The sequence below is a fragment of the Plecotus auritus genome (assembly GCF_963455305.1).
Source record: "Plecotus auritus genome assembly, chromosome: 3".
NCBI lineage: Eukaryota > Metazoa > Chordata > Mammalia > Chiroptera > Vespertilionidae > Plecotus > Plecotus auritus.
The window spans coordinates 110,308,534-110,380,622 of record NC_137772.1 but is presented as its reverse complement, the minus strand read 5'-3'; positions in this window follow the sequence as shown (position 1 = coordinate 110,380,622).

Below are 72,089 nucleotides of genomic sequence, written 5' to 3'. Positions count from 1 at the left end.
TGACAATGTGTTTTGAATAGATTCTTCCATTCCAGGAAGACATGCAGCATTTGACCCAGCATAAAACAATCAAAGCAATATAATTCCCCAGAAAAGTGATTGGTTTTGTAATAAGCACATGATCCAATCAGACCTAATGAGCTGCAATAAACTCTTCCTATTATTTGTAGAAAGTAGATTTTTTATATATATATTTTAGACATAAAAATGAGATATTGTAAGGTCTGGAGCCTTGGTTTCCATTATCATGGGACCATGAAGATACAGCTCATCTCACAGCAAAATCAAGGAAGAGTGCCTTGAACATAGTGTGTGAACACTGTATTTATTGAGCATCGGCACTGGCAAATCTGGGTTTCCATGGCAACTTAATATCTTGGTGGCACAATTTCCTAAACTCTAAAGTAAAAGGCATTGTCTAGATTAGAGATTCAAGCTATTAGGGAAAATAATAAATACTTGCCCTGAGAGGATGATAGAATATAGCCAGAAATAGTCTCTCATCAGTAGAAATTTCATTCAGGTTTTATGTTTTACTTTAAATATAGACACCCTTTTATATCCATAATGTTTATTCTAATATAAAAATAATTCTCAAGTAAAAAAATGATATTCCAGAAATATGGGCATCTTTATTCTCTAGCTTCAAGTAATCTTTGGCCCATCATCCCTGCCCTAGAGGTATTGAGAAACATGGGACTGAACTCCTCATGAAGAAACATCCACCATTAAAAGCCTGTCAATCTGCATTTCTGAACATTTGACTTTCAAGACACTCTTAACAAGTTGTAAGTAAAGGGGTAATATTACTGAGTTAAGAAAACATTACCAAATAAATGTCTCTTGAGAATTCAACTAATCTCACTTCTTCCCTTCCACTTGGCATCACCACCATTCATAAACCTGACCACTTTTCTCTCCTGTTTTGGCTATTAAAATTATAATAGTAATTAATTATTTTTAATATATGTTTTTAAATTCAATTAATTGGTGTGACATTGGTGAATAAAACTATAGGTTTCAGCTGTACAATTCTATAATACATCATATTGTGTGTTCGCTACTCAAAGTCACATCTTCTTCCATCACTGTTTATCCCTTTATACCCTCTCCCACCTTCCCCAACCTCCTTCTCCTTCTGGAAATCGCCATGCTGCCAGTCAATATGAATAAACAGCCCTTCCTCTTTTCATTCAAGGAGCAAAATATATATTGTGTTAAAAAAAATAGTAACCTCTAAGATTTTACAAGTCAGTAGATTGCTCTTTCCACCTTATTTCAACCAAAGAAAGTTAAAAAATGAGATAGGGGTGGTGGTGGGGTGGATGTTAAACAAGTTCTGAACTCCAGGAACATTATTGTTATGTGTCCAACTCTGACGAAGCAATACAAGACCTGCAGGGCATAATGCCAACCCAAATCCTGAGGACATACTGCCAATTTGTGGTGTAATTATGAAAACAGCATGTTAGCAGAGACATTGAAAATTGATGCTGGCTTTTCTAGTGTAATGTACATTTGCTGGAACATTCAACTCTCCTCAGGCAGAAATAGGAATGTTTATAGCTTTCAGTCTCACTGTTTGTAAATGGAAAGCTGAGCTCAGAATTTGGAATCACTGATGAAACTGCTGTTTTTATCCAACATTGGTGGTGGTGGGGGTAGTGGGTTCTCTTATACTGAACCATAAACACATGTTATGTTGTTATGTTATGTGTAATAAATTCCCTAACATTGCATTTCCTTTGAAGGAAAGGATGAGGGATGTAATAAGATATTTTGAACCAAACACTAAGAGTCTGTCTAGTTGGTATATCAAGTATAAATGAAAATACATTCCTAAAGGTAGTGTGTTACAGAAGACCAAAGAAATACCAAGCACGCTTCCTAGAGAAAGGGAGGGACCCCGTTTATTAACACTAGTGGACTCCAGGAATAATTTCCAAATCAGAGTGAAGAAACATGCAGAGGGCTTTACTTTTTATAACCTTCTGGGGTCTTTGGTCTTGCAGATATGGTTCCACCCCCTTTCGTGGGCTTACAGGAAGGCCCCCAGGTGTTGGGGGTCCCCAGGCCATATCTGATGATCTGTCCTGGGGCCAGCAATAATGACCCTTCTCTTCCCCGTCCCAGGACAGTGCATTGTTCACAGTTTTATGGCCTGACATGCCTTGCAAGACCAGTTTCCTCCTCATTTCCCCCCCTTATCCCACAAGCTTCTTTTAGCCTTGTGGAACAATGAATCCACAGGGGGTGTTTCTGGTATCCAGGTGTTCAGTCCTGCAACCTTGAGAGTGGTGGGGGTGGTCAGGATGACGGTATGTGGTCCCCTCTTGGTAGGAGTCAATCCCTGGGTGGTCTTTACCCAAACAGAGTCACAAGGTTGGAAGGGATGGACCAGACCAGAAGCTGGCACAGGCAGAACGTCTCAGACATCCTTCTGGACTGCCCCCTGGGTAGACTGTAAAGCCTGTAAGAACCTGAGTAAAAATTAGTCATGGATTTCAGCCTTTACCCACCAGAATCTGTAGAGGCCCCACTGGTTTCCAGGGCAGCCTTCCAGGCCTCTTCGTCTGGGGCCCGGTTCCCTCTTGCCTCTGTGGAGTCCCCATACCCTGCAACAGCACTTCGCACGTGAGCTGTTGCAATCGCATACCCCCCATCAGCATAAATTGTCAGTGATTCTTCTCTTGCCCACCAGAGAGCCTGAATAAGGGCAATCAACTTGGCCTTCTGTGCCGAAGTCCTGCAGGCGGGCGCCTGAGATCAGGTGGTTTGGTCCAAAGCAACCACCACCGCCCCCACATACTTGATTCCTCCCTGGACAGAACTGCTCCTGTCCATGAATAGTACCTCATCCGCTGATGCCAGTGGGGTGTCAGTGAGGCTCAGGTGGGCTGTCTTTACAAAGTCGTCGACCTCTAAACAGTTATGTAGAGCTTCCTCAGGGTCATCATCAGGAAGGAGGCTGGTAGCAGAAGAGCCTGAAACTGTATGACTTGAGCATTTGACATCTAGCACTCTGGTGTGCTTCCGAGCAAAGCCTCAACTGCATAGCTGTGGCCGCTACCGCCCAGAGGCAAACAGGCTAACGGAATGCAACAGGGTCGAGTCTCTTGGACAAGTAGGCCACTGGTCTTTTCCAAGGCCCAAGACTCTGGGCGAAGACCCCTTTGGCTATGCCCCTTGTCTCACATACACATCTGGTAGTGCCAGTTGGCCCATCATCCTTGCTCTGCTCATGTCTGTCTCACTGCCCAATATATTACCTCAAGGATCTTGGCTCTGAACTCCTTCAGGGAAAATGGGCGTTGAAATTCTCTTCTATAATTACTTCCATGCTGAGATGGATCAGAAGTTTCTCTCAGAGCCAAGAGATCCTTGCTGTCTATTAGAGGGATGATGAGGCCTGGGCACAGAAGGAGGTAGGCTTGTGACCTGGCAGAGACAAACTGTAGCAATTAGAATAGTAAGAGTCACAACATCTTTGTCTCTCTGGAGCTATGTCCATGAAGACACAGACATCTTCTAAGTCTATCACAGAGTTTTCTGCAGGCCACTGTCAGGGCTGTGCGTGGCAGCTGGTTCCTCTTTCCAGCCATAAACACTGTCTGTCCAATTCCCCAAAATGTATTCTGGCACGGGAGAAAGTTGCTTCACTGTACGCAGGTAGCTTAACCCCTATACAACTGGGCTTGGACCTCTGCCTAGCAAACTGCAGTCTACAAGTTCAATATGCAGCCTCCGGTCCTCCCAAACCAACGGGGTCTCGGCCAGTCCCTCAGTCAGACTTCTCCTCTCTTGGAGAATATCAAAGTCCTGAAGGCTCCCTCCTGGGTCCAGGGAGAGCACCTTTCCTTTGCCTTTTGTTAACCATATTTACTAGTTACAGGGCCCTGCCATAAGCTGCCAGTCCAAAACAGCCAGAGTTGCAGTTAGAAACAGCCCTGCATATTACAAAGCGCTCCTGTGGCAGTGGGTTGGGTACCAGGCCCCTGCCTTCATACCCATCTCCTGTGGCAGAGCAGCCATCAGGCCTCTCCCAAGGGAGTGCACTGGAAGGGGATATCAGCTGCTCCTCTGCTAGCAGCAACAGGTACTGAACCCTTTCAGTACATTTGATGAGCTTTATTCTCGGCCACTTCTACAGATTCCAGGGCCCGTTGTCTTCTTTTAACCAGCAAGCCAAATGACCCTGGCCTGTATTATTTCCTATTGTGAGTTAGAGGAAGACAATTCCTACAGAGGGGAGAAATAGAAACAGCGGGAGTTTCAGAGAAATCTACAGGCTGGCACTGTAGTAGCCCTCCCTTCCGGAGGCTGGGGTCTGACCTGTGGAGGAAAATGACTCAGCCTGGAAAAGAAGGCAGAGGATGACAAGGGTGCAGGGAAATTTTACTAAAAGCCTGGAGGGTCTCCTGAAAGAAAAGATCCTTAATTCAGAACAGATAGGAGGCAGGGCCTGTAAAATCTCTCCGCCCTGCAGAGCTGTGAGCCCCGGCCCTGAAAGTCCAGGTCAGAAAAGAAAAATCACAAATACCTTTAAATCTACCCCAGAATTAAAAAATTTCAACCTAACACAGCAAAATCACAGAGCAAACCAAAGTTCCTAGTACACAAACATAGACAGAAATTTTTATCAACTATCTCTCCATGATAGAGAGCAAACGTCTCCGCGAAAACTAACTCAACAACACTGCTTGAGACTTTTGCAGACCATCATGGGTTCAGCCTTCAGTAAATCAAAAGTTTTAACCAGATGAGCAAACAGAAAATCAAAGTAGCTTTCGCTTTCACACAGACCAGTTAATCAGCAGATAATTATGCCAAGACAGACAAACATCCGTTCTCACACTCTCTCAGACTAGCCCAGACTGGAGCTGAGCAGATAATGCCCAATTCTCCAGATGGGCATGGGGGCACTCCCAGCACCCACGCCCCAGAACAGAATTCTCAACTGATGTCTCGGTGAGAACCTACTGGAGGAGTTGAGGCTGTGTCCAACCCCGCTTCTCGATAGCAAATTGGCTAGTCCCATACACAAACAAACAAAAGAGTGAACCCATAATTCTTTTAATTGAATCTGAATTTACTCACCTCCGGAGTTCTGATTCCTGATTTACCTGACAAAGTCCTATGACTTCTGGGGAGGTGACCAAGCTCCCCCTTCCACTGACTTGGAGTGGGCCTGACTGACTGGGGCCCCTACCTTACCGATTCTGTTGACAGGTCCAGAGGTGTCCATCCACTTTCTCCAGATGCCAGCCAGGTTGGGGCCTGAGGTCTGGGAGCACCTGGATGCCCCCTGCCACGCCCCCCCCCCCCCCCCCCCCGTTCAGTTCTGCTAAAATCAGCAGCGCACGCCTCTCAGAGGCTTATCCCACACCCCTGAGCCCCAAACCCTGTCCACTCACCAGAGGCTAAACAAAGCCAAAGCGCAGTTAGATTCCCGGTCAGGGATCCATATGTTACAGAAGACCAAAGAAATACCAAGCACGCTTCCTAGAGAAAGGGAGGGACCCCGTTTACTAACACTAGCGGAATCTGGGAATAATTTCTAAATCAGAGTGAAGACACACGCAGAGGGCTTCACTTTTTATAACCTTCTGGGGTCTTTGGTCTTGCAGATATGGTTCCGCCCCCTTTTGTGGGCTTACAGGAAGGCCCCAGGTGTTGGGGGTCCCCAGGCCATATCCAATGATCTGTCCTGGGGCCAGCGATAATGACCCTTTCCCTCTGCCTAGGGCAGTGCATTGTTCACAGTTTTTATGGCCTGACACACCTTGCAAGACCAGTTTCCTCCTCAGTGTACCATATGTATTTCATGATTTTATTTTTGAGTGTTATTGTTGTAGAATGCTAAAGCTAGAATAATATTAGAGATTATCTAATCCAATCCCTTCTTTACAAAATAGAAAACTGAAAGCCATTGAATCAGGGACTTAGTTACATAGTGTCAACAAAAAGAAAAGACCAAAGTCTCTCGATTTCTAATGCAGCATTCTTTTACTGCATAAAGGATTGTATAGGGCAGTGGTCAGTAAACTCATTAGTCAACAGAGCCAAATATCAACAGTACAACATTTGAAATTTCTTTTGAGAGGCAAAAACCGACTTCTGCACATGGGCCATGAAGTTTCAATCACACTGTACATGCGTGCCCGCACATGGTATTTTGTGGAAGAGCCACAATCAAGGGGCCAAAGAGCTGCATGTGGCTCGCGAGCCGTCGTTTGCTGACCACTGGTATAGGGCATTCACTGACTTACTGTATGTTAATAACTAATCAGTGCCACATATCATACTGATTGTGACATACCATTTTGAATATATATGAGTTCTTTATGTCACTATCTTCACCATTGTAGATCTGGAATCTTGCTTACTTCAACTACTTTGACTCACTGATTTTCCTCCTAGCTCATAGATGATCTTTTCATTTTTGACTCAGCAAATTCAGATTTACCAAGAATTTCTGAGCTTTCTGGCTTAGTCAAAGGCATTCAGTAGTGGGCAGGAGGAAGTGGAGTTAATAACCACATTTATATTTAATGCTTTCACATCTTATGGTTGAATGGGAGCAGTATATACCACCCCAATACATGCATTTTTGGCATAAGAACTATTTTAGTCTAACTATTTTTAAGAAAGAGCAGACATAGAAAAAGTTCTAAAAATCTTTTAATATGCATTTATATATGAAATCTCCATTTGTAAATGTGACCTTCTCTGTACAACAAAGAGAAAGATGACTAAATCTCTAAAAATTTCTTATCAATGGAGAAGACAACTAATTTAAATCTGCATAACAACCATACCCTGTGTACCGTGTTTTGGCCAGTAACTTCCCATAAATAGTTTCCTTCTACCCCAGTAAATTCTTTTGTCTGTAGCTGGAGATGGTGGCTTGGATCATTTCAGGGAGTTAGTTACTATTCCTGGGTATCTCTCATGTATATAGTAAGTATATATGCTATTAAATTTTTTTGTCCCCTGTTGATATTGAATTTTTTGACTGGAACCGATTCTTTGTCCACCGGAATCGAAGAATGAATCCATAGACAGAAAGTGGTCCCACAGAATGGACTCCCAAGTAGGGAGGGGTATAAGTCCCTGAACTGACTCCCACGTGGGGAGGGGGAAGAGTCCACTGCGTTCTTCTTCTCAATGGCTTATAAAGGCTGTAGATCCTGGTGCCTTGATATCCCCTCTGATTGGTCACTATTCCCTTAGACTGGTAACTATGGTAACTCCTGGGCTCAAAGGTCTAACTTCACATGGAACATGTGAGGTTCTCCCCCCTCGTCCCCTCTGGGCTTTCTTCTCCTCCTTCTGAATGAAGGACTTCCTTCTCTTTATTTTGTAAATATAGATTATTTCTTGGCTACTTCCAGTACCCTTGTCTTATGTAAATATACCTGTTGCTGCCTCCTTGTCTTATGGAGATGTGACTGCATCTGGCTTTTGTGTTACGGAAATGTACCTTCTCCCAGTCTGCAGCCTCACGCTTTTCCCATGGACCCCAATTCTAAAAAATCCCTAAGCCTACCTATGTTCCCCTAAAATTCCTGCTTCATTCCCCCCTCAGATTAGGAAACCCCAACTGCCATTGGGGACAATGGACGCCGCATCTTTCTGGCTGCTTCCTGCTGGCAAAGGGGTCGTCGTTTGGGAGAGGCAGTCAGGGTTCCATCAGAAGTGGGTGGTCTAAGGAAGATGGATGTAGCAGCCTCCATGTGCTGTTCTATACGGCCTCCATTTACTGTTCCATGCAGAGGACCATTTGCAGCTTTGGGGCTTCTAAATGGGAGAATATGAAACATAACAAGCAATGGTTAAAGATGAGCAATAATTAAACAGTATAAACCAAGGCCTGAGGAAGTGGTTTTGATTGGTGGTAGCAGTAGCATAGGTAGTCCTACAGACCAAGATGTAACACATTTTATTCTGAATTGGGCTACTTAGTAGTTTGGGATTTGGGGAGCTAGTATGGCTTGAGAAATTTACTGTACCAGTGTAACAGCAAGGGGCTATAAGTAGGAGTATCTTGTGGTGTTTCTGGTCCCAGTAAGGGCAGACAAGGTCTCCTCCAGGTACCAGCCTAGGGTTTAGATGACACTTATGAAAAGACAGAATAAGAATTGTTAAAAAAATGAAAACATTGTTTATCTAGGAATACCAGAATATGTTACTTATCTGGCACTCATTGTCTTCTCAGGATCTCTTTGAAAGAGAAGTTTCAGGTCCTTTAGAGGCTCATATGAGTAGAAGTTTGGTGATCTAATTGGTGACAGTGCAGCTTCATCCTCCTCCTGTGCTGGCATTCAAGGCTCACTGGAGATGGACCAATTTAGGAGTTGATGCTGCTGACCTAGGGGGAGACTTAAAGATGGTGCATGAAAAAGTGCCTTTTGGGCTGTTTAAAGGCCTGCCTAAATAAATGAGGGCTATTCCTGAAAGCTCTGGAGCAGTATTGTCTATGTTAGCTGATGGCTTTGATTCTGAACTACCCTGTTTCCCCGAAAATAAGACAGTGTCTTATATTAATTTGCCCCCAAAGACATGCTAGTTCTTATTTTCAGGGGATGTCTTATTTTTCCATGAAGAATACAGTACACATTTATTGTTAAATGAAAATAAAGGAAATTTATTACCTGTATACAGTACGGTAGTACGGTAGTTGTCAACACAAACCAGACAAACTGTGAATCCTACAGTATCAAGAATTTACTCATTTATTCAATGACAATCATGTCATCATCTTCTGGAACATCATCATAACAATCCAATTCCTGAATTTCCTGGTGAATTTCTTGTGACTCCATTTCTTTCAGAATCAGTGGAACAAATCTCTCATGTTTAGCAATAGCACTGTCTTTAAATGAGTACTTCTTGTCAAGGTAGCCTGCTCACAGTGCATTTGCAATGCAACTGTCAGTGATTTTCTCCCATGAATTCTTCACCCAAGTCACAACTTCTTGCAGTTTAGGTTTCACAAAGTTTCCACGCTGATTTATCTCCATTCTATTTTCAATGTAGTCATTAATTTCCATGCACAAATTGTCTTTGAATGGCTTGTTTATTGCAATATCAAGAGTCTGGAGATAGGCCGTCATTCCTGCGGGAATCATTATCTGATCTATTTTTCTTTTGTGAAGAAATGTCTTCATGTCTTTAGCTCAGTGAGTGCTGGCTGCATCCCAGACTAGCAGACCTCTTTGGCTCCCTCGCATAACAAGCGGCAGCATTAAATCGACCCACTTCCTTATAACTGCTTGTGTGGCCCAGGCCTTTTCAGTTTCAAGAATAAAAATGCCCAAAACACGTTCAATCTTTTCCTTCTTGCCCTTAGAAATGATTAAAGGTGGGATTTTAGTGCCATCCAGACGAATTGCCAAAATACAGGAAACACGTGCACTTTCGTAAGCAGTGGAGGGAATGTACGCTAAGGAGGCACCCCACTGTTCAATTGTTGTTTGAGATGATTGGCCCATAAACACTGCAGTTTCATCCATAGCAATTATGTTGGAAAGATTGTATTTAGAGAAGTCAGCATCATCAATAAAGGACTTGAATGCAAGTGCTTGCTTAATAACTTGAGTATCTTCCAACCTAAACAATGTTGTAGATCTTCTTAAAGACAGTTCACTTCGCTGAAGGAAATTATCCAGTCAGTGTTGTGATGCTTTGAAGTCTTCGGGGGCTATGTCAAACTGTGGTGCCATTGCAAGGGCAAATTCTTGAATCTGAGCCCTATTCACAACCAAAGCCTTTGCTCTCCTGTCAACAACCCATTCACAGATCAGGTCTTCCAGCTCGGAAAATAATGGTTGCCAACCTGATCCACACTTGCGCTTTTTAGCATTTCCCTTGTCCACTTGTTCAATGAGGCTACCATACTGTGCTCGCCATTTTCGGACCAATTGGATACTCAACATCTTCTCTTTGCAGAAAGCAGTAAGATTTTGGCCCCAAGAGTCTTCCATGATTCCTTTCTTGTACTCCATGGAGTAGCTTTTTCTTTTTGCGCTCATTTCTAGGGGTAAAAAAAAAGGAATTGGGGTATCAAGGTGGGGGGAGGGGGATCACTCAAAATGACACAGGGGGGATCAGAGGGGGGAATCAAAATGGCACAGGAGAATCAGAGGGGGGATTACTATTTTAGTAACCCCTTTTGATCCTCCTGTGTCATTTTGATTGCCCCCTCTGATCCTCCTGTGTCATTTTAAGTGATCCCCCTCCCCCCACCCCTGTGCCACTGAACACCTTCACCAGACATCCCCCCTACCCCTTTATCAGACATTTACCCCCTGGGGCCTGCCTGGGGACTGTCACTGGGCTTGCTGGGGCCTGGATCTGGGCTGGAGCAGGGTCTGCCACTGACTGAGAACCTTCAGTCATCAGGTAGTGTCACCAGAGACAGACCAGCACTCACCACCTTCACCGCGTCCCGTCCGCTCTAATCCTCCTGTTCTTCTACACGCATCTGCGGAAGTCTCCTCCTCTCTCCCGCCCCGTGCTCACCGCTCACTCCGACCTCCGCTCTGCCTCCACACAGCAGTGACGTCAGGACTCCGCGTAACGTCACTGGTTGCTAGACGCCAGTCGGGGCGGCCCTAGTGACCAGTTTACAGTAAATTAATTTCCATTCTGAGACAGAGCCTGAAGGCCTTATTTTCGGGGGGGGATGCCTTATATTTCACTCAGAAGGAAACCTGTAAGTAGGTCTTATTTTCGGAGGATGTTTTATTTTCAGGGAAACATGGGTAGTTCTTCCCTCTATTAGGCTCTTGTACTCCTAAGATGGGGCATTATAAGGACTATGTCAAGGTTTCAATAAACCGTGGGCTTAGAATAGAGTCCTTCTAGAGCCTCAGGGTTGAGGGGACAGTGTTTCTTATGTGAATGTGAGGCTTTTTTGCATGGTCAGGAAGGCATTGGAAAGGAACAACTTACCCCAGCTGTGCCCTAAAGGCTGAGAAAAAAATCTCTTCCTTGGCTTCCCAGACATGCCTGTAATGGCTACAGTCTCTGAGGATGATTTACCAGAGTTTGGGAGGAGTACAGAGAAGGTGGCTCCAGCATAGGGTAGGAAATTAAATTTCCTTGCCCTCCCCCACTGTCAGGCTTACCTGGGGCTCCTGGGTAGAGGTGGCAGTCCTCTGATGAGCCAAATTGTGACCTCAAGCCCCACCAGTCCTGTTGGGCCAACTGGTGGCCAGCCCCGCCCCAAGGGGACCTCAGTCTCCAGGGGCAGTCCAACTTCCAGTGGTTTCCTTGACAGGCAGGACAGGGCTTCAGTTCACGCCCCTTGGGGCAACTCTGGCGCATAATTCCAACCTGTCTACAGTTGTAGCCGGTGACCAGGACTGACCATTCACCTCCGGGCTCTGACTGGGGTCCTTGCCTTGCCGAAGCGTGGCACTAAGATCCTTGGCTTTGGCCTGGCTTCCGTTTCTCCTTTTTCCCATTCTGGTCTCTATTATAGAACACAAAGGTGGTAACTTTCAGGAGATTTTTTTTAAAGTACTCTTGGGACTAATAGCCAATTCTTGCAATCTCCTGATGATCTGGGATAGCCTGAATGATAAATTTGTCTTTTAAAATTAGTTGTCCCAATTCTGAATCTGAGGTAATGTTGGTACACTTTACCAAAAGCCTCCTTGAGTCTTCCAAAAAGGCTGAGTGGTTTGTTATCCCATTGATTAATGGTGGTTAATTTAAAGTAGTTAACAGGCTTTATTTTACTAAATTTGAGGTCTTCTATAGAACAGAAAAAAAACAGGCATTATTTCTTTAAGGTTTGTGGGTCAAACTTATCCCAATTCTTGAGGATACATTTTAGTGGACTATTTTTATGTAGAGTAGAGAACATGTTTCCGCTTCCTATCTAAAAGACGAAAAGAATAAAGAAAAGAAAATGTACAAGGATGAAAATGTACCAGCATCCTTGTACCCACAAAGGATGTCCTGCGTCCACCATGTAGGCCCCTTTGGCGGGGGCAGGGGCCCGTCCCCTTCCCAACCAAGGGTACCTTTGCCAGTGAGGCGCCTCCTCTTCTGGCCAAGGGTGATTATGGAGTGAAGACCTCACTCATAAAATCTGGAGTAAGTGGCCCTTACTGAGTATGGTCGCAGATCAGGCTGTGGGTGGACTAACCACCGCCCACTGAAGACCCAAGCTCACACAGAGGTCGTGGTTTCCTCCTTGTCTGGTGGGGGAAGCGTGTATAACACGTGTCTTGCTCTCAGGCCCCTTTGTCTGTGATTAGAAAGGGCCTGAGTCGGCGGTAATGTTTTGAAGTACCCACTGAACTGGATGGGTTGGAATGCCTGACTGACCTGATTTATTCTTTGCCGGATTTTATATTTTAAACTTCCTGCTCACTGGCTTAACTTTTAGTTTCTACAGACCCTTAATTTCTGCTGTTTTATTTTCAAACCTTAAAAATGTCACATTCTTTTAAACTGGGCAACCGACTTGGTTGCTTCACCTGCTGGGAAAGGGACATGCTAGTTGACTTTGCAGGGAATTACAAAGGCACACCTTTCTAGTTTTCATTAATGGTGAATATTGGTGGAAGAGATTTTTAAATTTTAAGCTTCTTTTATTCAGGTATGCTAGGAAAGGGATGCCGTAATTTCCTGAAGTTCTACAAGATACCTTTTAGTTCAACTATGACCTACTTAGAAGCCTACAATTTAGAGTTAGAGTTCTTTCCATGAATTTTCTAAAGACTTAAATGCACCAAAGTAAGGCAATGGCTGTCCAACGACAAAATTCAAAAGTGGCATGGTTCTAGATTTGTTTAAAATGCAATTCATAAAACCTCTGCTAAGACAACAACCTTCTAGTACAACAAACAATTTGTATGTAACATGTGGCCCATGGTTATTGCAGACGGCGCATTAAAGCATTGAAAACCACTTATAAACCCTAATAAGAGAAACATAAAACCCCAAAATGTCACTGGCAGACTCAGAGAATTGTCACACTTGCCTTTTTTCCCTGACTGAAAGTTCCATATTTGAACTTGGTTCTGCATAAGATTTTCCTAAAGTTTTTCCTAAAATCTTTATGACATTCAAAGTATATGTATATTTAAATAGAACATTGCTATTAATTTTTATTTGGCAGAGTTTCCTCATGCAACTTCAAGTATATTGCATTGGTCTAATTTAGTTCAAAAATATGTCTTTTTAGGAAGAAAGAATAAATCTTTGTATTATCTCAGGGCCCTTGAGACATCAAAGATATCCTTCAGTTAAATTCTTGAAATATTACATTCAGAAAAACTGCCAAATATACCCAATTTAAAGATTATTAAAACTTGAACCAGCTTTTAATATTAAGGAATTGTTCTTGACCACAGAATTAATTATTTTCAATTTTGCCATTAAATTTTTATATGATATACTTTGAATGTCAGAGAAACTGCTGGGAGAACACGTCTATAACTATCCATTCCCTTGCCGCCTTGCCCCCAAGGGCACAGAAGCCGCAAAGCTGTGGTCACCTCATAGATAATCTTAGCTTCAGCTTCGGCATGGCCTGTGCGGGTTTGTGACATCACAAGCAGGCGTGGACCACCCAGTACCCATTACTGCCAAATGCTGCTTGATGGACATGCTGCTGGGCGGGGCTTTGCCTTTGGAACCAAAAGCTGCTTAGCATCTGAGTGAAAGGGCTCTTTTTTCATTTTCCCGCTTTGCCCCAGGTGGGGAAGACAATCATACAACTTTAGCTAGTGGTCTTTATGTAAACTTCCCTGGGTTAACATATATGCAACCTTCACAAATTTACACCTTAAAATTAGCCTTAGGGTCTTAAAATGTTAACCTAGCAGAGCAACCTTTGGTTCTGAGTGACACACAAAGCCTACACAGAACAGAGACAGAGTGCCTTCTATCTTCATAAAGATGGCGAAGAGCAAACCAAGCTAGCAATCAGTAACCTAGGTACTATCACAGACAAAGATACTCTCAAGATTCAAACCCGGCCACGTGTTCCTCCTGTCCGCAAGCAGCCGAGTCCCAGCAAATTGGGACGTTCCCTAATTTTCAAACAGACTGATTCAAGCATTAACATGAAACATTAACAGAAACACTCAGACACAATATTTACAAGTGTGCACAATCCATAGACATTTCACAAGGTACTCCATTAAAAGCAATGTTTCTCGTCTGGGTTTGGGACTGGCCCTCCCAGAACCTTAACATTTTCCAATGTGTCATTTTTGCCATTTTTCAAAGAAAAACCATCTCAGGGCTATTCTACAGCATCCATGAAGAGGTGGGCTCAGGCCAAGGGCCACCTAAAGTCAGGTGGGGTGCCTCCCCTTGAACTAGCCTTTCCTCTACACGGGTATAGAAAAGTCCCAGAAGTATCCCTTAATTTATGAGAAATGGGTCACCTTTCCAAATTTCAAATGGACTGGGAAATAATACCTGGCGAAATGAGACTTTTAAGAGTGCTTCGGAGAATGTGCGACCATTTTACAGAATCACAATGAAGGCGAGAGGCGAGTTACCCAGTAATTAATGAGATAACTTAACAGCTATGTCTGGCTCTAATGCTGACTTCTCTGAAAGGCTAAAACTTCTACAGGGGTGGAAAACAGTTAGCTGGCTCTCCTTTCCTAACTCTGGCCTAGAAATTTTTCCCCAGGACCCTTACCATAAAGGCCTGCACAAATGGGGGCTTAGGATTTTAAGCTTAATGGGTCCTGGACTGCGGAGGCAGCAGTCTTGGCTGAATACCATTTGACCTGACTGAGAAAGAAAGCAGAAGAAAAGGCAGATGATTCTCCAATTAAAACCTGCTTGGGATCTGGGCCAGGGGAGTGGACGTATGTAGTGGGTCAGAAATGTGCTGTTCTTGGAACCGTGTCTCAGTTTCTCTCCTAGCTGTCTAAGACAGCTGCGAGGACCTGGGATGTTAGGTGACCAACCCTTGTATGCATCCCCTGGACGGGTCAGAATTTAATTACGTGTTGTTTCTGCAAAGCCCCTGCACGTCTTTTAGGGTTCAACAACCCTAGACATCCCTGCGAGGTCCTGTACTCACATAAGGACATTCGAGATTCTGGAACCAGGGGGAGGAATTGCCTCTTTGATCTTCGGAGCTGGGCAAGGACCCAAGCACTCATTTAGTCGATGGCTGGGCTTTGTCTTGCGATTGGCAGAAGCCTAATGCTCTAATCCGACCCAGCATCAGTTTATCCTCCCATGGGAGACTTTTTTTTTTCCTAGCAGCAGTCGCCCTACTGGCCTTTACTTGACTGACCCATGCCCGCTTTGGTTTTGGCCCTGGAGAATACATCCAGAGAGAAGCAGTGAAAGAGAGAAAGAGAGAGAGATGCCCACTTTTTAGATGGCAGCCAAGTTTAAGTGACTGGCGGGCGGCCGTCAGCATCCAAAATTATACAAGAGACAGAATCCGTGGTTACTCACCATTCGAGGTGAAGAGGGTTGACTAATTTACAGAGAATATTCCCGGCCGACGCACCATTTGATAACAAATTTTTGGATTTGAACCCGGATTCTTTGTCCGCCAGAATCGAAGAATGAATCCACAGACAGAAAGTGGTATAGCAAAGGTGGAGATTTATTGAAGAACAAGTATAGACTCCCACATGGGGAGCGGGAAGAGTTCCACAGAATGGACTCCCAAATAGGGAGGGGGAAAAGTCCCTGAACTGACTCCCACGTGGGGAGGGGGAAGAGTCCACTGCATTCTTCTTCCCAATGGCTTATAAAGGCTGTAGATCCTGGTGCCTTGATATCCCCTCTGATTGGTCACTATTCCCTTAGACTGGTAACTATGGTAACTCCTGGGCTCAAAGGTCTAACTTCACATGGAACATGTGAGGTTCTCCCCCCTCGTCCCTTCTGGGCTTTCTTCCTCTCCTTCTGAATGAAGGACTTCTTTCTCTTTATTTTGTAAATATAGATTATTTCTTGGCTACTTCCAGTACCCTTGTCTTATGTAAATATACCTGTTGCTGCCTCCTTGTCTTATGGAGATGTGACTGCATCTGGCTTTTGTGTTATGGAAATGTACCTTCTCCCAGTCTGCAGCCCCATGCTTTTCCCATGGACCCCAATTCTAAAAAATCCCTAAGCCTACCTATGTTCTCCTAAAATTCCTGCTTCACTGTTAATCTGTCTTTTATTATAGGGAGGTTTTAATCAAGAACCTAAAAGGATAGAGGGAAAATATTTTTTTTTCTCCCCTACAAAGGTCTTGCAAAACCAGGAGGGACTGCCCCTTCAAGGCCTAACCAATTCTTAGAAATAGTAAAGGGCTGCTCTGGAATTTCACATTTCCTATGCAAACCAACCAATCCAGAGCCCAAACTCCAACTACCTCCTTTATTGGCTTCAGGAACCAGACAACTAAGGACAGCTCCTGTGCCCCAGAGCACACTGAAAGGATTCAAACTAGTGGAGATAAAAAGGGATCACATGCTAACCTAACAAGCTCAGAGAAGGCCTGTGTGGTGGCCTTGCAAGTCAGAGACCTAAAATAGCCACATAGGATGGTGTGAAATTAAAATTTTAAAACTAAAAGCAGTTTCTGGTATGCAGTTATGTCCTAGGCTATAATCTTCCCTGACAAAGGTTAATCTTTACCTTAACTGAGTCTGTCTATTGTCTTTTGCACCTATGATTATGATACGGGAATTTTGGACTGGAACACGCGGTGTTCCCCTGGACAGGATGGCTTCCCCCAGCTCTTTTTCCTTCGCAGTCGAAGAATGAAACCACAGATGGAAGATGTGTTACAGAAAACCGAAGAAAAACAAAGCAATGCTTAGAGAGATGGAGTTACTTTTATTACGCGAGGGTCCAGAGGAAAATGTCTCTCAAATTCTGGGCCCCAACATGCAGGAATTTTCCCTATTTATGTTTTTACCTTCTTTGTCTCCCAAATATGGGGTGGTTCCGGCCCCTTTTGCAAGTTCTTAAAGAGCCCATATGTGCTGGGGCCTTGAGACCTCAACCAGAGGCCTGGCCTGGCGCCAGCACTGATAACCTTTTCTGGGGAAGGCTTAATGGCATCTCTGAAGTGGGAGTAGTCTTAGCAAGCAAGAATTTACAGAAGCCAAATAGCAGGGCTAAAATTTCAAACAGCAGTATTTATATAAGATGGATGCTTCAGATGGTACAGCAAAGGTGGACATTTATTGAAGAACAAGCACAGACTCCCATATGGGGATGGGAAAAGAGTCCCACCGAGTTCCTTTTTCCAAGGTTTATAAAGGCCACAGATTTTTGTGCCTTGATACCCCTCTGATTGGTCACTATTCCCCTTTGATTTGGTCACTATAGTAACTCCTGAGCTCAAAGGTCAAAACCTCACATGGGACATGTGAGGCCCTCCTCCCTCATTGTTCTCCTATTCCCTTTGGGCTTTCTTCCTCCTTCCCTTTATTCTATAAATGTGTACCTTTTGCTACTCCCAGTTCCCTTATCTTATGGAAATGTAACTGTTGCCTCTCTCAACTCCCTTGTCTTATGGAAATTTAACTTCTGCCTCTCCCAACTTCCCTGTCTTATGGTAATGTAACCTTTTGCAGCTCTGCAGCCTGTGCTTTTTCCATGGACCCCCTTAATTTAAAAAATTTTCTAAACCTGCCCATTTCACCCCTAAAAATTCCTATTTCAATAACATACCTTTGAAATGTGAGGGTAACTTCCCCTGTTTTGGATCCCTCAGGGCACAACCAATGCACCAGAGTAGAGACTACAAATCCTCCCATTGTCATTTGTTGATTTGACAGGTGTGAGATGGTACCTCATTGTCATTTTGATTTGCATCTCTTGGATGATTAGTGACTTTAAGCATGTTTTCCTATGTCTCTTGGCTTTCTGAATGTCCTCTTTCAAAAAGTGTCTATTTAGGCCCTTTGCCCATTTTTTGATTGGTTTGTTTATCTTCCTTTTGTTAAGTTGTATGAGTTCCCTGTAAATGTTGGAGATTAAACCCTTATTGGAGATAACATTGGCAAATACGTTCTCCCATGCAGTGGGCTTTCTTGTTGTTTTGTTGATGGTTTCTTTTGCTGTGCAGAAGCTTTTTATTTAGATGTAGTCCCATTTGTTTATTATCTCTTTAGTTTCCATTGCCCTAGGAGCTGTACAAGTGGTGGTGAGGATGCGGAGAAAAAGGAACCCTTCTTCACTGCTGGTGGGAATGCAGACTGGTGCAGCAACTGTGGAGAACAGTATGGAGTTTCCTCAAAAAACTAAAAATGGAACTCCCTTTGACCCAGTGATCCCACTTCTAGAAATATATCTCAAGAAACTAGAAACACCAATCAGAAAGGATATATGCACCCCTATGTTCAGAGCAGCACAATTTACAATAGCTAAGATTTGGAAACAGCTTAAGTGCTCATCAGCAAATGAGTGGATTAGAAAACTGTGGTACATCTACACAATGGAATACTATGCTGCACTAAAAAAGAAGGAACTCCTACCATTTTCAACAGCATGGATGGAGCTGGAGAGCATTATGCTAAGTGAAATAAGTAAGTCAGAGAAAGATAAATATCACATGATCTCACTATTTGTGGATTATAATAAACAACTAAACTGATGAACAAAAACAGATTCAGAGACAGAGAAGCATGGATCAGATGCTCAAACCTCAGAGAGAAGGTAGGGGAGGGTGGGGGTAAGGGTGAGAGATCAACCAAAAGACTTGTATGCATGCATATAAGTATAGCCAATGGACAGAGACAGCAGAGGGGTGAGGGCATGTACGGGAGTGGGATGGGGGACAATGGGGAATATGGACACATATGTAATACCTTAATCAATAAAGAAAATCAATTAAAAAATCCTCGCATTGTTATTTTTATTGAGTTAATTGTTGACTATTAACTATCCCAGCTGTGGGCAAACTATGGCCCGAGGGCCGGATCTGGCCCGTTCGGCTCTTCTATCCAGCCTGCGGAGCCGAAAGAGCGGAGGGTTCTCTTGCTCTCCCCTCCACTCCTTTACTTTGAATTTATATTAGTTCACACAGACACTCCATCCATGCTTTTGTTCCGGCCCTCCAATCCAGTTTAAGAACCCACTGTGGCCCTCGAGTCAAAAAGTTTGCCCACCCCTGAACTATCCTGTACCCACCTATGTAAAAGATGTATCATTTTTCCAATCCCAGAGGTTTCCCCACTTTGCTTTCTCCTGCCTCCCTAATCTATCACTGATGGATTTCATACAACCCATTTGTATCTTCTCTTTTGGTTGTAATGTATAAAATAAGGTGCAAAATTGCCATTCTCTGAAACATTCTCAAAATGAATTGAGATTTTGCTTCTCTGCAATTGTCCACAGTTTGGCTCAAATAAACTGACAAAAATTCTTCACAGGTTTGAATACTTATTCCATTAATATTTAGTTGGGGTATTGGCAGGATTCCAAATTATGGGCGAAAGGGGCCACATGCTAACCTGACAAGCTCAGGGAAGGCCTTCATGGCAGTCTTGCAAAGACTCAGAGACCTAAAATAACCACAAAGGATTGTCTGAAATTAAACTTTAAAACAGTTGGAAAGGAAAATGGAGAGGGTCTTGCAACCTAGTTCAGTATCTGGTTAAAACTGTAGTCTTACTTCCCCACTCTGACTCAGTTGGGTGGAGCTGCACAGTCTAACCCCAGGGCCCTACCACAGCTGACTTGGTGGAGCTGCAGAGCAAGCCCCCAAGGTTCCACCAAGACTGACTTGGGTGGAGCTGCAGGGACCCTCAGGGGCCTGCCACAGGAGGAGATATAGAGATCAGAGCCTCCCCATGAGTTCAGTTCAGGCTTTGGATCCAGAATTCCCCTGGACTACCAGATCTGCGAAATGAAGGTTAAACTTTCCTCCCTCAGAGTGCTGGCTGATCGTTCTCCCATGCATTCTGCAACAACATTTGGTGCATTGTCCATGAAAAGTCAGTTGAGAGCAGACTTTGGGGCACTTGCTTCAGGCTCTGGGACCCAAGGAAGGCACGCCACTGGCACATTCACCAGTTCCTGAACCTGTGGGGCCCTGAGGGATTGAGGCAATTTCATGCTCCAGTGGACCCAAAAGAGGCAAAAAACACCTTTCTGGGACTTCCTGGGAAGGAAGTCAAAATCAGACATCTGAAACTAAGTTTTTCCCCAGGGAGACGGGTCCGAGTTCTGGCCTGTCCTATGGGACAGAAGAGATAGCTGACCCCTACCTAGGTAATTATTTACCTCAGGATGGCTCAGATCATCTGGAGGAATGGCTTCTAAATGGTATTCATCATCTCTGGGATGGAAGTAAAAACTTGGACTGGCTAAGGGTCTGATTCTGGCCTGCCTTTGAAAAAGGTAGAAGAGAAGTGTTCCTAGGCAGTTTTCTACTGCCTCTGTCCAGAGACTTGTTCTGTATCTATGTGCAATTGAAACTGATTTGGTGAATGCAGGGTATTCTGTGGTGTAAATGTGGTGCGCACTGGCGTAAAAATGTTTATTTACTGTTGGGGCTTTATGTTTGTTTCTGGTTTTTTTTTTGTTTTTTTTTTTTAAACCCTTTTAAACCTTTCCTGTGTTTCCTTGGTGATTCAAAGTTTTTAGTGGGGAATGTTATCTGCCTTTATTGTTTAAATATATCTCTTTGTTGCTTGTTTAAATTATTTAGCTAGTGAAATTTCTGTTTGTGTCTCTTAAAAATATGAATATATTGCTAATCTGAGGAATTTTGATTATTTACATGTCACCTAAAAATTAAGGCTAAGAGTTCTAACTAACTGGAAAGAAAGTATGGCTTTAGTGTAATGGAGGAAGGTAAAGAAATGTTGAAAGAAAGTTGAATAAATGACAGGTCAGTAAGGCAGGACAAGTAGAATAGGGAAACTGAGATGGTTAAATAGGACATTGGAGCCATATTGTAAATCCTGTCTTCCCTGAACCAAGGACACTTGGGAGTAAATGATTTGCATTTTGACTTCCTAAACAGAGGTTAACTAGCTAATGTCAATGTGCTCAGGGAGACTGATAGCAGAAATCTGATTAGTGTCATTTGCTGTCCACACCCAAGGACAAATGAAATTAGAAAATAAGCCTTATTTTGATTAGTTCTTTTATTCAGTTTTTTTTTTTTTTAAATGAGGCAACCCATTCCCTCCCTGCAACTCTACTGTCTTAGATTGTATGTTAAGGAATTTTAAAAAGGGGTTTATTGGGGACCACAGGGTAAAACTAGTCTCCTGGGAGTTAAAAAGGATGCGTGAAATAGATTGGCCATCTTTTGGAGTAGGATGGCCACTGGAGGGCACATTGGATGTCCCCACAATCAGGAATGTTCACAGAATTATCACAGGATATGCAGGTCATCCTGACAAGTTCCCTTATATCGACCAGTGGCTAGAAAGAGCAGAGCTTAAGCCACTTTGGATCTGGTTTTATGTATATAGGCAGTCTTGGGTTACATTGGACTCGATGTACGTCGTTTCGTGGTTATGTCACCATCTCCCATTTATTTATAAAAAAAAAAAAGTTCTGTCATTTTGATGTATCTACATATGTGCTTTATGTTTTTTATTATTTATTTGCCACAAGTAAAGGTCAGGAATTGTTATCTTTCTTTTAATTTTTTTTTTTTTACTGTTTCACTTCATTACTACTGTCTATGTGCTCCATGTGAGTAACGTAGGGACTTAGGTAGGTGGGTTCCAACTTATGGCAAAAATCACGTTACATCACACCATAGGAATGGGTCTCTGATATAACCCGAGGAAAAAGGGCAGGCCCCTCAGAAGGAGAATAAGCCTCCTATTCTGCAAGAACTCCCTGAGGAAGCCCTGCTAGTTCTACCATCTCCATACATGCCTCAAGCAGTACCCAGTACCCCTTTTCCAAGCCAGGGAAGCAGAAAATGCCATCTAAACCACCCAGCTGCTCTTGGCCAGAGCTGCCCAAGGCAGACCTCATTGTACTGGCAACAGCCAACTCTGACTAGGACAGACTGGCTCTTTCCAACTGGGCCCCCATAAGCCCATGGTTGAAATGAAAATTGGGGGCCAGACTGTGAACTTTATGGTTGATACAGGGCCAAAGCACTCGAATGTTCACCATTATCAGAGCTATCGAGGACCACACCCTCAGACCATTCTGCCACTCCCAATGATGTCAGTTAGGCGGCCACCAGGTGATTCATGAATTCCTGTACTTGCCAGATTGCCTGGTCCCTCTAATTGGCAGAGACTTTTTAGCTTAGGGAGGAAGAATGGAGACTTTATATCTACCAGTCAAAGGACTCACCAGTAGAGCCTGAACTAGAGGAGGAATTCCCGCTGGTCTGGACAGAAGAAAATCCCCCAGGCCTGGCTAAGAACCATGCCGCAGTGCTAATTGACTTGAAGCCTGGGGTGCAGCCTGTAAAACTTCATCAGTATCCAATTCCAAGGAATGCACACCTAAGTATCAAGAGCCACCTAGAATGACTGCTTCAATGGGGACTTCTTAAGAGGTGTCAGTCTCCATGGAACACCCCTCTCCTACCTGTCAAGAAGCCTGGGACCAATGATTACTGGTACAAGACCTTTGAGTAGGAAAACCCAACCAACAGGGGCTAAGGAACAGTTCATCTGGACCAGACTCTCACAAGGGTTCAAGAATTCTCCAACTCTTTTTGGTGGAACACTAGCAGCAGATTTGTCCAAATTTCCAGGACAGGATATGGGTGCATTCTACTCCAATATGTAGACGACCTCCTACTGCCTAGCTCCATGTGAACTCAGTGTTGGGAAGGAACACAAACCCTTCTAAGACTCTTAAGTGAAAAAGGTTACCGGGTGTCCAAAAAGAAGGCTCAAATCTGTCAGAGGGAAGTCAAATACCTAGGTCTCCAGATTACTCAAGGAAAACGAAGACTGGGGACTGAAAGCAAACAGGCAGCATGTGTCATAACAGTCCCCAGCACCCAGTGGCAGATTTGGGAATTCCTAGGGGCAGCAGGGTTCTGTTGAATTTGGATTCCAGGATTTTCAGATCTAGTTAAGCCCCTGTATGAAGCCTTAAAAGGAGAGGAAAAGGCACCCATTAACTGGGGTCCTGAACAGGAAAACATCTTCGTGACCATAGAGACAAAGCTCACTGAGGCCCCAGCATTAGGGCTCCCAGATGTAACACACTACTTTAACCTTTTCATTCATGAGAATAACGGGGTAGCCTGAGAGTTCTGACTCAGGAGTTGGGACCCTGGCAGAGACCAGTAGCCTACCTCTCCAAACAGATTTACCCGGTTGCCTCCAGGTGGCCCCCATGCCTCAGGGCCCTTGCAGCCATGTCCTTAATAGTCAAAAAATCAGACAAGCTCACTCTGGGACAGAACTTAAATGTTAAAATGCCTCATGCTGTTGTCACCCTAATGAAAGCTAAAGGGCAACATTGGCGATTCATGCTTGGATGACTCGATACCAAGGCCTCCTATGTGAAAATCCACGAATAAGATTAGAAGTGAAAGGTAAAGAATTTTGTTTACTTTATCTTATCTGGGCAAATCCTGAACTTCTTAACTCCAGAGATTAAAAAGCAACAATGGGAAAACCAAGATGGCGGCATAGGTAAACACCTAAACTGCTGCCTCGCACAACAATTTCAAAACTACAACTAAAAGACAGAACGGACACCATCCAGAACCACAGGAAAGCAGGCTGAGTGAAAATACTACAACTAGAAGGAAGGAGAAAAGCTCACAGAGAATTGGAGGTACGGCAAAGGGGCTTTGTGCGCGCAGAGAGGAAGGGCGGCTGAGAGCCTGGCTGACTTCCTCTGGCGGAAGGGGGAAGGAAGCCTCCGACCGCACTGAACCCCAATTCTGACTGCACTGAACCCCAGTCCCTCGCGAACCCCTGGGGACCCACGCTCTTGTGGGGGGAATCTGGACTCTCGGGCGGAGACTCGGGAGCCGGGGAAGGCGGAGGACTGAAAGTGCACACGCGCGCTCGCGCCGGTGCGCACAAAGGCTGCGGGGGTTGCCACAGGCTTTCCCTAGTGGAGGGGAGTCAGAGGCTTCTGACTGCACTGAGCCCCAGTTCTGACTGCAGTGAACCCCAGTTCCAGGCGAGCCCCTGGGGACCCACGCTCTTGTGGGGGAGTCTGGACTCTCGGGCTTAGACTCGGGAGCCGGGGAAGGCGGAGGACTAAAAGCGCACGTGCGCGTGCCAGTGGGCACAAAGGCTGTGGAGGTTGCCACAGGCTTTCCCTAGTGAAAGGGAGTCAGAGGCTCCTGACGGCACTGAGCCCCAGTTCTGACCGCAGTGAACCCCAGTTCCAGGCGAGCCCCTGGGGACCCACGCTCTTGTGGGGGAGTCTGGACTCTCGGGCGGAGACTCGGGAGCCGGGGAAGGCAGAGGACTGAAAGCGTGCCCGCGCCAGTGCGCACAAGGGCTGCGGAGGTTGCTGCGGGCTTTCCCTGGTGGAGGGGAGTCAGAGGCTTCTGACGGCACTGTGCCCCAGTTCTGACTGCAGTGAACCCCGGTTCCAGGCGAGCCCCTGGGGACCCACGCTCTTGTGGGGGGAGTCTGGACTCTCAGGCGGAGACTCGAGCTGGGGAAGGCGGAGGACTGAAAGCGCACGTGCGCGCAGGGGCGGGGCTGACAGGAAGCCAAGACTGAGGCTCCACCCCATCCAAGCTGAGCACAGAGGCTATTGCAATTTGGCAAGTCTAATCCTATAGGGCTGTCTCCAGCACCGGGCTTCTCCCAGCATAGACACAGCTGATCCTTACAGCCAACTGACCCGGAGGTCAATTCTTCCCAGTGATACCAACAACAATAAAGACTTAATTACAACAAGGCTGTACACACAGTCCACAAAGGGGTGCACCAAGAGTGTCCACCTCAGGTTAACTGGGGAAGCAGACCCACTGGGCCATATTGGAAACCTAGCACAAATATCTACCTTACCAACTCAGGGAATCAGTGAAAATGCGGGGTCAAAGAATCAGATCACAAACGAAAGAAATGGAGAAAAACAAACGACTGGATATAGAATTCAAAACCACGGTTATAAGACTTTTTAAGAATATCCTAGAAAAGGCCGATAAATATAACGAGACCCTCGAAGATATGAAAAAGGACCAACTAGAAATTAAACATACACTGTCTGAAATAAAAAATATTATACAGAGACCCAGAAACAGAATAGGGGAACCCAAGAATCAAGTCAAAGAATTGAAATACAAAGAAGCAAAAAACACTCAACCGAAAAAGCAAAAAGCAAAAAAAAAAATCCAAAAAGTTGAAGATAATGTAAGAAGACTCTGGGACAACTTCAAGCGTACCAACATCAGAATTATGCGGGTGCCAGAAGAAGAGAGAGAGCAAGATACTGAAAACCTATTTGAAGAAATAATGACCGAAAACTTCCCCCACCTGGTGAAAGAAATAGACTTACAAGTCCAGGAAGCGCACAGAACCCCAAACAAAAGGAATCCAAAGAGGACCACACCAAGACACATCATCATTAAAATGCCAAGAGCAAAAGACAAAGAGAGAATATTAAAAGCAGCAAGAGAAAAACAGTTAATTACCTACAAGGGAGCACCCATACGACTGTCAGCTGACTTCTCAACAGAAACTATGCAGGCCAGACGGGAGTGGCAAGAAATTTTCAATGTGATGAATAGCAAGAACCTACAACCAAGATTACTCTACCCAGCAAAGCTATCATTCAGAATTGAAGGGCAGATAAAGAGCTTCACAGATAAGAAAAAGCTGAAGGAGTTCATCACCACCAAACCAGTATTATATGAAATGCTGAAAGGTATTCTTAAAGAAGAGGAAGAAGAAAAAAGTAAAGAGAAAAATTATGAACAACAAATACATATCTATCAACAAGCGAACCTAAAAATCAAGTGAATTAAAAACCTGAGGAGCAGAGTAATCTGGTGAATATAATAGAATCAGGGGCATAGAAAGGGAGTGGACTGATAATTCTCAGGGGGAAAGGGGTATGGGGGGTTCATGAAGAGAATGGACAAAAATCATACACCTATGGATGAGGACAGTGGGGGGGAGGTAAGGGCAGAAGGTGGGGTGGGAAATGGGTGGAGGGGAGCTATGGGGGGAAAAAGGAGAAATAATTGTAATAATCTGAATAAAGATTTATTTAAAAAAAATAAAATAAAATGAGAAATTCGAAAAAAAAAAAAAGCAACAATGGAAAATGGAGCTTCAGAAAAAAAAAAAAGCAAACCCTCACTGAAAGAGTAAAGTTTTTTTTCAGCTGTCCATTTTATCTTAACTCTCCAAGGTCTTCCCCCTTTGCCAGTGATGGGAACAAGACCCTTAAACCTGTCCCAGGAAACAGCCCCGAGCTAAGAGCAGACAGAGCAAATAGTGCTCTGACAGATAAGAAAAGCAGGACATGAGATTACCAGATGGGACTGTTGACTGAAAACTTAGGCCCTGTCATTAAACATGTTATTAACGAGCCCTGTTGGAATTTCCTGGCGGCTTTGTCCTCTCTTCCCCATTCACATGTGTAACCCCCTGATGTATGGTTTTTGCCTATATATACTTGTAAGACTTTCTGCTCGGGGTTCGACTCCTCTGCTCCCGTGTGAGTTACGAGTTGAGCCCCAGCGCGCTGGAATAAAGCCTCTTGCTGTTTGCATCAAGTGACGCCTCCTGCGGATGATTGGGGTTGCCGTCGATCCGTGGGATAGAGTAAGGGTCTCCCTCTGGGGGTCTTACATTTTTGGGGGCTCGTCCGGGATCTGACGGCCCCCTCTCATCTGCGGAGTCGACCTCGGAGGTAAGAAGGGGTACCCCGAAGTTGTCTGTCCTTGTCTTGTGTTTTGCTAGTGAGTCTGGTCCTGTGTGCGCGCTTTCGGTTTTGCAGCCATTCGGCGACTCATGAGAGTGGCCGAACAGTGGTCGGTAGACATGCCTGGAGGGCCACAGGTTGCAGCCCTGGGGGACGCCCCAAGGGTGGAGGAGAGCCAGGGACTCCTGGTAGTCTCCTACTGTAAGGGCGCTGATCGGGTTTTACTGTTGGATCAGAGATTGTCAAAATCGCACCCATCTGATTCTGTTGCGTGTTTGTGGCAGACAAGGTGGAGTAAGTGGGTCCTCATGTCTGTAATATTTTTGTTATTTGTGTTTCTGACGACGTACGAATTGACGATGGGACAGACTGTGACAACCCCTCTTAGTCTAACATTAGACCATTGGACTGAAGTTAAGGGAAGAGGTCGAGACCTATCAGTTGAGATCAAGAAAAGTCCATGGCGGACCTTCTGCTCCTCAGAATGGCCTGCTTTTAATATAGGATGGCCAACAGAAGGAACCTTTGACCTATCTGTTATTTTTGCTGTTAAGGAGATTGTTTTTCAGAAAGAACCTGGAGCCCATCCGGATCAGCAGCCCTACATCGTGGTCTGGCAGGACCTGGTGCAAAACCCACCCCCCTGGGTTCGACCTTGGGTTGTAAAACCCAAGCCCCGGCCGGCCACTCAAGTTCTAGCCGTCCAATCTCCCAGTTCTGGGGAGAAATCCAGTCACTCAGACCCCCCCAAGAAGATTTATCCAGAAATCCAGTCTGACCTCCTTCTCCTTGACTCACCTCCCCCGTATCCTCCTGCCCCGGTTCCCGTAGGGGGTCGGGAAGAGCCAGAAGCACCGCCGGCTCCTGCAGCTGCCCCCTCTGCTCCCCCTAACGAGTCTCTGCCGGGGCCTGAGCAGGGCACCAGGAACCGCCGCGGAATGACTCCCGACACCACCATCGCCCTCCCCCTGAGGGCTTACGGGCCCCCGCCGGTGGCGACGGATGGTGGACCGGCTCCTCTTCAGCCCCTCCAGTACTGGCCTTTTTCCTCCGCAGATCTGTATAATTGGAAGACTAATCATCCTCCCTTTTCAGAGGACCCCCAGCGCTTAACTGGGCTGGTGGAGTCTTTGATGTTCTCTCATCAGCCCACCTGGGATGATTGCCAGCAGCTACTACAGACCCTTTTCACTACTGAGGAGAGGGAGAGGATTTTATTGGAGGCAAGGAAGAATGTACCAGGAGCAGATGGACGACCCACCCAGCTCCCCAACATCATCAAGATTGCCTTCCCCCTCTCCAGACCTGACTGGGATTTCAACACGGCAGAAGGTAGGGAGTGACTGACAGTCTATCGCCAGATTCTAGTGGCCGGCCTCTGTGGGGCAGCGAGACGCCCCACTAATTTGGCTAAGGTAAGAGAGGTTATCCAGGGGGCCATGGAACCCCCGTCAGTATTTCTTGAATGCTTAATGGAAGCTTTCAGGCGCTACACCCCGTTTGACCCTACCTCTGAGGGGCAAAGGGCTTCCGTGGCCATGGCTTTCATAGGGCAGTCAGCAATAGATATTAAAAGAAAGTTGCAGAGAATAGAAGGGTTACAAGACTATACCCCACAGGATTTAGTTAAGGAGGCAGAGAAAGTATATCATAAGAGGGAAACTGAGGAGGAAAAAGAACAAAGAAAAGAAAAGGAAAGAGAGGAAAGAGAAAGCAAAAGGGATCGCAGGCAGGAGAAGAACCTGACACGTTGGCCGCAGTAGTAGGTGAGAGAGGCCAGGAACAAACCCAGGGCAGGCCTAAAAAGTCAGGTAACCTGGGCAACCGCACCCCATTAGACAAAGACCAGTGTGCCTACTGCAAAGAAAAAGGTCACTGGGCTAGAGAGTGCCCTAAGAAGAAGAAGAACGGGTCCTCCAAGAAAGTGTTAGCTCTGGAGGAAGAAGAAGACTAGCGGGGACGGGGCTCGAAACCCCTCCCCGAGCCTAGGGTAACACTAAAGGTGGAGGGGAAGCCAGTTGAGTTCCTAGTAGACACTGGGGCTCAACACTCGGTCCTACTCGAACCGTCTGGACCCATCTCCCACAAGAAATCGTGGGTCATAGGAGCCACAGGGCACCAACCGAAGAACGGTAGACTTAGGAACGGGACGGGTAACCCACTCGTTTCTAGTCATCCCCGAGTGCCCTGCGCCCCTACTTGGGAGAGATCTCCTAACCAAAATGGGAGCCCAGATTACCTTCACCCCTGATGGCCCGGAGGTGACCCAAAGCAAGAGAATGACTACCACCCTGACCATACGCCTAGATGATGAACACAGACTTTTTGAGGAACAGGGAGCAGAGAAAAGTCACATAAATGACTGGTTGAACAGGTATCCGGGAGCGTGGGCCGAGACAGCTGGAACAGGACTAGCTGCAGAAAGGCCGCCCGTAGTCATAGAGCTGAAGGCCACTTCAACTCCTGTGGCTGTACGCCAATACCCCATGCCTAAGGAGGCCCGGGAAGGAATTAGGCCCCATATCCAGCGCCTCCTTCAGCAGGGCATCCTAGTGAAGTGTCAGTCGCCATGGAACACTCCTCTGTTACCTGTTAAGAAGCCTGGCACAGGAGACTATCGCCCAGTACAGGACTTAAGGGAAGTGAACAAGCGGGTACAGGACATCCACCCCACTGTACCTAACCCTTACAGCTTGTTGAGCTCTCTCCCCCTGGATCATATTTGGTATACTGTCTTGGATTTAAAGGACGCTTTCTTCTGCCTACGACTACACCCTTCCAGCCAGAACATCTTTGCATTCGAGTGGAGGGACCCTGACTCTGGGACTACAGGACAACTGACTTGGACCTGGTTACCCCAGGGGTTCAAGAATTCTCCAACCCTCTTCGATGAAGCTCTTCACCAAGATTTAGCCCACTTCCGTGCCAGCCATCCCCAGGTAACACTTCTGCAGTATGTAGATGACTTACTACTGGCTGGGGCCACAGAGGAAGAGTGCCAACGAGGCACGGGACTACTGCTAGAAGAACTCGCCCACTTAGGATATCGGGCCTCCGCCAAGAAGGCCCAGATCTGCCAAAAGGAGGTAACGTACCTGGGGTATGCCCTCAAAGGGGGGCAGAGATGGCTAACGGAGGCCAGAAAACAAACTGTGACTCAGATACCCGTTCCTCGCTCACCCCGCCAGGTGCGAGAATTTTTAGGGACTGCAGGGTTTTGCCGCTTATGGATCCCCGGGTTCGCTACCCTGGCAGCTCCCCTCTATCCTCTGACTAGAGAGGGTGCCCCATTTGAGTGGGGTAACGGCCAACAGCAAGCCTTTGATGACATCAAGAAGGCATTACTGTCAGCCCCAGCCCTGGCATTGCCGGACGTAGCAAAGCCCTTCGTCTTATTTGTGGACGAGAGAAGGGGAGTAGCCCAAGGGGTGCTGACCCAGCCTCTAGGGCCATGGAAGAGGCCGGTAGCCTACCTCTCCAAGAAGCTAGATCCCGTTGCTAGTGGTTGGCCTGCCTGTCTGAGGTCCGTGGCGGCAGTGGCAGTATTAGTGAAAGATGCTGACAAATTAACTATGGGACAGAAGCTAACGGTCATTGCCCCCCACTCCTTGGAGAGCATCATCAGACAGCCCCCTGATTGGTGGCTGTCCAACGCCCGCATGACACACTACCAGAGTCTCCTACTGAATGAAGACAGCATCCAGTTCGGACCGCCTGCCATCCTCAACCCAGCTACCCTACTACCTGACACGTCCACCCAGGAGAGTGTGCTGCATACCTGTCAAGAGATACTGGCAGAAGAAACGGGGACCCGAAGGGACCTCCGAGACCAGCCCTTGTCAGACGCTCAGCTGACCTGGTTCACTGATGGAAGCAGCTACATAATAGAAGGTAAAAGGGTGGCCGGGTCGGCGGTAGTGAATGACGAGCAAATTATCTGGGCAAGCAGCCTGCCCGAAGGGACGTTGGCTCAGAAGGCCAAGTTACTAGTTCTGACTCAGGCTCTACAGTTGGCAGAAGGGAAGAAGATTAACATCTACACTGATAGCAGGTATGCCTTCGCTACTGCCCATGTCCACGGGGCCATCTACCAGCAGCGGGGGCTACTGACCTCGGCAGGGAAGGAAATCAAAAATAAAGAAGAAATTCTAAGCCTGTTAGAGGCCGTTCACCTTCCTAAGAGAGTGGCAATTATTCACTGCCCCGGACATCAGAAAGGAGGGTCCAGGGTTGCAGAAGGGAACCAAAGGGCTGACAGAGAAGCCAAGCGGGCAGCTCAGGGACTCAACATCCTATCTTTGTCTGGAGAAAAACCGGGGTCTCACCCTGAGGATGCGGTATATCCCTCTATCAGGAACTTTGAATATTCAGAATCAGACCTTGAGAGAATGGACAGATTAGGATTTTGCCTGGAGACTCCAGAGGTGATCGGGAAACTACAGAAGGAAAAAGAATCCTCCCTGAAAAGCAGGCTATCATTTTTCTTAGACACCTTCATAAGCTAACTCATCTGAGCCCAAAACATTTAAAAACTATAGTCCAGTCTTCACCGTATTATATCATGAAACTAGGGGAGCTCGCAGATACAACTGTAAAAGAATGCAAGCCTTGACAGATGGTGAACGCCCAGCCCAGCAAGCTATCTCAGGGCAAGTGGCTCCGAGGAGACCGCCCTGGGAGTTACTGGGAGGTAGACTTCACTGAGGTAAAGCCAGCCAGTATGGATACAGATACTTATTGGTATTCATAGATACATTTTCAGGATGGGTTGAAGCCTTCCCTACCAAGAGGGAGACTGCTCAGGTGGTGGCCAAGAAAATACTAGAAGACATCTTCCCGAGATTCGGGGTGCCCAAGGTAATCGGGTCAGACAACGGCCCTGCATTTGTTGCCCAGGTAAGTCAGGGACTGGCCAAAATCCTGGGGCTTGTTTGGAAATTACATTGTGCTTATAGGCCCCAAAGCTCAGGACAGGTAGAAAGAATGAATAGAACTTTAAAAGAGGTCATGACTAAATTATCCTTAGAGACTGGTATAACAGACTGGACAGTCCTCCTTCCCTTTGCTTTGTTTCGGGTACGCAATACCCCTGGCTCCCTCAAGCTAACTCCTTTTGAAATTCTTTATGGGACTCACCCCCCACTCATTACCATCCAGCACCTCCCTTCCCCAGAATCTTACTCCTCTCAATCTCTGTACGCCAGATTGAAAGCCCTTGAGACTGTGCAGAGGGAGGTGTGGAGTCGGTTGGCCGAGGCCTACAAGCCAGGAGACCTGCAAGTACCTCATCAGTTCCAGGTCGGAGACTCGGTGTATATTCGGCGCCACCGTGCGGCCAACTTGGAACCGAGGTGGAAAGGACCATACATAGTGCTGCTCACAACACCGACTGCAGTGAAGGTCGATGGCATCGCCGCCTGGATCCACACTTCACATGTCAAGCCCGCGCCACCACCAGACCCAGCGTGGAAAGTGGAGAAAATGGACAACCCCCTCAAGCTCCGCATTCACCGTGTTCCTGCTCCTGTTGACACACCTCCCGCCGATAAGTAGTCCTAACCCTCATGCCCCCCAACGACTAACATGGCAGGTCCTCTCCCAGACTGGAGATATAATATGGAGCACCACCAAGGAGGACCCCCTTTGGACCTGGTGGCAATCCCTAGCCCCAGACATTTGCGCCTTAATAGCTGGGTTAGACAATTGGGATATCCCCAGTATAACCTATGAAGAGGTTCCATCAGACTCTGATCACTACTTGGCAAAGCGCTCACTTACCCAAGGCTCCACATCCCGAGGCCAGCATAATGCAGATGCCCCTGGCTGTGGTAATTCGCCTGCCCAACGCCGGATGCGGCTAACACAGTTTTACGTCTGTCCCCGGGATGGGAGATCGAGGAGCGAGGCCAAGAGATGCGGGGAGGTAGAAAATTTCTACTGTAAGCAATGGGCATGTGAGACTACTGGAGAGGCCTACTGGCATCCCACCTCCTCCTGGGACTTGATAACCGTAAAAAGGAGCAGTACTGGGGCAGGGTCAAACCCCCTAAATATTTCCTTCACGGAGAAAGGGAAACAAGCTCGAGTTTGGATAAAAGGGAGAACATGGGGATTCCGTTTCTATATGTCAGGGTGGGACAATGGATTTACCTTCTCTATCAAGCTTAAGGTTGAAACCCTGACCGCCGTCCAGGTAGGGCCTAACCTAGTGTTATCTGAACGATGGTCACCAACTGCCCATATCAGGCCGCCCGGTCCCCGAGTCACAACAGATAGGCCCGATAATACAGCTCGGCTCAACCCAGTTACTGGCCTCCCCAGTCCCCGGACTGCGGGCTGCAGCCGCCGCCCACTGGGGCCTCCTGCTGCCTTGGTCCCCGGCCTAGCAAATACACCCGAGATACCGAGCACAGGGCAGAGACTCCTTAATCTGATACAGGGAGCTTTCAGCATTCTCAAGGCTTCCAACCCTAACCTGACTGAGTCTTGCTGGTTATGTCTAGTGTCAAGCCCTCCCTATTATGAGGGGATTGCTTTCTCAGGGACCTTTAACAATACCACCTCCCATGACTCCTGTAGCTGGGGGTCGAACAGTAAAATTACCCTTTCAGAAGTCTCTGGGCATGGCACTTGCTTAGGTACAGTTCCTACAAACCGTAGGCATCTGTGCAATTGGACCATAGGAAGCCCCCAAACAACTACCAACTACTATTTGGTCCCCCCCGTAGGCGGATGGTGGGCCTGTAGTACAGGACTGACCCCATGTGTTTCCTCATCGGTGTTCAACACCGCCAAAGACTACTGTGTCCTCGTACAGCTGGTGCCCAGAGTTATCTACCATGAGGCAGGCTCTTTTGAGGCTGAGTTCGACCTACGACCCCGTAGACAGAAGAGGGAACCGGTCTCGCTCACTTTAGCCGTCCTGCTAGGTCTGGGGGTAGCGGCCGGAGTAGGAACAGGGACGGCCGCGCTCGTTCAGACTTCTCAGTATATCGAGGGGTTACGGGCAGCTGTAAATGAAGATCTAAGAGCAGTAGAGCAATCAATCACAAAATTGGAAGAGTCGCTGACCTCTTTATCTGAGGTGGTACTACAGAATAGGCGAGGCTTAGATCTTCTATTCCTCAAGGATGGTGGATTATGTGCCGCACTAAAAGAAGAATGTTGTTTTTACATAGATCACTCTGGTGTAATAAAAGATTCTATGTCCAAACTTAGAGAAAGACTAGAAACAAGACAACGAGATCGGGAAGCACATCAAGGGTGGTTTGAGAGTTGGTACAGCCGGTCCCCTTGGTTCACCACCCTCATATCCTCCCTGATGGGTCCCCTTATTATACTACTTTTAATTCTCACTTTTGGACCCTGCATCTTAAATTGCCTAGTCACCTTCATCAGGGAGAGAATAAGTGCTGTACAGGTACTAATGCTCAGGCAGCACTACCAGTCCCTCCATCAGGGAGACAGCCTCGGGGAAGAGTATGTAAAGACAGAAGTTCCATGATTAGAACTTACCAAAAAGCAAATGGGGGAATGAAAGGTAAAGAATTTTGTTTACTTTATCTTATCTGGGCAAATCCTGAACTTCTTAACTCCAGAGATTAAAAAGCAACAATGGAAAATGGAGCTTCAGAAAAAAAAAAAAAAGCAAACCCTAACTGAAAGAGTAAAGTTTTTTTTCAGCTGTCCATTTTATCTTAACTCTCCAAGGTCTTCCCCCTTTGCCAGTGATGGGAACAAGACCCTTAAACCTGTCCCAGGAAACAGCCCCGAGCTAAGAGCAGACAGAGCAAATAGTGCTCTGACAGATAAGAAAAGCAGGACATGAGATTACCGGATGGGACTGTTGACTGAAAACTTAGGCCCTGTCATTAAACATGTTATTAACGAGCCCTGTTGGAATTTCCTGGCGGCTTTGTCCTCTCTTCCCCCTTCACATGTGTAACCCCCTGATGTATGGTTTTTGCCTATATATACTTGTAATGCCGGGGGCCATAAAAGAAGAATTTAGTCTTACTCCCTGGTCAGCCCTACTTCCTGATTGAGCAAGGAAAGCCCGCGCGCCCAAGGGCCAGAAGAACCCCCCATATCAGAATAACCGATCAGCTAGGACAGATACCCAGTCCCCAACCAATCATCCCATGGCAACTCCTTATCCTATCCCTCCCCTCTTGAGTGCTTATATACCGCAACACTCGAATAAAAAAACGAGGCTTGATCAGGAACCTTGTCTTGCCTCCGTTCTTCGCGTTCCTTGTTTGTCTCATTCTCTTAGGTGGTTCCTGCGTGCCCTCGTTGCTGCCCCGCGGGCCGGGGCATCTGGCGCCCAACGTGGGTGACCTGGGTACCCCCGACGAGAACGTCTACCGGAGAAGCCCTGGCCAGGCACCCCCCAGAGTCGCCGCGAGGACCCGCGAGTGAAGACTCAGCATTAGATCGCCACGGTCCCACCCGCCCGTGAGACAGATCGGAGGAAGGTAGGTAGACGATTTTTCAAACAAGATTTCAGAACATTTCACCCCTTTTTGCTCGACTGCTATTATTGGCTCTCTTGGTCGATTCTTTCCTGCCCACTAATAAGCACTCATTTGCCGATTTGGGGAAGAGTGAAGGGTACCCATCTCCGGCTGTGAGAACTCTGATTCACTTGAATTAGTACCGTCGCCCGGCTTTCTTGTCGCGAATTCTCTCCAATTAGATCTACTCTTAAAACCTTGAGCTTGCTTTGAACAAAAGGTCGTTCACCTCACAGACTCAACAAAGGGAATTCCTACTCCCTGAAAAGGGCAAAAGGGGTCTTCCCGTCTGTGTGGATCCGTGTAGGCGGATTATACCTACCGACTGTTTCACGCAAGCAAGGGAGTAAAGGGTAGAGTTGAAAAGAGAGTAATTCCGCCTGAATCCCTGGGTTGACGGGAAAATTCAGGCTGACCTGGAACGGGGATTATACGTCCCAGAGGCTTACGTGGGGGAAGGAGTCACTCGGAGAGCCATCCAGTCGACCAATAATGGGGAATTCTTTGAGTGCCCATGAAATGTTCCTTGACGGTGTCAAGATATCCCTCAGAGCGCGAGGAATAAGGGTTAAAAGACCTTAGGCAGTTCTTTGAGTTTGTTCATGATACCTGCCCTTGGTTCCCCCTAGCAAAAATGCTGGGAACGGGTAGGAGATGCCCTACAGGATTTTTATCGGGCCCTTGGCCCTGAGAAGATTCCCGTTACTGCCTTTTCTTATTGGAACTTAATTCATGACATTCTAAAAATCCATTCTCAAGACCCTGATGTTAAAGAGGTCATCAAAACAGGAGAGGAGATTCTTAAGGAAAACTCCCTTCCATCTGACCCCATCAGACAAGCTAAAATAACCCTTGCTCGAGAAGTTTCTTCTTTAAAGGAAATTTTACAGCAGAAACGAGAGCAAGTCCAACTTATTAAAGAAATTCAAGCCCTCGAGGCTGAGCTTTCCACCCTAAGTCCTACCCAACAGAATACTCCTAAAACTAAAGCCCCGCCCCAGGCCCTATCAGCTAAAATACAATGCTAATGAACCTTGTTAAAAAAGTTAACTTTTAAGGCCTAGGAGAACATAAATAAATTTGTCTCTGTTATAGAATTTATCCAAAGTGAATGCTTGAAAATAATTATAATTGACTCTAGAATCTCAAAGAAATTGTTAAAATATAGATAAATAATGTATTAATTATAAAGAGCTAAGTAGCCCAGGTAACTGGCTACGCCCTTTGTTAATGGAGGAAGGGGTAGACGCCCTTCCCCCAGAAGACAGGTAATCTAGTTTCCTGCCAGGAACTATCTTTGAAAAATGTGGTAATTTACATTAGAATAAACCAAACCGAGTTTTACAGAGCTACTGGCAAATAAAAAGTAAAGTTTAAATTTGCCTCATAAAAAACCTAGAGGACAGAATTGAATCTATTGATTATGTCTTGTATTTTTCTTAAAAATGTAAAAGTATTATTGATTTGAGAAATGCTAAGTATTTAATTTGCTACCTAAAATTTGAAGCTCTGAAACTTTAAGGTCTCTTTTCTCGCCATGAAAAGGTTTTAAAGCTAACGCCCTTTGTTAATGGAGGAAGGGGTAGACGCCCCTCCCCCAGAAAAACAGGTAGACCAGTTCCCGCCAGCAGCCACCTTTAAAGAATGATAATTTGCATTTAAATGGCTACAGGTTGCTAGCCACCCTTCCCTGAAAAGGTCAAGCGGCTAGGCCAAAAAACCTGTTTTGGTAGCCTAAAAGTTTTTCCTTTAGTGGCAAACTCTTAAATAAAAAGTGGCTCCTTTGAAATCAGCTTTCCGCCAGTAGCCATTCTTTAAAGGCCATTTTACATTTGAATACCTACAAGTTTGCTTCTCAATTGCCCCGGGCAGAAAAAACATGGTCCATTTAAAGTTAATTATTGGATTTTGAAATATATTCTTAAAAGTATAAAGGGTTATTAATAAAGAACTACTAAATATTTGACTTGCCAGCTCTAAAATTTCAAGGTTCAAATTAAATTGGGAGAAATTATATAAATGTGGTAATTAAATGCCTAAAATATAAAAACGTGTTTTTGAGAAAATAAAATACTGTTTTCTCTGATAATTAGGAATTCAAAAAATATTACTTATTGATCTGATTTTAAAAAGAGGATTAATTCTGTGATTCAGTATAGATTTAATTGATATTCTTTAAGATAATTTAAGTATATAATCTTTAAAACATCTTAAATATAACCAAAAATTTCAACAGCAGTAGAATTTCAAGAAAGACAAAAGTTACAAGCAGCCTGCATTTTGAATGGGCTGGGGTAGAACAGTGTTTATGCTTTTGGATCAGACCAATAAGTATCAGACTTATAATTTTTACTGAATAAGTTTCTTTGCTTTTTAATTAAAGATACCTACTTAAGTTAACTTATAAATTAGCTTTTATATTATAATCAAGGTCTCATATAAATTAAGTTACATAAGAAGCCAATGTTTTTATAAGTAATTGAATCCAAGTAAAATTTAAGAACAGATTAGAAGCCACCATTTACTGCCTGACTGGTAGCCGCCTGCATTCTTAATTAAGCTAGAGGCGGGGCAACATTTGCTGCTTGTGAATCAGACATAAACATTTACTAAATTTGCTTTTTAAATGAAGATACCTACTTTAATTACTTAAATATATTAGCTTTTTAAATTATAATCAAGGTTTTCAGCTAAATAAAAAGCCAATATTTTTATAAATAATTCTAATAAAGACCAGAAACAGCTAGTGAGATTTTTGTTTGTCTGCAATATAAATTTGACTGTCTTTTAAAAGAACGGATTAGACAGCCACCATGATGGCCACATGTCTTGCCGCTCCCCCTGGGGCCGCCACCTTGGAAGCCATAGGGGCCAACCCTTTCCTTTGGAATAAGCCAATGTCTTTGTAAACAATTTGATTAAGTATTCTAAGAAAGTTACTGAAGGCTTCCCATGATCCCTCTGTATATGCAAATTAGCTAATGGGGATACTCTTAAAAAATAAAATTCCAGCTTAATAAAAAAGGAGAAATTTGAGAGGTGCAGAAATGTAACTAGACCTTGTCTATACAAAAAGAAATTGACAGCCAGTTTGAAATTGAATTGTCATGGCTTAGAGCAAAGAATATCCTTACATGATATTATTCTACAATGTCATTATAATTTTTGATATTTTACAAACAGCATATGGTACAATTAATCCAAACAAACTTAAAAATCTAAAATTTTTTTAATGTTTGGCAGCAATTTAAAAGGGACATGAAAGGATTCAATTCCTTCCACTGTGTGAAAGGCCCCTTGGGAAGGTACTTGAGCATTCTATATTGGCCCTTTTTGTCAAAAGGAACCCTCTTCTCACAATTCAATTGCCCACAGCTGTTGCTTGAGTTTTCAATTCATTCTGAGGTTGAAAGCTCATGTTGGATGGTACCATAGATCTGTCTCTCGCACAATGGCGGGAGCTGGGCCTTCCCTGGAGAAAGAAACCTGGGTTCCCCAAGATATATGATCAATGCCGGGGCCCCCCACCAGTGGGGGGATCCCAAGGCAGGTGCTGGGCATGGAGGCCATAGGGGCATAGGCTACCAAGGAGACAGAACTGAACCTCACATCACCCTGCTTGGCCCCGGAGGATGGCTGGTTAGTCAATGACGGGTAAGACTCCTCAAGGGAGGGGCAACCTAAGACAGGCACAGTCGCAGGGGGCCATCAGGAGAGAACTTGGGGGTCAACAGAGGTGTGGCACAGATCCTCACCCCCCCAACATTACAGGGGCTTGAACACTCGCCCCTTCTGAGGGAGGTCTCCTGCCCCATGGCTGCTTCGTGCTTCCCATGCCCAGCTCAGATTGGGACCCAGGCAACAAACAGATTTGGCCCAGCTAAGACTGAGACCCAGGCAACAGAGAAGTGGTTGATGGCAGCTGCCCTATACCTAAATCTAGCCTAAATCCAGGAGTGCTCAGGGCTTTCTCAAGGATGCATATAATCCTTTCCATTAACTAAAATTGTTGTTAAAGTATTAAATTTGACAGTAAAATAGTCAAGTTTTCAGATTAATTTAAATTGGCTAAATGAAATAAGGGAATATTCAAGGAAATCTAATTGTACAAAAGGCTGTTCCTAAAGTATTAACCAAAATTTCTATTTGTAGTTCATTTCATGGTAAAATTGCTTAACATGCAATGAACCTAAAGCAGTCATATTTTTGTGCAAAAAATTAAAATTTAAAGTTATCAAGACTGCATTATATATTTTCCAAAAGCCTCCTAATAATTAAATCAAAAAAAGGGGGGATAGTGGAGCAATATTATGTAAGGAAAAATGCCTTGTAAGTAAATTACATCTAGAAAAATTTTTTACTTTGAAAATTAATTTTCATTTGTTATGCTAACAGCAAGACACCCATGAAATACACACATGGTGTCAAAATAAGCCAAAGGAAAATTATTTGGGCAAAAATAAAAAGGATTCCAAGTCAAATTTATAGAAAAGACACCTTTATTAACTTTTGGTCGAGAATATGTTTGTATATTTTCAGAAAAAAACTCCAGGACCATGTGGATTCCTGCAACAGAGAGGAATTAGCAGGAAATAATTCAGCCATGAAGACAAGAGGAGACAGTCGTTACCTGTGGGCTTGGGAAACCCACGGGAGGAGCCGGGTCACTACTCCCTCGCTCGGTGAAAGCCCACTCCCGCTTAAAAACAGAAAGGGAGGAGATGCCGGGGGCCATAAAAGAAGAATTTAGTCTTACTCCCTGGTCAGCCCTACTTCCTGATTGAGCAAGGAAAGCCCGCGCGCCCAAGGGCCAGAAGAACCCCCCATATCAGAATAACCGATCAGCTAGGACAGATACCCAGTCCCCAACCAATCATCCCATGGCAACTCCTTATCCTATCCCTCCCCTCTTGAGTGCTTATATACCGCAACACTCGAATAAAAAAACGAGGCTTGATCAGGAACCTTGTCTTGCCTCCGTTCTTCGCGTTCCTTGTTTGTCTCATTCTCTTAGGTGGTTCCTGCGTGCCCTCGTTGCTGCCCCGCGGGCCGGGGCATTGTAAGACTTTCTGCTCGGGGTTCGACTCCTCTGCTCCCGTGTGAGTTACGAGTTGAGCCCCAGCGCGCTGGAATAAAGCCTCTTGCTGTTTGCATCAAGTGACGCCTCCTGCGGATGATTGGGGTTGCCGTCAATCCGTGGGATAGAGTAAGGGTCTCCCTCTGGGGGTCTTACAGAAGCAGTAAGAACTTTTAATCCTGCCACTTTCCTACCCATCTCAGAGGGAACCTCAAGCATGATTGTCTAGAAGTCCTAGAGGAGGTTTACTCCAGCCAGCGATATCTAACAGATAGGCCTCTATAGAATCCAGACTTAGTATTGTTCACAGATGGCAGTAGCTTCCTAGATGAAGGAAAAAGATGAGCCGGGTATGCAGTGGTATAAACCTTTGAGATAAATAGAGGCACTGGCCATGCCTGAAGGATGGTCAGCGCAGAGGACAGAACTTTGGGCCCTAGTCAGAGCCTTAAATCTCAGTAAGTATAAGTGCACCAACATCTAAACTGTGCTATGCCTTCACTACCCTGCATATCCATGGGGCCATTTACAAGGAAAGAGAGCTCCTGATGGATGGAGGAAAAGGAATAAAAAATCAGAATGAGATCTTGAAGTTACTAGAAGCAGTCTGGGAGCCCAAGGAAGTAGCAGTCATCCATTGTAGAGAACACCAAAAAGGAAAAGACTCAGTGTCAGAAGGGAACTGTCATGCAGATGCAGCGGCAAGGCTAGCTGCTAAGGAGCTGGCGGCACCATCATGGATCATGCTGATTCCTGAATTACCTGAACCTCCAAAATACACACCTCAAAAAGAAGAATGGGCCCAATGAGAAGGGGGTAAAAGGATGAAGGAAGGTTGGTGGATATTCTCAGATCATAGGGTCTATGTTCCAGAACAGTTAGCTCATAGAGTAGTCCTCCAGCAGCATGAACTTACCCATTTAGGGAAGACAGCACTAGAAGCCTTGTTAAGCAGATACTATCTAATTGCCCATCTCCCCTCCTTATGCGTCTCAGTATCTCAGCACTGCCACCTCTGTGCACAGAACAATGCAAGGCAGGGTCCTGTAGGACCGATAGGAATTCAGCTCTGTGAGCAGGCTCCATTTGTAGACTTTACAGAAATAGGGCCTAGTAAAGGAAATAAATATCTTTTAGTGTTTGTCTGCACCTTTTCAGGCTGGGTTGAGGCATACATATCCTACCCACACAGAGAAGGCGAGAGAAGTCACCAAGGTGTTACTGAGGGACATAATTCCATGGTATGGAATGCCATTAACCATAGGGTCAGATAATGGCCCAGGCTTTATAGCTGAGGTAGTACAGCAGGTTGCTAAGGCCTTAGGAATTAAGTGGAACTTACATACAGCCTACAGGCCCCAGAGTTCAGGGAAAGTAGAACACATGAACCAGACTCTCAAGCAGGCTAAAGCTAAGCTATGCCAGGAGACAAACTTACCCTGGACAGATATCTTACCACTTGTGCTCCTGTGGCTGCACTGTGCCTTAAGAACCAGGGAATGGTTCTCTTCATTTGAAATTCTATATGGCAGACCCCTTCCCTTAATTCGGCCAAAGGGAGATATAGGGGAAACAGGGAACTTAAAAATTCAGGAACAGCTACAATGATTTGAGAAAACTATCCTTGAAGTCCATAGATGGGTTACTGATAGATTGCCCATCTCTCTAGGAACAGCTGTGCACCCTCACAAGCCTGGGGACCAGGTTTGGGTAAAAGATTGGAAAAAGGAAACCCTTAAGCCAACCTGGAAGGGACCTTATCCAGTCGTACTAATCACACCTTCAGCTCTCAAAGTTGCAGGACTGAACACCTGGATCCACCACTCCCGGGTGAAAGCAGTCCACCAGCTGGACAATCAGCACCCAGAGTGGAAGGTGACCTCTGACCTGAACCACACGCTGTGAATCATCTTTAAGAAGACTGTGAAGCTGGCTGACCAACCTAGATCTCCTTATCCCCTCCTATCTGGATAATTATTGTTTTTGTTTTTTTCTGACAGTTTTATTGTGTCTTCATACAAGTGTCACCAGAACCCCAGACTGGTACCGGAAAACTTCTCTGCCATTGCTACTCCGATGACCCCCTTGGGGAAGATGGGAAAGACTCGGGATACTGAACCCCTTTTTTTGTCTCCTACCTTCAGCAAGAAGTAGCTAGAGTGGTTGTCGACCTTATCCCTAATTCCTGAGTCTTTTGTAATCCCCAAGGCTAAGAATAGCTTGTGGAACAAGAGGGGGGAAATGAAAAGGAAAATGGGGGAAGGGCTTGCAACCTAGTTCAATTTTTGGTTAAAACTGCAATCTTACTTCCCCGCTCTGATTAACTTGGGCAGAGCAGTGGTAATAATTGGCTTTAAAATCTCAAAGTTGTTACAATATAATAAATAGATGTAACTAAAATGAAGGGTTTATTGATAAAGCCTTTCAATGGTAATCCAAGGAATATTAAAATTACATTTGTCACCAATAGTTGGCCTGACATCTCAAGAAAACTACAAAAGTTAGAGTGAGAAGGAAAATTCCTATTTTGTAAAAACTGCTGTTTGGAATTCTCTGCTGTTTTTCTTAGACGGCCTCTTATTCTAAAAAGGTAACTTTGCTTTCTAGCCTGCTTTAGCCTGCTTGAATAATGAGGACCATAAACTTAGCTGTCTGACCTGGTAGGCCAGAGACTAGGTATGCCCATAATTTTAGCTGTCTGACCTTGAAGGCCAGAGACTAGATGTGCCCATAATTTTTAGAACTGTGTTTGTTTTCAAAGACAGCAGCGAGATAACCACTAATTGCACAGAGGACTGGCTCCTTAATAAAAAGGGAAGTCCTGCTTGTAGCTTTGCTTAGAATTTGATTCAATTTCTCTAAGCCCACCGCGGTGAATAAAGTGTGATTCCAAACTCTCCTGCATTGTTTGATTATTCCAGTTTTCTGCAACAAGAGAAATGGAAGGATAGAAGAGCTGTTAAAAGAGGCTGCAGGGCCTGCTCCCTTCCCCCCTTTGCCTTTCTCCAGACTCATATGCCTAATTGGGAACTTAAAAGCTTTGGAGCATTGCTGGGTTAAATAGTAAAAAAATATAATAATAATTTTTAAATACCTAGGTATTTTGAAATAACAGGATACTGAAACATTAATTAATCAGAGTTTGCCTTGTATGTATAATCTAGAGGATAGATTTGAATCTATTAATTGAGTAAGTCTTGTATTTTATTTGAAATATATCCTTAAAAATGTGAATGTATTACTAATCTGAGAAATGCTAAGTATTTAACTTGTCACCTAAAATTTGAGGCTTCTAAGAGTTAAAAGTTCAAACTAAATTGGGAGAAATTATATGGTTGTGATAATAGAATGCATGAAGCATGGAAATTTATTTTTGAAAAAATAATTCTTGTGGTTTCTCTGGAAAAATTAGTAGTTCAAAATATATTATAGTCTTTATGTGTATGTGTGTTTATGTACTACATGTAGTAAAATTTCAACCTAGGATATAATATTTTATTGGCCTGATTAAAAAAAAGGATTAATTCTATGGTCTGGATCAAATTTTTAATATTAAAGCAAGTTTAAGTTTGATTGATGTCTTTTAGAATAATTACAAAGAATTTGTGATATAATCTTTGGGTTATGTATATTTGACAGTCTTTCCAATTTAATTTCAAGACTTTAACCAAGAGATAGTTTTGGGATATTCCAAGGGCCCTGGAATGACTCAAGGATTTATTCTCTCTTCTTAAAATAAATATTTTTGAACTAAATTAGGCCGATCTAATATACTTGAAATTATGTGGGAAGCTTTGTCAAATAAAATTAATAACTATGTTCTATTTATATACACATATTTTGTTAAAATGAATGTTATAGAAATTTCAGTCTGCTTCAGAAAGGAACTTTAGATGAAAGGGGCCACATGCTAACCTGACTAGTACAGGGAAGGCCTGCATGGCGGTTGTGCAAACTCAGAGCCCTAAAATAACCACAAAAGATGGTCTGAAAATTAAATGTTTAACTACAAACAGGTTATAGTGGGTAGTCATGTCCTAGGCCAGTATTTTCCCTGACAAAGATCAACTTAGATCTTTACTGAGCCCATTTGTCTTTTTGTCTCTAAGATAACATATCTGTGAAATGTCTGGATAACTTGTAACTTCCTTTTTTCTGGACCCCTCAGGGCACAACAAATGGCATCAGGACATTCCCTCATTGTTATTGCTATCAAGTTAATGTCAACTGTTAATTATGTTAAACTATCCTGTATCCATCTATGTAAAAGAAGCATATGTCCATTATATCACTTTTTATCCTATCCCAGGAGTTTCCCCTGCTTTGCTTTCTCCCACCTCTCTAGTCTATCACCAGTGGATTTCATGTAACCTACATACATCCATTTCATTTGATTTCAATGTATAAATACAGATGTAACCTGCCAATCTCCAGAGCATTACCTCAATTAGTTGAGGTTCTGCTTCCTGGCATATTTCAACAGTTTGGCTCAAATAAACTCACAAAAATTCTTTACAGGTTTCAATGTTTTGTTTTGTTTTGTTTTGTTTTTTTGTTAACAGAACTTGCAAAGATTCAGAGCCAAGTTCAAACAGGAAACTTTCAGAGTAACATGTATCCAGTCAGGTACACCAGACAAGCCAAGAGTGATGATTCTTTCTGGGGGCGTCTTCCAGTGATACTCTGGGTATTTGTGTTTCACATAGTGAGAGTTTATGAATTATTTTCAATGCTCAATACACTGCTTACAATAAGCCATATGCCCTGTTTTAAAATCTTACTTTATATGCTGAAATTATATATTGAATATAAAAGTATACAAATTTTATATTATTCTCTATGTCATTTTACAGGAATTATTATTTACCAAGAAATTGTTGTCTTGGAATGTTATATTTTATAAAAAAGCAAAGTTTTTTTTTTTTTTTTATCAAATCTGTAACCATGCCACCTTTAAATTTTGTCATTCATGGACAGCTATTGCTTTACTCTGATGCATTTGTAGGTATATTATATTTGTGGAGGGCAGGAAGGGACTAGACCTCGGGGTCTAGAGTCAGAGTAGAAAAATTTAAAACAACCACTTGGAAAGGTCACCCCCCTCAGGCACTATAGAACTCCCCGTTCCATAAATAAAAGAAATAGTTTCTGCCTGACCACCACTCCCCTACCTGCCAGAGGCATTACAGGGCTGTCTCTGTAACAAACAACCCATATAGGGAAAGGTCCGGTGTAGAACTTCCTCACTGCGTGAGCGAACCATATTAGGAAAAGTCCAGGACAACGGGTCCCACATTCGCGGGTCATTCAAAAGGGCCAATCAGGGAATGCCAGGCCAACGGTTATAGAGGGAAGGGGTGTAAAGGAAGGGACTGCCCCTTTCAACGGCGCTCTCGCCACGGCACTTGCCTGCTGCTGCGTCAGCTACGGCGGGGCCCCGATTCGAATCTGCAATAAACTTTTTCCCTGTTTGATCCAATTGGTCTCGGTGGTCTATCTCCGGGGGACGCGCTCCGTTACATTTGGAGGCCCCAGCGAGATAGCACTAAGGGGGCTTCTCGTTAAGCCCCTTCAAATCTCACCCCGTTCCCCGAAGCTCCGCAACGTTCCTGTCCCTGCCTGCGTGGCGCCGGTAAGTCAGGCCTGTTTCGTTTTCGTATTTCTGGTCTGGTCTGGTTTGGTATGGTACGTACCTCAGTAGTGAACTAAGGGAGGCGGGACGCCGCAAAACTCCCTGTTCACAGCCAAAGTGGTGACGACCACTGAGGCCCGGTTACAGGTTTATTGAGGAACCTGGTCTGGTTGTATGAATGGTTGATGAAGTGTCTGTGCAGCCGCGGCTGATAGTGAGGGAAGTGTTGTTTGTAGGCTTTTTTTGTTTTGTTTTGCTTCTTGGTCTCTTTACAGTGTGTGGAGAATCAGGTCGAGGGCTAAGATGGGTCAAGGAGGCAGTAAAACTGGCCCTTTGAGTCCCCTTGAGTGTATGATAAAGAACTTTACTGTCTTCAGGAAGAGAGGGGAGAGCTACGGGGTGTTGGTAGATGCTTTCACCCTTCGGAGATTCTGTGAATTAGAATGGCCAACGTTTGGGATTGATTGGCCTTCAACAGGGACCCTAGACATGGGACCCTGTACGGGAGTCCAGCGCGTAGTTTATGGCAATCCCGGACACCCGAACCAAATTCCTTACATCGACATCTGGATTGATGTCCTGTTTGATAACCCCAAATGGCTGAAGGATTGTGGTTGCCCCCAGTCTAGAGAAAAATTGGGAAAGAGACCCACTAGGTCTATCCTAGTGGTGAAGTCACCCGGGGAGCGCAGCGGGAAACCACTGCGGGCCCCCTCAGCTCCCCCGATTTTGGACGCCCCGGAGGAGGACCCGTCCGCCTCCCTACGTGGCCGACTCAGCCACCACCGCTGGGTCTCAGGAGGAGCCCCGAACCAAGAGAGAGTATCCACCTTTGCCACAGGGAGGTGCGGCTGGACCGGACCTCCCGATGGCGCCCGATTCTTCCACCTTGCAGGGGGAGTCCCACCCCAATGACTTCCACCTGAGCCCTCCCCATACTAGGTCAGGAGCCCTTTTTGGTGACAACCGACCAGTGGCACAACTCCCCCTGAGAGAGGTAGGAGAGACAGACTCTCACGGCGTCCACCTAAGGACTTATGTTCCGTTCACCACCTCTGACCTTTATAATTGGAAGAATCAGAACCCCCCTTTTTCCCAGAACCCACAAGGGCTGATAACTCTTCTGGAGTCTGTTTTCTATACCCACCAGTCCACATGGGACGATTGCCAACAGCTTTTAAATACCCTCTTCACGTCGGAAGAGAGAGAGAGGATAAAGACAGAAGGAAGGAAGCCAGAACTGGCAAAGTCACCAAGTCTGCCCAGAAAGCTCAAAAACTAAATGAATCTTATTTCTGACACCTGCCGCCACCCAGTCTTAATCAGTGGTGGAGGAATGGTCTCAGAACTGTTTGTCTCAATTGGCCATTTAAGTTTAATATGGTTAATGATTACAATGCATTGTAAAACCTTTAGAAGAAAAGGAAAATATTTTGTGGGCCACTTGGTCCTTTTGTGTGTGGCAACTCTCAAGTTATTGGTTCTAAAATCAGTACTTTTTAATGGAAACACACTCAAGCAGAGGGGCTTTTCAGAGAGGTCAGAAAGTCTGATTGCAGTGTAAGGGTCACTGGTTCCCCATATGCCACCTTCGCGGGCAGGAGGCAAGCGCTTTTCCCAGTGGACTGCAGATGAAAAAGCCTCGGTGGGAGCACCTCCAATCGCCACCTGGGACCCGAGCCGCGCTCCCTGCCTCCGCCCACCCGACGCCCGTCCCCTGCAGGGGTTGTTTTGAGTGGCGAAGAGGGAAATTCCCTTGTGAACCCCTGGGCCCCAATGAGACCCAAGAAACCCCGGCGACTCCTTGGACACTTTTCACCGTGTTCTGTTAGGGGGCTTAAAGAGGGCAGCTAGAAATTCCCCCATTCCCCTTTTCAGGCTTATCAGAAACTGAGATCTTTTATCTTTAGGAAGAATGTGGCAGTTTGAATTTCAAGCGGCTGGAGGCCTGGGAACCGCATGCTGGGCCTGTTCCCTCCTCCCTCTACCTTTTCTAAATATTTTAAAATAATAGAAGGCTTGAGGCATGGTTATACATTTTTGAAGGACATAGAAAGAAGGTTTGAAGGCTAATTTGAAATTGTGACATCTGTGAAGGTTTGTGTATGTGAGGAGAAGGAAAAGAGAATGTAGAAAGAAAGAAAAGGCCAGTAGCAAACAGGAAGGAATTAGTATGCCTATTGTAGGAAGCAGAGAGAATGTCCTGGCAGGTTAGCCAGGGAAGCAAAAGGGGAAACTCAGACTCCAAGGATCTTTAACTTAGAGGAAGAGGACTGTCGGGGCCAGGGCTCCTTTCCATTAAGCCCCCAGGAGCCCAGGGTAACCTTACAAGTGGGGGGCAAACCTGTTAGTTTCCTGGTGGACACTGGGGCAGTCTATTCAGTCTTGACAGAGCCGATGGGACCCGTTACCTCTAAGAAGACATCAGTCCAGGGAGCCTGCCTGTTTTCCTTGGACATCAAAAAGGACTGTGGACTTCGGAAGGAACACGGTAATGCATTCATTTCTGGTCATGCCAGAATGCCCATACCCCCTGCTTGGACGTGACCTCCTACAGAAGCTACAAGCCACCATATCCTTTGAGGGGGACAGAGCACACCTCACCGTGGATCCAAGGAACCCAGGTCCGGTTACATCCTCCCCCGCCTGTATTCTTTTAACCTGTCCTCTCTCAGAGGAATATATCTTGCAGGAAATGGAAAAAGCGACACCAGGGGAAAAGCATAAGCCCACTACCTACCTGGAGGAGTTACAACGTCTCTATCCCATGGTCTGGGCAGAAAACAACCCCCTGGGGTTGGCAAGTCATCAAGCCCCTGTAGTAGTCCAATTGCAAGCCACCGCCACTCCAGCCCGGGTACTGGGGGAACACAGCCGCTGAACTGGACCGAAGTGGAACAACGGGCCTTTGAGGAGCTAAAGAAGGCTCTCGTCTCAGCACCTGCCCTAGCCTTGCCAGACGTCACGAAGCCCTTCCACCTCTACGTGAGTGAGGTAAGGGGCATTGCCAAAGGGGTTCTCATTCAGACTCTAGGTCCCTGGAAGAGACCTGTTGCCTATCTAAGAGACTAGACCCCGTGGCAGCAGGGTGGCCAGCGTGCCTCCGGGCAGTGGCCACCACAGCATTGCTGGTAAAGGAGGCAGATAAGCTGACTCTGGGCCAGGAACTAGCCCTGACAACACCCCATGCTGTGGAGGCCCTCCTTCGAGGTGCTCCGGAGAGATGGATGTCAAACACCAGGATCACCCAGTGCCAAGCTCTTCTCCTGGACCAGCCCCGTATCCGGTTCCATAAGACACTGTCCATCAGCCCTACCAGCCTGCTTCCAGATGATGATCTGGAGGAACCCATTCATGACTGCATAGAGGTAACAGACGCAGTACAAACGGCTCGCCCAGACCTGACAGATGTCCCGCTATCATCACCAGACAAGGTACTGTTCACGGATGGGAGCAGTTATGTTCAGGATGGGATCCGATATGCAGGGGCAGTGGTAGTCACCCTGGACCACACCATTTGGGCGCAGTCCCTGAATAGGGGACATCAGTACAAAAAGCTAAACTTTTGGCCTTAATCCAGGCCCTTCGATGGGGACACAGTGCCATCCACCGGGAAAGAGGGTTACAAACTTCAGCTGGAAAGGACATTAAAAATAGGGAAGAGATTTTAGCCTTATTAGAGGCCATCTGGCTCCCAAGGGCAGTTGCAATAGTGCACTGCACAGGACATCAGAAAGGGGAGAAAACTGAAGCCAGAGGAAATAGAGCCGCAGACCAAACTACCAAGGAAGCCACCCCAAAACCAGTGGGGCCTTTACAAGTCTTAGTAACCCTGCCAGACCCTGACCTACCACAGACCCCCTCCTACACCAAACAAGAGGAGGAATTGACAGAACAGAAGCAAGCCATCAAAGGACCACATGGTTGGTGGACCCTACCAGATGACAGACTGTTGGTCCCAGAGGCTCTAGGTCGGACGATAGTTGCCCAGTTACACCAGGCTACCCACCTAGGCGACACCAAGACTTCTGAACTTCTGCAAGGCAAGTACTACATACCAAGCTTAGATAAGATAATTAAAAGCATAGTCACTAGAAGTACTGTCTGTGCACAGGTAAATGCTAAGCAAGGTAAGAGGGGCCCCCTGGGAATTCGGGCCCTGGGGAAATTCCCTAGGAGAGCATTGGGAGGTGGATTTCACAGAGATTAAGCCACCAGCGTCAGGGTACAAGTACCTACTAGTTCTTATAGACACCTTCTCGGGTTGGGTTGAAGCATACTCCACTAGGACAGAAACTGCCTCTATAGTAGTCAAGGAATTATTCCAGGAGAATATACCTAGATTTGGGCTGCCAGTAGTCATAGGATCAGATAATGGCCCTGCCTTTGTAGCCAAGGTATCTCAAAGCATAGCTCAAGCCTTAGGCATAAATTAGAAACTCCATTGTGCATACTGGCCACAAAGTTCAGGATAGGCATGAGCAGGACTCTTAAAAAAAGGACTTTAACTAAATTTGTCCTAGAAACCGGTGAAAATTGGACCAACCTCCTGCCCTTCACCCTCTTATGGTCCAGGTGTACCCTCTCCTGGGAGGGGTTCCCCCCTTTTTTTTGAGATCATGTGTAGTAGACCTCCCCCCATCCTTCCCAGGGTCAGGGAGAAACTGAAAGCTGGAATTCATAACCATTCCTTGCTCAAGTCCTTACAGGCTATGCAGTATACCCAGAGAGCCCCCCATAAGCTTGTTTGAAACGCACTGCCAGTACCTACCGCGGACCCTGTACATCCCTTCCAGCCCGGGGACTCGGTGTGGGTAAAGAAGTTCACTGCCCAAGGACTCACCCCAACCTGAAAGGGACGCTACACTGTTATCCTGAGCATGCCCACGGCTGTTAAAGTAGACGGCGTCCAGCCCTGGCTACACCACTCCCAGATCCTGCACCAGGAAATGGCCTGGATCCTGGCAACCAGCGGCCTCACCAGTGAAATCCCTAGCCTGGGCTCCACGCAGGCCAGAAGGAGACTTGACGCCTGCAGGAGGGGAACTGAACTTCAGTGATGACAGTACTGATGGGGACCGTGGTACTAGGGGCCTTGCCCTACAGGAACGATGCTGTTTCTACGCCAACAAGTCGGGGATCGTTCGAGATAAGATCAAGACCCTTCAAGAAGACCTACTCAGGAGGAAAAAAGAACTCCAAGAAAATCCCCTCTGGAGCGGACTTAATGGCTTCCTCCCCTACCTCCTTCCTTTCCTGGGCCCCTTATCCGGGTTACTGTTAGTACTATCAATCGGTCCATGCCTCTTCAGGTCTTTAGTCGACATGATACAGGCTAGGACCCAGGACCTTAAAATTATGGTCCTCCGGTCCCACTATCAAAATCTAACAATAGAAGAGGAAGAGGCAGAGGAATCAAGGATTTGATTCCCCGATAAGACCAGTAGGGAATGTGGAGGGCAGGAAGGGACTAGACCTCAGGGTCTAGAGTCAGAGTAGAAAAATTTAAAACAACCACTTGGAAAGGTCACCCCCCGCAGGCACTATAGAACTCCCCGTTCCATAAATAAAAGAAATAGTTTCTGCCTGACCACCACTCCCCTACCTGCCAGAGGCATTACAGGGCTGTCTCTGTAACAAACAACCCATATAGGGAAAGGTCCGGTGTAGAACTTCCTCACTGCGTGAGCGAACCATATTAGGAAAAGTCCAGGACAACGGGTCCCACATTCGCGGGTCATTCAAAAGGGCCAATCAGGGAATGCCAGGCCAACGGTTATAGAGGGAAGGGGTGTAAAGGAAGGGACTGCCCCTTTCAACGGCGCTCTCGCCACGGCACTTGCCTGCTGCTGCGTCAGCTACGGCGGGGCCCCGATTCGAATCTGCAATAAACTTTTTCCCTGTTTGATCCAATTGGTCTCGGTGGTCTATCTCCGGGGGACGCGCTCCGTTACAATATTTTTAGAAAAATCCATGAAGAGGACTCTGACTTACTCTAAATTGCAGGCTTCTAAGCAGGCAATATCTTTGAACGGGATGAAGATTTATAGAACTTCAAGGAATAACTGAATTCAAAAAACTGGCAAAATCAGGATAAACAAAAATAATTATGGGACTAAATGTCTTGAAAATAATTATTCTTATGACTCTGTTTAAAATATTGTTGACTTTTAAATCTTTTATTTCCCAAATATAAGGAGAACTAAAAAGCAGACATTCTGCATTATAGGAACTAACAAATTAGTAACATTCATTTCACAGTACTCCCAGGAGACAAAGATTCAAAAACTACCACAACCTGGAGATTTTATCCATTGGGAAATACATTAATGAAGGACTCTCTCCAACAGTGTTAAAGAGATCTTACCTTACCAGATACCTAACCACCAATGGACATTTGCCCTGTCTCTGACAATTGCCTTCATCTCAAGGACTAGAATCCGCCAACTACAGAAGAGGTAGACAACCATCCCAAGACATCAACAAGGCCTGTATACTCACAAATTGATGCTGCTCAAACCTTGTTCTTATATCGCCAAATTGTTATTGACTGCATGTATATAAAATGATTTTTTTGATTATCACCTATGGTAATGAGGTTAATGTTTTGTTGGCCACACACTGGTGGTTTTCTACTATCAATATAAACTTTGGTGCATTTTTTAGGTTACATCTATTATAAAGGACCTATCTTGGACAAACCTCTCCAAGAACACCTCCCTAATAATTCTCCTGGTAGAATTATATATAGATCTAATCTAGATGAGTGTTTTAGATGAATATTGTCTAAATATATAGGAATGGGTGAAATTAACTGCTCAGAAGAAAAATTGGAACTTCTGGATAATAGCAGATACTTGTTTCCCCTCAGATCCTTCCTTGTGTAATAATAGACATTTTCTGTTTCTAATCAGTGTTACTGGTTTATTATTGTTACTTTTGTTCCTGGTATGTAAATGTTATACTAGATGAAGAAAAAACAACAACAACAACAACAACCAAAAAAAAACTTGACAAACAGCAAAAAAACTTGGATCATGGAGGCTCAAAAATTAGAAATGATCCAGAATACTTTCTAACAAGGACATATTGAGGAAGCAACTGGTCTTGTAAGGTGTGTCAGGCCATAAAAACTGTGAACAATGCACTGCCCTGGGGGGTGGGGAGGGAAGGTCATTATCGCTAGCCCCAGGACAGATCATCAGATATGGCCTGGGGACCCCCAACACCTGGGAGCCTTCCTGTAAGCCCACAAAAGGGGGTGGAACCATATCTACAAGACAAAGACCCCAGAAGGTTATAAAAAGTGAAGCCCTCTGCATGTCTCTTCACTCTGATTTGGAAATTATTCCCAGAGTCCACTAGTGTTAATAAACGGGATCCCTCCCTTTCTCTAGGAAGCATGCTTGGTATTTCTTTGGTCTTCTGCAACAATATAGGATCTGTCTGCCTTCCATTTACCTGCCCTTTTAAAATAATAATAATTCAACCTTAAATGCCATCTAAGGTTATGGTCTTACCCCATCCCCAGTGGTCCACCCTGTTCAGCAAGACATACTGACACTGAGACATCCTAGGAATGAGCCTTCCTAGCACTGTGGGACTCCATTATCCAATCAAAAGGTTGGTCATCAATGTATCATTTGGATTGATTTATGGTCAAAAGGGAGAGGTGTGGACAAAAGGAGCCACAGGCTAACCTGACAAGCTCAGGGAAGGTCTTCATGGCAGTCTTGCAAACTTAGAGACCAAAAGTAACCACAAAGGATGGTCTGAAACTAAAGTTTAACTAAAAGCAGTTATGGTGGGTAGTTACATCCTAGGCTGGTATCTTCACTGACAAGGTCAGCCTTTACCTTAACTGAGCCTATCTGTCTTTTTGCATCTATAATAACATATCCTTGAAATGTCTGGGTGACTTGTAACTTCCCTTTTTCTGGATCCCTTGGGGCACAACCTAATGTGCCTGGGCGTCAGGACAGATACCACAAATTCCTTCATTGTTATCATGTTAATTGTTCCTGCACACACCTAAGTATGTGTCTATCATTTTACTTTTTATCCAATCCCAGGGGTTTCCCCCCTTTGCTTTCTCCCACTTCTCTAGTCTATCACCAATGGATTTCATGTAACCCACCTACATCCCTTCCTTTGATTGCAATGTATAAATATAGATGTAACACGCATTATGTTCTCCAGAGCATTATCTCAATTCATTGAGGTTCTGTTTCCTGGCAATTGTTGACAGATTGGCTCAAATAAACTCACAAAATTCTACACAGGTTTGAATGTGTGTGTGTGTGTGTTTTTTTTTTTTTTTTTTTTTTTTTTTTTTTTTTTTATGTTAACAAAAGAAACTCACCCTGAACCACCCTGAAGACCCAGACCCAGTGCTAGGATCCAGCAAAAGGCCCATTGAGCGTGCAAGCTCCCCACTGCATTGGGTGAACTTGGGTGAGTTTTTCCCTAACTGTGGTAGATGGCCTGTTTTATTTGAATTGTATTTTTAAATCTTTGAGGTGGAACTAAAGTTGAGGTTTGATAGAATTCAAGATAAGGCAAGACAGGAGAAAAAATGGGTGGCTGTTTTTTAAATTTGGCTTTTCATTTGAAATTGTGTTTTGAGAGTCTGAACAAAAACCTTTGCTGTATAAATGAGAGCTGAACCCATTCAGCTCTGAAGATAAGGGCATGTCCTCTCTCCAGCCAAAAATCTCAGGTGTTCTTAGAATCTTTTTTTTTCTATTTTTTTAAAATTATTATTATTATTTTTTTACATATGTGTCCTTATTCCCCCATTACCCCCAACCCCTGTTCTTAGAATCTTTGTGGAGCCCAGCCAGTGTGGTTCAGTGATTGAACATTGACCCATGAATCAGGAGGTCATGGTTTGATTCCTGGTCAGGACACATGCCCGAGTTGTGGACTCAATCTCCAGCAGGAGGTATGCAGGAAGCAGCTGATCAATGATTCTCTCTCATCATTGATATTTTTCTCTCCCTCTCCCTTCCTCTCTCTGAAATCAATAAAAATAAAAAAATCTTTGTTGAGCTGTCAGAGATCATCCCTAACTATGTAAAATTCCAACTCAACTGTGATTAAACAATTGATTCATCCTGGGATGTGCATGTAAAGCCTGGTCACCTAGTGCTATTGCTGCAGAAGACCAAAGAAATACCAAGAATGCTTCCTAGAGAAAGGGAGGGACCCCGTTTATTAACACTAGTGGACTCTGGGAATAATTTCCAAATCAGAGTGAAGAGACATACAGAGGACTTCACTTTTTATAACCTTCTGGGGTCTTTGTCTTGCAGATATGGTTCCGCTCCCTTTTGTGGGCTTACAGGTGTTGGGGGTCCCCAGGCCATATCTGATAATCTGTCCTGGGGCCAGTGATAATGACCCTCCCCCCCACTCCAGGGCAGTGCATCGTTCACAGTTTTTATGGCCTGACACACTTTGCAAGACCAGTTTCCTCCTCATCCCCTCCCCACCCTTGTCCCACAAGCTTCTTTTAGCCTTGTGGAGCAACGACCACAGGATGTTATGGTGAACAGGGGTGATGACCGCTCTTAGCTACTTCCTGCTGGAAAGGGACGATGACTAAGGGGTTAGCATTCCGCTTCTTCCTCTCAGAGGGGTTTGTAGGACCATCTGAAGTTTAAAGGCATTCCCGTCCAGTTTGCAGGCCGGCAAGGTAAGCAGTGGTCCCACATGCATAGAATGTTCCTGCAGGGGGCACCAGGGGTAGGTGGTGTTTTCAGCCTTGGGGGTAGAGTTGCATAGTTCATCTGGGTGGTGACCTGTTGGATGTTGTCCCTGCGTACTGCTGAAACAAATAGGAGCAACATTAGTTAGCTGCACATTGGCCATGAGAGGTCCTATTATTATTATTTTTTTCTGTCCAATACAATCCCCGCTGCCCACATGCATTTGGTAGTAGAGTCATAACATGCCATAGGCTGATAAGTATAGCTAACAAAAATCTGGCTTGATTGGGTTTTCTTGTGGACTACCCGGTCTAGCATATTTGGGTTGCGAGTTTCTAAGCAAGGAGCAAAGGATGACATGACAAGGTGTAATCCAACAATTTATGATAAGGCCTTTGTTTCCTTGCTAAGTGGGGAGCAGTAATTTTATGGTGCTTCTGTGTCCCAGCAAGAGCAGATGAGTTCTCCTCCTGGAACTAGTCTCGGATTCCGCTGGCACTCATAAAAAGACAAAATAAGAATTATTAGATAAAACCAGTAATTATCCAGAAATACTAGAGCCGTGGTCGGCAAACTGCGGCTCGCGAGCCACATGCAGCTCTTTGGCCCCGTGAGTGTGGCTCCTCCACAAAATACCACGGCCTGGACAAGTCTATTTTGAAGAAGTGGTGTTAGAAGAAGTTTAAGTTTAAAAAATTTGGCTCTCAAAAGAAATTTCAATCATTGTACTGTTGATATTTGGCTCTATTGACTAATGAGTTTGCCGACCACTGTACTAGAGCATGTTACATTAGAAGGAGATAAGAAAGAAAGATTAGTGTTAGGGAGAATTCAGCAGGGTGTTATCTGAATTCCTTGGAGCAGGTTGCTCGGGCAGGTCTGCTGTCTTCTTGAGGGTGATCCGCAGGGGGTGTTTCTGGAAAGAGGTCACCTTCTACTCAGACTGGATGTCACTCGGCTGGTGGGCTGCCTTCACCCAGGAGTGGTGGATCCAGGTGTTTAGTCCTGCAACCTTAAGAGCTGTGGGGGTGGATAATATGACTGGATAGAGTCCCTTCCAGGTAGGCTTGAGGGGCTCCTTTTTCCAATCCTTTACCCAAACCTGGTCTCCAGGTTTATAAGGATGTACGGCTATTCCTAAAGAGATGGGTAGTTGGTCAATAACCTGCCTGTGGACCTCAAAGACAGTTTTTCCAAGTCCTTGTAGTTGTTTCTGGATTTCTAAGTTCCCTATTTCCCCCAAATCTCCTTTTGGCCTAATTAAGGGAGGGGGTGTACCGTATAGAATTTCAAAGGGAGAGAAACCTACCCGGGCCCTCGGGGCACAGTGTACCCGCAAGAGTACAAGAGGCAAGATATCTGTCCAGGGTAGGGTTGTCTCTTGGCATAGCTTAGCCATAGCCTGCTTTAGAGTCTGGTTCATGCGCTCTACTTTCCCTGAACTCTGAGGCCTGTAAGCTGTATGTAGTTTCCATTTAATTCCTAAAGCCTTGGCTACCTGTTGTACTATTTCTGCTACAAAAGCTGGGCCATTTTCGGACCCTATGGTCAGAGGCATTCCATACTGAGGAATTATGTCCTTTAGCAATGCCTTAGTGACTTCTCTCGCCTTTTCTGTGAGAGTGGGATATGCCTCGACACAACCTGAAAAGGTGCAAACAAAGACTAGCAGGTATTTATTCCCTCCGATAGGCCCTATTTCTGTAAAATCTACTTCTAACTCCTCAAAAGGAGCTTGCCCACAGCACTGAACTCCTATCAGTCCCACAGGACCCTGTTTAGCATCGTTCTGAGCACAGAGGAGGCAACACTGAGACTGAGTTACACAAGGAGGGTAGACGGGCAATTAGGTAGTACCTGCATATCAAAGCTTCTAGGGTAGCCTTTCCTAAATGAGTGAGTTCATGCTGCTGGAGGACTACCTTATGGGCAACTGTTCTGGGACAAAGACCCTATGATATGGGAGTATCCACCAGCCTTCCGTTGTTCTCTTGCCCCCTTCTTTCTGGGCCCATTCCTCTTCCTGAGGAGTGTATTTTGGAGGTTCAGGTAATTTGGGGGCCAACATGATCCATGTTGGTGCTGCTTGTTCTTTAGCAGCCTACTTGGCTATGGCATCAGCATGCTGGTTTCCCCCTGATACTGAGTCTTTCCCTTTCTGGTGACCTTTGCAATGGATGACAGCTATTTCTTTAGGCTCCCAGACTGATTCTAGTAACTTTAAAATCTCATTCTGATTTTTGTTTATTTTTTCCTCCTGCTGTCAAGAGCCCCCTTCCCTTATATATGGCCCCATGGATATGCAGGGTAGCAAAGGCATAGTGAGAGTCAGTGTAGATGTTGGCACACTTATTCTTACTGAGTTATAGGGCTTTTACTAGGGCCCAAAGTTCTGCCCTCTGTGCTGACCATCCTTCAGGCAGGGCCTGTGCTTCAATTGTCTCAAAGTTTGATACCACTGCATATCCAGCTGGTCTTTTTCCTTCATCTAAGAAGCTGCTGCTGTCTGTGAACAATACCAAGTCTGCATTTTGCAGGGGCCTATCCCTTAGGTCTGGCTGGCTGGAATAAACCTCCTCTAGGACTTCCAGGCAATCATGCTCAGGGGTACCCTCAGTGATGGGTAGAAAGGTGGCACAATTAAGTGTTCTCACTGCTTCTAATCATACCCGTGGATTCTCTCATAACAGCCCTTGATACTGAGTCATTGGAGCATGAGTCAGCCAGTGCTGCACCCTTGATTCCATCGGGGTGACAACAGCATGAGGTACTTTTACATTTAAGTTTTGTCCTAAGATAAGCTTATCTGCTTCTTTGAGTAATAATGCCGTGGCTGTAAGGGCCCTGAGGTACGGGGGCCACCCGGAGGCAACTGGGTCAATCTGCTTGGAGAGATAGGCTACTGGTCTTTGCCAGGGTCCAAACTCCTGGGTTAGAACTCCTAAGGCTACCCCACTCTTCTCGTGAACAAAAAGATTAAAGGGTCACGTCACATCTGGTAGCCCTAGTGCCAGGGCCTCAGTGAGCTTTGCCTTAATGGTGACAAAGGCTTTCTCCTGTTCGAGACCCCAGTCGATGGGTACATTCTCTTCTCCTCTTAAAGCTTCATAAAGAGGCTTGGCCAGGTCTGAAAACCCTGGGATCCAAATTTGACAGAATCCTGCTACTCCCAGGAATTCCTGAATCTGCCGCCAGGTGCTAGGGACTGGGATGACACGTACTGCCTGCTTCCTTTCAGTTCCTACCCTTCATTTCCCTTGGGTGATCCTGAAGCCTAGATACTTGACTTCTTTCTGACAAATCTGTGCCTTTTTCTTAGACATCTGATAACCTGTTTCAGTTAGTAGTCTCAGAAGGGCTCGTGTTCCCTCCCAGCACTGAGCTCATGTGGAGCTGGCCAGTAAGAGGTCGTCTAAATACTGGAGTAGAACACACCCTAGTCCTGTCCTGGGAACTCAGACAGATCAGATGCTAGTGCTCCACTAAAAAGAGTAGAGGAGTTCTTGAACCCTTGTTGCAGTCTGGTCCAGGTGAACTGCCTCTTGGCCCCTGTAGTTGGGTTTTCCCATTCAAAAGCGAAGAGAGGCTGACTAGAAGGTGCTAATCGAAGACAGAAAAAGGCATCTTTCAGATATAGGCATGTAAAGCATTCCCCCTCTGATGGGATGAGTCCCAGAAGAGTGTAGGGGTTCGGCAGTGCTGAATGCAGGGTTTTAACAGCCTCATTAAAAGTCCATAGATTCTGCACGGGGTGGTAGACATTAGTCCCAGGCTTTTTGACAACCAAGAGAGGCGTGTTTCATGGAGACCTGCATCGTTTAACAAGTTCCCACTGAAGCAGCCTGTCTGAGTGGATCTGGATTCCTAGGGTTGCTTCCCTTGGAATTGGATATTGGCGGATCTTAACAGGCTGTGCCCCAGGCTTTAACGTGATTAGCACCGGGGCGTGGTCCTTAGCCAGGCCTGGGGGATTCCCTTCCGCCCAGTCAAGAGGAAATTCCTTCTCTAATTCAGGTTTTAATGGTGAGGACTTAGTCTGGGGAGTATAAAGTCTCCATTCTTCCTCCCTCAGCACTGCTAAGGACAGGATCATTGGGGTCTCCTCACCTAGACGAAGCTGTGCTGAGCCATCTGGAGCAAAAGTGGTTTCTGCCCCCATTTTGGCTAAAAGGTCTCTACCCATTAGAGGCACTGGACAGTCTGGCAAGTATAGGAATTCATGAATTACTTGATGACCGCCAAGATGGCATCAGCGAGTGGTCTATGGGTCTGGTCCCCAGTAGCTCCAATAATGGTGATCTCCTTTCCTGAGAGAGGCGCTACATTCTGAGTGACTACTGAGTGCTCCGCTCCCATATTAACCATAAAGTCCACAGTCTGGCTCCTAATTTTCATTCTGACCATGGGCTCATGGGGGCCTAGCTGAAGTGAACCCGGTCTGTCCTAGTTGGAATCAGCCATTGCTAGCCCAATGAGATCTGCTTCAAGTGGCTCTGGCTGATAGCCACTGGGCGGAAAAGGGGGCCCAGTCTTCTTACTTTGCCGTTTGGGACATTCATTCTTCCAGTGTCCTGTGTCCTTACAATAGGCACACTAGTCTCATCTCAGGCTCGCTCTTCCTTTTTCCCCTGGTCTGTATCCTTGCTGATCTGTCTGGGAGCCCAAGCCTCTAAAAGCCACTGCTATTATATTGACCCTTCTTTGTATTCTCTTTTCTTCCTCCTTCCTTGCTGCACTGTCTCTATTGACGAAAATTTTGTTCGCTATCTCTAGCAGTTCAGTAGCATTCTTTCCTGCAAACCCTTACAGTTTCTGTAATTTTCTCCTGAAGTCAGGCTGGGCTTGGCTCACAAAAATGGCATTTAACATGGTTTGATTTTCTGGGGCCTCAGGTCTAAAGGGGATGTAGATCCGGTATGCCTCACATAGTCTCTCATAGAAAGCTGCTGGACTTTCATCAGGCTTCTGGAAAACCTCAGAGATTTTAGCCATGTTGGTGGGCTTCTTAGCTCCGGCCCTGACCCCCTGGAGGAAGGCCAGCCGATATCTTTCTAGCCCAGTCCTTCCATCTTCTGAGTTTGGGTTCAAATCATGTTCCTCATTTGGGAAGGCCTTCCTGGCCCATTTATCTGTATCTAATATTCCTGCCGGGGCCTGGGTCTGGAGCCACTTCCGAGCCTCTGTTACTACTCTCATGTGCTCCTCAGTGTTAAAGAACATGAAAAGGAGCTGCTTGCAGTCCACCCATGTGGGCTTATGGGTCTGGAAGATCGTTTCTAGGAGGTCTATCATGGCCTGAGGTTTGTCAGAATAAGCTGGGGTGTGATGTTTCCAATTCAAGATGTCACTTGTGGTAAAGGGCTGATAATAATAGACTGGCCCTCCCTCCTGCAAGGTTCCATCTTCGCCAACTACTTTGGCACCCTGAATCTCCCTTAGAGGCATCTGACGTGCTGGTTGTGGCCTGGGCCCTTGATCAGCTGAACGCAAGCGCCGCCCAACTGGCTCTGGAGAGCCTGACTGAGGAGAAATGGAAGGGGGCGGTGTTTCTGGACCCTTTAGACCAGCTGGGGAAGCACTTGGTGCTGCCTGTGGCACATATGGAGATGGTAAAACTAGCGGGACTTCCTCAGGGGATCTTGGCAGAACAAGGGGTTGGGTCCCCTTCTGAGAAACCTGTTTCTTTTCTCCTACTACTAAAACCTTACAGAACCAGACCCAAGGCAGCAAGGTTTGAGCAATTCCTAACCAGCTGTCTATGTAAAGGAACTGATCTGGGTGTCCGGGGTCTGTCGTGAATACATTCCAGACCACCCTGACCAGTCCTACATCTAAAGAGCCTTCCGGGGGCCAGCCGACCCCAAAGCCTGGACATTCTAATTTACAAAATTTCCTCAGTGTTTTGGGGTTCATTTTAATACCATAGTCCTCAATAAAACCCTTTTCAAAATTTTCCAACATGCAATTAAAAACAGTTGGTTTACTTTGTCCCAACCCCATGATGATCAGTGACGAGAGACAGACAAGGGTGCAGGAAAATTTACTAAAAGCCTGGAGGGTCTCCTTAAAGAAAAGATCCTTAATCAGCACTGGCAGGGGGAGGATGGGTAAAATCTCTCTGCCCTGTAGAGCTGTGAGTCCCGCCCCTGAAAGTCCCAGCCAGCCAAAAGAGACAAAAAAAGCCACAAATACCTTTAAATCTACCCCAGAATTCCAAAATTTCAACCTAACACAGCAAAACGACAGAGCAAACCAAAGTCCCTAGTACACAAACATAGACAGAAATTTTTAGCAACTATCCCTCTGTGATAGAGAGCAAACGTCTCTGCGAAAACTAACTCAACAGCGCTGCTTGAGACTTTTGCAGACCATCATGGGTTCAGCGTTCAGTAAAGCAAACGTTTTAACCAGATGAGCAAACAGAAAATCAAAGTAGCTTTCGCTTTCACACAGACCAGTTAATCAGTAGATAATTATGCCGACACATACAAACATCCGTACTCACACTCTCTCAGACTAGCCCAGACTGGAGCTGAGCAGATAATGCCCAATTCTCCAGATGGGCATGGGGACACTCCCGGCACCCACGCCCCAGAACAGAATTCTTGACCGATGTCTCGGTGAGAACCTACTGGAGGAGTTGAGGCTGTGTCCAGCCCCCCTTCTTGGTAGCAAATTGGCTAGTCCCACAAACAAACAAAAGAGTGAACCCATAATTCCTTAATCGAATCTGAATTCACTCACCTCTGGAGTCCTGATTCCTGATTTACCTGACAAAGTCCTATGGCTTCTGGGGAGGTGACCAAGCTCCCCCTTCCACTGACTTGGAGTGGGCCTGACTGACTGGGGCCCCTACCTTACCGATTCTGTTGACAGGTCCAGAGGTGTCCGTCCACTTTCTCCAGATGCCAGCCGGGTCCGGGGCTGAGGTCCAGGAGCACCTGGAGTTCCCCGCCCCCCCCCCCTGCCCCACCGCGCCCCCTTCAATTCTGCTAAAATCAGCAGCTCGTGCCTTCTGGAGGACTGTCCCATGCCCCTGGGCCCCAAACCCCATCCACTCACCGGAGGCAAGAAACAAATTGGTTAGCTTCTCGGTCAGGGAACCAAATATTGCAGAAGACCAAAGAAATACCAAGCACGCTTCCTAGAGAAAGGGAGGGACCCCGTTTATTAACACTAGTGAACTCTGGGAATAATTTCCAAATCAGAGTGATGACACACGCAGAGGGCTTCACCTTTTATAACCTTCTGGGGTCTTTGTCTTGCAGCTATGGTTCTGCCCCCTTTTGTGGGCTTACAGGAAGACCCCCAGGTGTTGGGGGTCCTCAGTCCATATCTGATGACCTGTCCTGGGGCCAGTGATAATGACCCTCCCCCCCCACCCCAGGGCAGTGCATTGTTCACAGTTTTTATGGCCTGACACGCCTTGCAAGACCAGTTTCCTCCTCACTTTGACCCTATAAGAGAGTGCCTGAATATTCAGCTGTTACTCCCTGGCAGATAAAACCCCACTGCTTTTCACAGCCAGATGTTATGTGGGTACCCTCCTCAGTTTTGGTGCTCTCTGCTGGGGGGCCCAGCTTGGGGATTAGATCCCAGAATTCTCAGTGGCAACCCCTCACGGATGAGATATCTCTCTGGGACTTCAGTTGCTGTCTGTGGGCACCCAGCCAGGCCTTTTGCACCTCCGCCCCTCCTACCAGTCTCTATGAGGTCTCCACTTTTGGTCCTTGAGTGTTGGGTTTCTCTCCTGCAAGTTTTTTGTTGATTATTTAGGAAGTTTTTCTGTATTTTTCCAACATCATGTTTTGGAGTGGGAAAAACAGACCCCTGACAAACAAAGGGAAACTATCCCTGACCGTGATGTCCTAATATGGAAATGGTATCTGCCATCCAGAAGGTGCACCTATCAGGGTGCATTTCACAGGCAGCCAAACAGACTGTGGATTTGGGCAGCTGTATGCAGTCAGACATGTGCACAGGTATTTACCTGGAGCTTGCAACTAGTTAACTCTTTGTCTTTATGTTGACTTTGCCAGCTCTCAAAGAAATTTGTCATGATGGGTCCTAGTCCATAAGGGATCTGTGTCATCACAACCTTGTTGCTTTACTGCTTGTAGCAATGAAGGGCTTTCATTGTCTGAGACTACTCTGGAGATTAACTTTCTAGATCTTGTGAGTGCTGCATGCTTTGTAATCTTTTGTGGAAGCCTCTTGCTTCCTTGTTAAGCCATAAAAGGCTTGTATTAAAAACCCATGATACCAATCTCAGATTTTTTAAAAAAAAATGTTTTTGTTAATCCTCACTAGAGGATATTTTTCCATTGACTTTTAGAGAAAGTGGAAAGGAAAGGGGAGAGACAGAGAGAGACACATTGATTGGTTGCCTCCTACATGTGCCCAACCAGGGCTGGCGCTCAAGCCTACAACTGTGGTATGTGCCCTTGACCGGAATTGAACCTAGAACCCATCATTCCACAGACACTCTATCCACTGAGCCCTGCTTCCAAATCTTAGCTATTGTAAATTTGCTGCTATAAACATAAGGGTGCATATATTTCTGATTGGTATTTAGGGTTTCTTAGGATATATTCCTAGAAATAGGATTACAGGTTCAAATGGAATTGCCATATTTAATTTTTTGAGGAACCTCCATACTGGTTTTCATAATGGCAGTACCAATCTTCATTCCCACCAGCAATATACTAGGGTTCCCTTTTCTCCACATTCTCTCCAGCACTTGTCATTTGTTAATTTGTTGATGGTAGCCATTCTGAAAGGGGTGAAGATATACCTCATTATTATTTTGATTTGCATCTCTCTCATGATCAGTGTCTGAGCATTTTTTTTTTTTATATGTCTCTTAACCATCTGTATGTCTGCTTTGGAGAAGTGTCTATGTAGGTCCTTTCCCCATTTTAAAAAATAACTGTTGGATTGGGAAAAATGGCAGCAGAATAGATGGATGTGTCCTGAGCCTTGTCCCGGAGCAGATAGAGGGAGCAGCTGAAACGAGTGGAATCCAGCCTGAATTGGCAAAGGAGGCGCAGCTGGTGAGACAGTTTGCAGCTGGGAAGGGCAGAGATCCCCCCGATAAAGGTAAAGTCAAAGATCTAGGCAGTAGAATCTGCTGGACCTCTGAGCCCAGGTCAGGGAGAAACTACACAGCGCCAAGCCACGTCCCTGAGGACAGGCAAAGCGTCTGACTGAAAAAAAAAAAAAAAAAAAAAAAAAAGCGTCCACGGGACTGCGGGAGGTAGGGGATTTTAGACCTTGGAGTTTGGATTTGGGATCTGAGCTCTAAGGCAGCCCTGAAGAGCTGCCGGACTGCGCAGTGCCAGCAAGAAAGGAACTTGCAGAGACGCGGTCCCTCCTCGCGCTGGGGCCTGCACCTTTCTGCACTGAACCTGGTTCGTAGGACCCTTAGGATACAGATGCTTACCTGTAGTTGAGGTGCAGAAGAGGGAGTGGGGTTGTGGAATCTGGGGAGAGTAGGCAGCAGATGGTCCAGGAGAGTTTGGAAGCGAGTCTGGTGCTGAGTCATATCTAGGCCCCGTAGCCATTTTCTCCTGAGAGATAGCCCCTCCCTCCAGTCTCCAGGCAACCAATATAGCCACACCCAGATCCCACACTGATTAACACCATGGAGTCTCAATACTCCCTGAGGCCATAGGATCTGCCCTAAAGAGAAATCTTTAGAAGTTAAACACCTCAATTGCACAGCTACACTGCCAGAGCCCTTCAGAATGCTTCAGTGTGCCTCACTGGCAAACTTATCACGGGTGCTCCTGTGAGCCGCCACTGGGAGTAAGCGCCTATCCACCACAGGTGCAGCAGTGAAAGCTGAGTCTGCCCACCCCATAACTACAGAACTCTGGGCATCACAGTCACACCTTTCCAGAGTGCAGGCTCCCTGAGCCACATCACCCCGACAGACAGTTCCTTGATGCCACTGTGAGTCCCCATTGGGCACACGAGGTTTCAATTAAGGGTGCAAGACAGCAAAAATTGGGATACTCCCCTCCATGGCTGCTGACTTCTAGACACCGCAGTTGTGCCCCTCAAGCTCGCAGGCCTACATCAAGAGAACCCAAATAACTCAAGTAGGGAGCTACACTAGATTACCAACCCCAGGAGAACTGAGAGATTATACCAGTAGCACCATCACCAAAAGAATCTGGATAGCAAAGCAATTAGATCTACAATTAAAACATTACAGGAAAACATGGGGAGACAAAAAAGCAACTCCCAAAGGAAATAAAAAGAGGAATCACCAGAGAGGGAGTTAAAGGAAATTGAGGCTAGTAGCTTAACAGAGAAAGAATTCAGAGTAATGGTTATAAGGATGTTTAAACGGATGGATGATAAATATACACAACTCAATGAGAACTATAAGGAGCTGAATGAGAATGTCACCAACATGAAAAGAAACCAAGAAGAGATGAAGAATGACATAGCTGCAATAAAGAACACATTGGAAGGCTTAAACAGTAGACTAGAAGAGGCTGAGGACCGCATCAGTGAATTAGAAGACAAGGTAGGAAAAAACACACAAACAAAGCAGCAACTGGAAAGAAGACTTAAAAAGCAAGAGGAGAGCCTAAGGAAGCTTTGGGACAACACAAAACGAAACAATATTCGAATAATAGGGATACCAGAAGGAGAGGAAGAGAAGCAAGGAATAGAAAACCTGTTTGAAGAAATAATGACAGAAAACTTCCCTGATATTGGCAAGAAAAAAACTATGCAAGTCCAAGAAGTACATAGAGTCCCAAACAAGTTGAACCCCAAAAGACCGACACCAAGACACATCATAATTAAATTGGCGAACACTAACGACAAAGTAAGAATCTTAAAGGCTGCCAGAGAGAGACAGAAAGTTACCTACAAGGGCTCTCTTATTAGAATATCAACTGATTTCTAAACAGAAACACACCAGGCCAGAGGGAATGGAATGAAATATACAAAGTGATGCAAAGCAAGGGTATGATTCCAAGAATACTATACCCAGCAAGGCTATCATTCAAAATTGAAGGTGGAATCAGGAGCTTCACAGACAAAAAAGGGCTAAGAGAGTTTATCATTACCAAGCCAGCAATGCAAGAGATGCTAAAGGGACTGCTGTAAAAAGAAGAAAGAGAAAGGCAAAAAGAAACACAAACACTAAGGAAAAATACGACAACAAACATGTACTTGTCAATAATAACATTAAACGTAAATTAATTAAATGCACTGATCAAAAGACATAGGGTAGCTGAATGGATAAGAAAACATGACCCATATATTTGCTGTCTACAAGAGACCCACCTCAGAGCAAAGGATTCACATAGACTGAGAGTGAAGGGATAGAAAAACATTTTTCAGGCAAATGGAAATGAGAAAAAAGCTGGGGTTGCGATACTTAACTCTGATAAATAAACCTCAAAGTAAAGGCCATAACAAGAGATAAGGAAGGCCACTACATAATACTAAAGGGAGCAATTCAACAAGAAGATATAACTCTGGTAAACATATATGCACCCAATGCAGGAGCACCCAAATACATAAAAGAACTCCTGGAATATATCAAGGGAGAGATTGACAACAATACAATCATAGTAGGAGTCTTTAATACACTACTGACATCACTGGATAAATCCTCTAGACAAAAAATCAGCAAAGAAACAGCAATTCTAAATGAGGCACTAGATCAAATGGACCTAATTGATATCTTCAGAGCCTTTCATCCCAAAGCCACGGAATATACGTTCTTCTCAAGTGCACATGGGACATTTTCAAAAATAGACCACATACTGGGTCACAAGAAAGTTTCCCCAAATTCAAAAAGATGGAAATCATATCAAGCATTTTCTCAGACCACAATGGCATAATATTAGAAATAAACTATAATAAAAACATTCCAAAAAATTCAAACACTTGGAAGCTGAAAAGCATGCTATTAAACAATGATCAACGAGATCAAAGAAGAAATTAAAAACATCCTGGAGACTAATGACAATAAAAACACAACAATGCAATTGCTATGGGACACAATGAAAGCAGTCCTGAGAGGAAAGTTTATAGCTCTACAGGCCTACCTCAAAAAACAAGAAAAAATGCTAATAAATAATCTAACTCAACAACTCAAAGAATTAGAAAGAGAGCAACAAGAAAAGCCCACAGTGAGCAGAAGGAAGAACATAATAAAGATCAGAGCAGAAATGAATGACATAGAGACCAAAAAAACAATACAAAAGATCAACAAAACCAAGAGATGGTTCTTTGAAAGGATAAACAAGATTGATGAACTTCTAGCCAGGCTCACCAAGAAGCAAAGATAGAGGACCCAAATAAACAAAATCAGAAATGAAAGAGGAGAAATAACAACAGACCCCACAGAAATACAAAGGATTGTTAAAAAATACTATGAACAACTCTATTCCATCAAACTGGACAACCTGGAGGAAATGGACATATTGCTAGAAAAATATAACCTTCCAAAACTCAATCAAGAAGAATCTAAACATCTCAATAGGCCGATAGCTATGGAAGAAATTGAAGCAGTCATCAAAAAGCTTCCAGAAAACAAAAGCCCGGGGCCAAATGGCTTCACAGGGGAGTTTTACCAAACATTCAAGGAAGAACTAAAACCTATCCTCCTCAGACTATTCAAGAAAATTCAAGAGGAAGGAACACTTCCAAGCTCCTTCTATGAAGCCAGCATCACCCTAATACCAAAACCAGATAATGATAACACAATGAAAGAGAATTATAGGCCAATATCCCTCATGAATATAGATTCCAAAATCCTCAACAAAATTCTAGCAAATCGAATCCAGCAGTACATCAGAAAGATCATACACCATGACCAAGTAGGATTTATCCCAGGGATGCAAGGATGGTACAATATTCACAAATCAATAAAAGTGATACATCACATAAACAAATTGAGAGATAAAAACCACATAGTCATATCAATTGATGCAGTAAAAGCATTTGACAAAATCCAACACCCTTTCTTGATAAAAACTCTCAGCAAGGTGGGAATAGAAGGATCATACCTCAACATAATAAAAGCCATATATGACAAACCCACAGCCAACATCATACTCAATGGGCAAAAATTAAAACCATTTCCCCTAAGAACAGGAACAAGACAGGGATGCCCACTCTCACCACTCCTGTTCAATATAGTACTGGAAGTATTAACCATTGTGATCAGACAAGAAGAAGAAATAAAAGGCATCCAAATTGGAAAAGAAGAAGTAAAACTGTCCTTATTCGCAGATGACATGATACTGTACACAGAAAACCCTAAAGACTCCATCAAAAAAGTACTAGACTTAATAAATAAATTCGGCAATGTAGCAGGATACAAAATTAACGCCAAGAAATCTATGGCATTTCTATACACCAATAGTGAACTTACAGAAAGAGAGACTAAAAAAGCAATCCCATTTACCATCACAAATTAAGATACCTAGGAATAAACTTAACTAAGGAGGTAAAAGACCTACATGACACTGAAATAAGAGATAGAGAAAGAGATAAACAGATGGAAGAACATACCATGTTCATGGATTGGTAGAATCAACATCATCAAAATGTCCATCCTACCCAAAGCAATCTATAAATTCAATGCACTTCCCATTAAAATACCAACGACATATTTCACAGACCTAGAACGAACTTTCCAAAAATTTATCTGGAATAAAAAAAGACCCAGAATAGCTGCAGCAATCCTGAGAAAGAAGAACAAAGTAGGTGGGATGTCAATACTGGATATCAAGTTGTATTACAAAGCCACTGTTCTTAAAACAGCCTGGTACTGGCACAAGAACAGACATATTGATCAATGGAATAGAAAAGACAACACAGAAATTGACCCAAATCACTATGCTCAATTAATATTTGACAAAGGAGGCACGAACATACAATGGAGTCAAGACAGTCTCTTCAACAAATGGTGTTGGGAAAATTGGACAGATACATGTAAAAAATTGAAGCTAGATCACCAACTTACACCATACACAAAAATAAACTCAAAATGGATAAAGGACTTAAACATAAGATGGGAAACGGTAAAAATACTAGAGGAATCCACAGGCAGAAAAATCTCAGACATATGCCGAAGGAACTTCTTCACTGATACTGCCCCTAGGGCAATGGAAACTAAAGAGAAAATAAACAAATGAGTCTACATCAAAATAAAAAGCTTTTGCACAGCAAAGGAAACCATCAATAAAACAACAAGAAAGCCCACTACATGGGAGGACATATTTGCCAATGATATCAATGATAAGGGTTTAATCTCCAACATTTACAGGGAACTCATGCAGCTTAACAAAAAGAAGATAAACAGCCCAATCAAAAAATGGGCATCTGGATTTGGAAGAAACCAAGATGGCAGCATAGGTAAACACCTAAACTGCTGCCTCACACAACAATTTCAAAATTACAACTACAAGACAGAACGGACACCATCCAGAACCACAGGAAAGCTGGCTGAGTGAAAATTCTACAACTAGAAGGAAAGAGAAAAGCTCACAGAGAATTGGAGGTACGGCAAAGGGGCTTTGTGCGCGCAGAGAGGAAGGGCGGCTGAGAGCCTGGCTGACTTTCTCTGGCGGAAGGGGGAAGGAAGCCTCCAACCGCACTGAACCCCAGTTCTGACTGCACTGAACCCCAGTTCCGGGCGAACCCCTGGGGACCCACGCTCTTACGGGGGGAGTCTGGACTCTCGGGCGGAGACTCGAGCTGGGAAAGGCAGAAGTCTGAAGGCGCACGCGGGCCAGTGCGCACAAAGGCTGCGGAGGTTGCCACAGGCTTTCCCTAGTGGAAGGGAGTCAGAGGATCCTGACTGCACTGAGCCCCAGTTCTGACTGCAGTGAACCCCAGTTCCAGGCGAGCCCCTGGGGACCCACGCTCTTGTGGGGGGAGTCTGGACTCTTGGGCGGAGACTCGGGAGCCGGGGGAGGCGGAGGACTGAAAGCGTGCGCACGTGCCAGTGTGCACAAAGGCTGCGGAGGTTGCCACAGGCTTTCCCTAGTGGAAGGGAGTCAGAGGCTCCTGACGGCACTGAGCCCCAGTTCTGACTGCAGTGAACCCCAGTTCCAGGCGAGCCCCTGGGGACCCACACTCTTGTGGGGGGAATCTGGACTCTCAGGCGGAGACTCGAGCTGGGGAAGGCGGAGGACTGAAAGCGCACATGCGCGCAAGGGCAAGGCTGACAGGAAGCCAAGACTGAGACTCCACCCCATCCAAGCTGAGCACAGAGCCTATTGCAATTTGGCAAGTCTAATCCTATAAGGCTGTCTCCAGCACCGAACTTCTCCCAGCATAGACACAGCTGATCCTTATAGCCAACTGGCCCGGAGGTCAATTCTTCCCAGTGATACCAACAACAATAAAGACTTAATTACAACAAGGCTGTACACACAGTCCACAAAGGGGTGCACCAAGAGTGTCCACCTCAGGTAAACTGGGGAAGCAGACCCACTGGGCCATATTGGAAACCTAGCACAAATATCTACCTTACCAACTCAGGGAATCAGTGAAAATGCAGGGTCAAAGAATCAGATCACAAACGAAAGAAATGGAGGAAAACAAACGACTGGATATAGAATTCAAAACCACCGTTATAAGACTTTTTAAGAATATCCTAGAAAAGGCCGATAAATATAACGAGACCCTCGAAGATATGAAAAAGGACCAACTAGAAATTAAACATACACTGACTGAAATAAAAAATATTATACAGAGACCCAGAAACAGAATAGAGGAACACAAGAATCAAGTCTAAGAATTGAAATACAAAGAAGCAAAAAACACTCAACCGAAAAAGCAAAAAGCAAAAAAAAAAATCCAAAAAGTTGAAGATAATGTAAGAAGACTCTGGGACAACTTCAAGCGTACCAACATCAGAATTATGGGGGTGCCAGAAGAAGAGAGAGAGCAAGATACTGAAAACCTATTTGAAGAAATAAATACCGAAAACTTCCCCCACCTGGTGAAAGAAATAGACTTACAAGTCCAGGAAGCGCACAGAACCCCAAACAAAAGGAATCCAAAGAGGACCACACCAAGACACATCATCATTAAAATGCCAAGAGCAAAAGACAAAGAGAGAATATTAAAAGCAGCAAGAGAAAAACAGTTAATTACCTACAAGGGAGCACCCATACGACTGTCAGCTGACTTCTCAACAGAAACTATGCAGGCCAGACGGGAGTGGCAAGAAATTTTCAATGTGATGAATAGCAAGAACCTACAACCAAGATTACTCTACCCAGCAAAGCTATCATTCAGAATTGAAGGGCAGATAAAGAGCTTCACAGATAAGAAAAAGCTGAAGGAGTTCATCACCACCAAACCAGTAT